The 72,089-nt window shown below is 34.3% G+C and overlaps 1 protein-coding gene across 2 annotated transcripts; it reads right to left on the minus strand.

Annotated features, from left to right (window-relative positions):
* Positions 1 to 33,455: 33,455 nt before the first annotated feature.
* LOC108471130 (uncharacterized) lies at positions 33,456 to 39,284 on the minus strand. 2 transcript variants are annotated; one of them, XM_053020949.1, is made up of 5 exons: positions 39,098 to 39,284; positions 35,720 to 38,234; positions 35,196 to 35,371; positions 34,783 to 35,113; positions 33,456 to 34,003 (listed from the first exon to the last, which is right to left on the minus strand). In XM_053020949.1, exons 2-5 carry the CDS (start codon positions 38,172 to 38,174, stop codon positions 33,696 to 33,698), a joined length of 3,270 nt encoding a protein of 1,089 aa, XP_052876909.1. In that variant the 5' UTR covers positions 38,175 to 38,234; positions 39,098 to 39,284; the 3' UTR covers positions 33,456 to 33,695. The 2 variants fall into 2 exon arrangements, with proteins under 2 accessions (XP_052876909.1, XP_017628209.1); XM_017772720.2 differs by lacking the exon at positions 39,098 to 39,284 and adding an exon at positions 38,310 to 38,494.
* Positions 39,285 to 72,089: the final 32,805 nt, after the last annotated feature.

Here is a 72,089-nt window from a genome sequence, read left to right on the forward strand (position 1 = left end):
CAAAATCAGTGCACCTCTAGAGAAAGCCCTCTTCGCAACATATGGCCCTTCCCAATTCGGCATCCTTTTGCATGGGAAGGATCTTTTTCAGCACAAGGTTTCTTTTATGAAATTCTTTTGGACGAACCTTCTTTGTCATAAGTCTGTGTCATCCATTCTTGGTACATTTGCTTAGGATGAATACTTTCAAGTTAAGTTTACTAGAAGTATTCAATTCTTGACTCCATCAAAGCTTGGAGGAAAAATCTTGATTCATAAACCCATGAGAAAGGGATTGCCCCAGCAGCAGTCCTGGCTATTGTTTGTCAAACCCTACAAAAAGATGGTTCAATGATTCTCAGTAGACAAGAATGAAGTTGTTGACTTTATCCTTCAACCTGGAAAGCTGAGGTACAAAGATTACTCCTAAAGCATACATCTCACCATGACTCGATGATGTTTCTGAAGCATCCCTAATCTTCATAAATTGCCCCCAACTGTGAAGCTGCCAAATGAGCGTAGAAAATAGGAGCCACAACAAATATGGCTGTGGTGCTCCTTTGATACATATAGGATAGAGAATGAACAAACTCTTGCAGATCATCAGCCGAAAACCCAGCCTGGTCTAAGAGAACATGATAGTGGGTCTGCCTCGTGATTCCAATCATTCCAGCATGGGTACCAAGGAAAAAATCATTGTTCTTTGGATGGCATACTTTGTTGTCAATGACAGTACCATGTAGCACATTGTCAGGAGATCCCTGCTGAAAAAACTTGGTGTGATGGTTTTTCGTACAACAATAACCACAATCTTTAGGGTTCCACTTCTCGTCAAGGAACTTGCAAGCCTCAATAATTTGATCAAAACTTGATTGAATTGAGACTCGCTAACCCCATCCCTGAAAATAATGATTTGATCAGGTCTCCTCTTCCCTGAACTTGTCTAGAAGTCTAAGAGAGTTTCCTTCATGATACCGTCATCCACTTTGTCAGAAACTGGTTTTGAAGAAAGAATCTATCATTTTAAGCTTTAGAGACTGTGTACGGCCTGATGCCCCATAGTTGGAAATCAATGGCCACCGCTTGAAGCTAACCATCGCAGCTATTGACGGCACATCAGACTGCTCAGGAAAGCCAAACAATGCACCTATTCCAAGGATGATGGTTGGAACCTTTGAAACAACTGGAATTGAAGGTGTTTGCCCCAGTGTAAGCATAGAGAGTAGGCGGTAGTTTCTTATGCCAATTTTTACTAGTCTCGGTCATCTTCTGTAATTTGTTTTTTCTTCTTTTTCTTTTCTTTTGGCAACCTTTGTTGTACTGTGGTATGACGCATTATCTTTGAAAAGACTGCAAACTTTTCGCATTGTGCAGTTATATATAATATTTTTTTTTTTTGAAATGGATGACTTTTGACTTTGTAATATTGGTATATGAAGCTATCTCCGCCTCTTAATGGAGTAATTGACGTCCACAAAGATGAGTCATTGTTAGCTTGAAACTTTTGACGAGCTCGGGCCCATAACATACATGCCCCATAAGTCTTGACTCCTTTAAATTTGACATTCATTGTACAACTGATGCGATCCCTTTCCATGGTAGACCAACAGTGCCCCAAAACCTCATGTTTATCCTGGCAATTGCAAATCCTCCTGCATGCATCTTTGGACCATATTTTTGAATTCCCATAATAGTCTTAACAAGGTCTTGTTTTGTCTCTTCAGCTAATTCCAATTTCGCAATCTTTCCTTCCTCTAAGGCTATATTTCCTACCACCACTTCATGGGGTAAAAACCATTTTCAACAAATTCAGAAACAAGTCACAATTGCTGTCACCTTCAAAGTACTAGGATTCCTCTAAACACATATCGCACTCAAAAGGAACTCTGAATCTGTAGTATCGTTGCCCGTTTCATTGATATTTAGGGATCTATGATAGGCACACAAAGAAATATACAAGGAATAAATGAATTCAAGAATGACTATTTACATGAAATGAAAATTTATAAAGAATGTCAAACGTCAAAAGAATCAGAATGAAAGAATATTTACTCGGATAAATAAGAAAAGTATGTTTTATTGAAAATAAAAATGTCTGAACATGAGCCCACTTCTCAAAAGAAATCTCATTACTCCTAAGCTTTAGAGCAATAAGAGTGTTCTGAATATTACTCCGTAAAATTTCTAAAGATTATAGGAAGTTCTTCTGCAGTCCAATTGTTTAAGGAACTTCTCGGTTCGTAAGGGCGAACACCCTCAAGGTTTCTTTGTTCAGTCCCTTCCTCATGTATGACATTGATGGGATGATTTTCATTTCCAAACACCCCCTTCTCCGGGTAAGTTATCCCTCCTGATACAAAAGTCTAGGATATGTAATGGAGCATCTTCTTTTCGCTCAGTCGTAACCCTCTTCTCTCTTTCTCTCTTTCTTTCTCTTTTTAACCTTAATTAGGGTCTTTTTATGGATTTAAATGCATGTGATGTGATGCAATGCAAATTCATGAATGCAAAAGAAAAGGAGATGTTGATCTTCAATTCAATTCCATTAGAATAACTTTTCTAGAAAACAGATTTCTTTACATGAAAATAGATTACATATGTAGTCTTGCCCTTCATTGTCCAAGTAAACGCTGACCTCTTCTTCATGGTCGAATCTTGTAAATTCTCTAAAAGATGCCTTTGCTAGCTCCTTGCTGCTTAATCTGAGCCTCGATCTCTTGCTCGCTTATTTCCATGATACTCATCAAAAAGTGCCGGCTCTTGGATAATCTTTGTTGGCAATTAAATCAAGTCATGTATTCCTTCGTGGACTTCTGGCTTTCTCTCGTCATGCTCTTGGATAACCTTTGTTGGCTTGAATCTCTAGCAATTACATCATGTATTCCTCCATGGACTATCAGCTTTCTCTCGTCGTGTTTATTTGGACTATATTCAGAAGACCACACTATAATCCACTTTATCAAGAAATTCATTTCCTTATGACAAACTATTCTATTTAGGAATCGAATTTTGAATCAACACCTTCTTTTCTTTGATGTAATGTAATGCAAATACATGAATACAAAAAGGTATCAATCTCGATTCAGTTTCATTTTAGAAAATGTTATTTAAAGAACAAAAGTCTTTTCATAAAACGGATTACAAATACGCTTTCGCTCGTAGGCCCAGAGTTTTAACCCTATCTAATAACAAAGCTAACTCTTGACCTCTATTGAACTGCCCCGCTTTATATCACTTTAGGACGAGTAATGGTGCATAGCCAACGACTCTCCAAATCCCAGGAAGAGGTACCCAATCAAAACTGACGCAGCGATAAAGGACTTTATTAGAAGTCATCCAAGGTGCTTTCCAAAAAACTTCCTCCTCTCAAAGATTCTGAAGAATATCCATCCACCTAACTTATGTAATATCATCTCTCCTTGGTGTAGTTGTTGCTTCCTTTAAGGGGGAATAACCCTCAAAGAACATTCGGCAAGGAACCTTCTCAAGCTTCCAAAAGTGACTATGGAACCATACTAACAACAACTGTGCGCATCCAATGAATCTACTTCACCAGCTCTCCGACATGTACTTAAAGGATCTAAACGTCTCATCTAGGATTGCTAGCACCAGTGAGTTTTGTTTACCAATACGATCAAACAAATCTGCGACTGCCTCATCTATGTACCCTATCACCTTCGGGAAAATTACCAAGCCGTAAATACTTAAGTCCAAAACGTCGACCTTCTTCTTCACATCTGGGTGTATCAATATCAGATCCCTCAAAATGGCCCACGGAATGCACTTACTATCGCCCTTTTGCTGCACTCGAGCTACAGCCCACTGCTCACTCATCCCTGTGATCATCACTAATTTCCTCACGAAAATTGGGAGACTAGCAGGCCTAACATAAGCTTTGTTACCTTGAATTCTCGGACAACGAAGCAAGGTTGTATACTCCTCCAAAGTAGGCACTACATCTACCTCTCCAAATGTAAAGCAACTATAAGCAGGGTTCTAGAACTGTGCCATAGCTCGAAACAGATGCTTATCTACCTTAATGTCTAGCAAATAAGAAAGATCTTCAAAAGTCTGAAAGAAAAGCTGTCTAGCCTCGTCATCTCATTGGGCCCAAATGTCCTTCATCTCCTGAAAATATTCTATGTTGAACTGATACGAGTGAAGTCCCAAAACTCTGACGTATACCCCTCGGTGACACTATCTCTTTTCTCTAACTGGGGTTTCTCTGACCAGGTACAAACAGAAGCATTGTCTTCCACTTTATTAAGGTATTCATTCCTCATTACAAAATTTTCCAATCTAGAAATCAAGCCGTGAATCGACACCTTTAAATGCCAAATGACATGCAATGACAGCAAAATAAAAAAAAAGTCAGTATCATAAATAAAGAAAATGATAATCAAGAACTTACAAGGGTAGCTTACTAAAGGCTATCACTATCTTCGCTAGGGTAAGCTCTTTAAAGTTCACTATATGAGTTTGATTCTAAAGCAAGGGTACCTAAACCAGCAGATTTCTCTATCCTCACCCATTATAGGCTCATATGGACCAAGTTCGGTTTAGGAGGATACATTTCCCTATGACCATGTGGAGATGAAAATCTCACGATGACATAGGTACAGATATATCCCGGAAGTAATCCACTAACTCATGTGGAGGTGAAAACCTCACGAAAGCTTAGCTTCTCACTCCCACTTAAGGGTGCGACCACAACAGTCATGCAAATGCAATGTGTGCGAGAAAAATAACAAACATATGCAGCAAACACAAAAAAAAAATCATAGTTTTCAAGTCGAGTTTTCAAATTTCGATAAAGGACAGAAATCAATCAATTTTATGGCTTGACTCTCTTATTGTTCCCCAGCGGAGTCGCTAAGCTGTCGAAACCATTTTTAAATCGAATTTTGGAAAATGAGAATCGACTTTAAGAAAAACAAAAACGGGAGTCACCACCAACCTTTTTAGGTGTGATTGGATCACCTTATAAAACGTTTTGGTCTACGAAATTTAAGAAAACAGGTTCAGGAGTCGGTTACGTACGAGGAAGGATTAGCACCCTCGCAACGCCCAAAATTGGTACCAAATTGAATAGATTTCTGTCTTAATGTCAAAATTTTGAAAGGATTTAAAAATAAGATCCCTTCTTTAAAACCGAAATTATTTAAGTTGAAAAATCGAAATTCCTTAGCTCCGAAAGAATACAAACATCACATCCAACATGATAGGACACGATATTCTTAAACTCTCGTAACCGAAATCATCTCGTGATTTACAAAATCTATTTAGAAGGATACTTTAGGCATTTAGATGAACGGGAAATCGCAACCCAGCATGTTAGAGCACTATTTCCCGAATTCCTAAATACAAAAAACATTGCCTCATTTTAGAAAAACTTTTGGATAAAATAAAACAATTAAATGAAATATATTTTTAAAATAATGATTTGAGTAAAATTTAAAAATAATTTACTAAGAGTAATACTAAAAAAACTATTAAAAATGAAATAGTTTGATATGATACTAAAATTATTAAAAAATTAAAATATATAAAAAAAGAAATCAGGGAAACATGGATTAAATCAAAATAAAAAGGGGTGAAAAACGAAGATGAATAAAGAATAAGATAAAAACAAACCGTAGGAAATAAGAACATAAGAGGGAGAGAAATTTGAGTGAATGCTCAAATTTGAGGATATCATAATAGAAAATATATATTTGAAAATAAACTATATAAAAAGGTTAAATATTATAATATATAAAATACATAATCAAATGTATAAAGGATAGGAATAAATATACATATTTGAAAAATGAAGAAATTAAAATAAAATAAAAAGGTTGAAAAACTAAAATAGGCGAAGAATAAAATAAGAACAAACCACAGAGAGTAAGAACGTAAGGGGGAGAGAAATTTGAGTGAATGCTCTCAAGAATTCTTATTGTTTCCCAAAACTCCAGTGATTTACAATGAAGGGAGAGGCCTCTATTTATAGTTGAGCCTCCCCAAATCCAAAGGTACAGATCAATTACATCAACGGTTAAGATTAAAGGATATCTACAAATTAAATCTCCAAGATTACAAGATCATATCTTCAAGATTGCATATCATATCTAAGATTGCATATCATATCTAAGATTGTATCATATCTAAGATTGCATATCATATCTAAGATTGCATATCCTTAAAGATTATATTTCCATATGAGTCAAGCTTATAGATGGACCTTAAATCTTTTCAAGTAATGGGCCATTCCGATTGGGCCAAATTATATGTTTGTAATTTTGTACTGGACTTGGACTTTGTTCTATTTTTATTTTTTGGGGGTTTATTATTTTAAATATTGAAATGGGTCGGGCAAAATGGGCGATTACAGTTATTTTTTCTTGCTTCTTTTTAATTTTATCTTAAGATATATATATATTGATTTTATAGAGTGGTGAGGTTGAATCCAACAAAATAAATATCCTAACTTGTAAAAATAAATTTGTAGATGGCGTAAGTAAAATAATATTCACAACAAATAATAAAAGTTTTTTGTAATAATAACTGAAATAAAATTTAGGATTTAGAAATTAAAAGTTAAAACTATTAAAAGAAAGACCACAAATGTAAATTTTAAAAATTAATATGATGAAAATCTCAGTTTTATTTATGGGTTTGATTATATTGCAAAGATAAATTTCAAAATTCTTCACTAAATTAATTATAGTTGTGTACTGTCATGCCTAGAAACTAATCCTTTCCCACCTTTTTGGTAACAAAACAAAGTTCATTGAAATTATTTCTCTTATTAACAAATAACTCTATAACAACGAAGGGCATAGGATTTAAATTATAAATAGCATGAAAAAGAGAGAGACCTGATTCTAGTCATCAAACACATGGAAGAAGGGTTCATTTAGATTTAGATTATATATTCTCACATCAATGAATCACATATTTGAGATATACATTCATACTATTTGTTATAGGTATTAGAAAAATTAAACAATTACGAATTCAAAAATCTAATTGATAAGGAAATATTCTAAGCTATCAAATACAATACCTTTATTTAACAAACCTAAATATTTGTAATTAAAAATAAAAGATATAAAAATACTAAAAATAAAGAAACAATTGAAACAAATTAGATCTCATCAACTTGAAGAATCAAAACTTCAAAATCCCTTATATTAGAAAAGAGATTAGCAACTAAAACACAAAAATAAAATAATATTGAATGTTTTTTATCCTAATGATTTGCATTTATAAGGCAAAATTTGCATAATGGAGAAATAACTTTTTTAGGTTTAGATTTTCCTTGCAAACTAATCATTCATCTTTGGCCATCTTCCTGACATGTTTTGGTCTCGAGTCATGAAATAGTTTCGATTAAATCTTTTAATTCCCTTCAAAACACTACATTATGAGATTAAGTTGAAATTTGGTAATTCAAGGTATGATAAAAATATTAATGTAGTCTCAAGTTGAAATTTTATAGAAGGAAGACCCTGTCCAGAAAAGTGGATTTCCCTGTTGTAGTATGAGTTGAGAGGATCAGACTTACGGGGGAACCTTCTCTAGTCTAGGAGCATTTCCACTATGTCTGTGTTCTTTCAATGCCCCTTCCCAAAGCAAAGCAGGAAGAAACCTATGGCGCATTCTTCTCTTTCGAGAAAGCTTTGGTATTGCGCCTTTCTGTGCTCCCTTTCGCCCTCCGTTATATCCTTAGCTTTCCTGTATCTCTTTCTCTCTTAAAATGAGTCCAAAACATAAAGTTTGCCAAAAATAATCTTTAAATTTCTTTTCTCTGTTCTTTCACATAATCATGAAAAATCAAAATATACGTCAAAATAAAATAATTAACCACTTAATTATTATAAATTTAAAGGGAAAATAACAAATTGTTTTAGTGATGTCTGATTAAGGGTGTGTTCCATTGCGAAGGAAAAATACTTTTGGGTTAAATGTATTTTTTTTACCGCAGAAGCAATAAAGAATATTTGGCTTTTGTAGTTAAAAGTGTGGTCAAAAAGTATTTTTTTAACCAAATGCAAAAGGTTAAAATTTAACTGCATTTAACTTTTTCATTTGGAAGTGAAAATGATCAAAATACTCTTATTTATATTAACTATTTAATAGGTATATAAAAAAATAGATTAATTTATAATTTATATCTCATTATATTAAATTATTTAAATATAATTTATTATTATATTAAATTATTTAAATCTTATTTATTATTGTATTTAATTTTTAAAGTATTTTATATATCATCAATTTTACAAATAATGTATATTAATTACTTAATTTAAAATTAACATTTCATATATCATTATATTAAGTTATTTAAAAATCATATAACTTAATTAATTTTTACTTTCTAATATCATGTTTAAAAAGACATTTTAACTTTCAACAATAATTTTTAATAACAGAGAACACTAAAAACTACAAATATATTTTTTCACAGTATTTTCTATCACACTTTTAAAAAATATTATTTTCCCCCTAAAATCACTTTTCAACCGCAACAACAATTGGGAACTAGTTCTAAATAAATTAAAATTTTACCTGACTTTTAGCTTTTATAATTTAGACCGAACTTGTTACTTTGGGTACTATTTAGATATTGTTTTTGACATAGCAAAGCTAAAATTTGACGAATGTCCAAAAAAAGTAATATTTTTACAGTAAATTTGTTGTAGGCCATCACTCATGTTTCTAGAGATGATTAGCCTAAGATTTAATAAGTTATTAAAACCAAATGACGAATCTTTGGCCTTTAGCAATTTATCGGTTTTCGTATGAATCACTTGATTGTTCTCCGTTATGATATCATATTGAAATATCTTTTAAAATCAATGTAACAATGTATGATAAAGGAAAACTTGTCAAAATGCCTCTCTTATTTTTCTTATATGTAGTGATGTACTATTGCTTGGATCTTCCTTTCTTTACCTTGCTTAAAATTTGATGGCTTTATTGTAACACCCCAAACCCTGCCTGAACATTATGGTCGAACCTAGCGATGTCACAAGGAATAAAATTTGAAAATGAAGTTATCGAGTTAAAACCGTTCCTATTAATTAGTCTTTGTCTTAATTAGAAGTAAAACACATGTTATGTCAAAATCGTATCTTTTAGCGGAAGCTTTGAAAATGTCTATGTTAGGAAAACCATTTGTATTTAAGAAATCCGTAGTTTTTATTAAAAATTGAGTTTCGTTGAGTCCCGCAGTCTAAAACCTTAAACTGCTTAAAAACCCAAAATAAAATCAACAGTTTATAAAGTCCAATTACATAAAATTTAACCCAGAAATAGTTATGAAATAAATACCAAAACTAAAAATTAAAACTGTCTAAGTATGCGTGGCCACCGTCGAGTCCTCCGCTGCACCAATTCGTCAAGTCTGGGGATTACCTGAACAGATTAAACAGAAAAGTGTGAGTTTTCATAAACTCAGTGTGTAATCCCCACAAAAATCATGCATACAGATATACAACAAAATACAATCCTTTACAGTCCGGGCCTGAGCCCATTATAGAATCAGTTTGGGCCTTAGCCAATTCAGATACAATCTCAGAAATTACACTGGGCCTTGGCCCATATCATATACAGAGTGCAGATACAATAATCAGAATCCTACCCACCAACCTCTACACACCATCTCTGTCCAGCCCTACACACCATGTGGGGATTAAATTAGCCCACCCATCCCTACATACCATGCGGTACCGAAATGCGGCACATAAACAGAAATTTGCAACAGAGCTGTCAGATATCAAGCTTAGAAGACTTTCAGACACTTCCTCCATATATCCTCAACCCACCCCGATGTAATGCAACATATAATAAATGACATGCTATTTATGCAATTAACCGTACATTTATTCAGATCAGTATACATTCTTAATATAGAAATCAGTCAGACAGATCACTCCTATAGAGGTTTAAGTAAGCTTACCGACGCTTCAGTAGGTCCACAGTCAAATTGGGTGACCCGTGCAACCTTACAAAATGTTTTAGAAAAATGGGTACACATGCCCATGTGGCCTGCTCGTGTAGGCCCACACGCTTGTGTGGCCCACTCGGCCCAAATTGGCATTGGCCGTGTAGATCACACGGCCTGGCCCAGCCATCACACGACCGTGTCACCTGCGCATGGCCTGGCTCTTCGATCACACGCCCGTGTTCCGTCACATGTCCTACCACACAGGCAACCACACGCCCGTGTGGAGTCGACAGATTCATTTTTTAGCTTTCGTCGATTCTCGTTTTCTGTGTTTTTAGGTACACACCTGGTTTCGTTTGAAGTTAAAATCACACCAAGATGAACAACACTTAATAGTTGACCAATCCAACTCTAAAATCACACCGAGACGAACAACACCTAACAGTTTACCAATCCAACTTCAATATTAGTCTTACTTGCAACTAATCAAAATCCCGAAACTAACATATTAATCTATAAAGTGATTAACACGTACAGCAACACTTTGACTCAACTCGCTACGAAACAGTACGAAGAGAGCCTTAAACCTCACAATTTGCTGCTGTCAAAACCTGAGAATTAATCCAACGAAAAAGATGACAACAACTAAGAATGGTTCAAACATTGTTTCACTTACCTCACGTGCGACTTACGCTACAAAAGTAAAGACGAGGCAACACAAAACGAAAGAGGGAGAAGGTATGATTTCAGTAAAAAGGGAAGTAAAATAGGAAAAGAACAGAGATGGGGAAAATTCAGCTACAGAGAACCAATGGGAAAAAGAAACGGCAACAAAATTTTGAAAGAATCCAAAACTAATATTTCCCCAATCCCTTAATTATCTCTCCACTAACCTACTAACAACAACTCCTCAGAATTTCTATTTGACCAAAACTCTCCCTCGGTCAAACGAGCAAAAAGAACTCCCATGCTCACGTTGGGATTTGAACCCCAGACCTCCAACACATCAACACTCAACCTAACCACCAGACCAGCAAGCCTATTCTAATATGGTTTTACAACAATTTGACATAAGCCTATTGAACCAGATTAAGGCTTTATTCAGAAAAATATCAAAATTTTCCAAATGCAAGGCTTAAACTTGGGACCTCACACACACACACCCAGAACACTTAACCACTAAAGTAGATACATAGTTGTGTGTCATATTCTAACAGAATCAAAAATATAAATTTTGGGGCGTTACATTTATGGATTGTGAGAAAGGAATCAGTGTTTGAAAGTAAAAAATATAGATTGTTAAAGCTGATTCCATCAAAGGTTTTTTAAAGTAAAAGCTCGTAAGGGTAAACATCAATAATCAAGCCACGACTTCATCCAACATAAGTAAGTGAATGACATATAGATAGTCCAAACTGAAAACACAAGAAACATCCTCAGGAAGAGACCAACATGCAAGTCAATGAGCTACCCCATTGGCCTACCTAGGTACATACTAAAAACCAACCAAATCAAAATAAGGGCAATGTCCAAAGGTGTAACACACCATATCCGATTTAGACATTATGGCCGAATCTTGAGAATTACATAAACTTATTTAGCAACTTAAAAGTAACCCTTGAAGATAGGGTGATCTTAAAAGTTAGTTTTTGCAAACCTCTTTTTAATTTTTAGAAAATTCGTATTTGAAGTTGTTCATTTTATAGAAAATCATTTAATTGATTACCATGTTTTGCAACAGAAATTTCAAAGTATGAAAATTTGAAAACCGTGACTTAGTTTGTAAAAACATACAACTTTGCCATTTTTAAACAATAATTACTAAATCCATCAAAAGCGACCTAAAATGAAACGCAAAGCTCGAAAACATATTTACAGTCCCAAGAAGTACAGAATAGTTTAAAAACATGAACCAGCATACGTAAATAACTGAGAAACCAATCCAAGCTCTCGCATGTCATCCAGTCCTAAGTTTACTGATTATCTAATAAGTCAAAAAAATTGGGTAAGCTTACAAGCTCAGTGTGTAACTCAGCCCATGCAAATAGAACATATGGAAAATTCATATAGAAATCAGAAATCGAGCTTAATACATAGCATGACAAACTATTGAATGTAATATAATAGTCAGATCAGATACAGATGACATGGCATATCATGTAATGCAACATTTGATACAAAACAAATACAGATACAGATCCTATCCCAATCTACTACACACTATCTCCGTCCATTCTTGCACACCAATTAGGGTAATAAACACCCCCACATAGCTCAATAGTGAACGTATGTCACTTGTCAGAATAATACAGACAAACTACCAAAAATAATATGATAATCCACTAGAATCAGATAAATATGGTCAAGCCACCAGAATTGCAGTCAAGCTGCCAGAACATATATATGTGGTAAAAAAACTAGATAAGGTAGATCATTAAACTACCAACACTTTATTCGTTACATAGATATCCCACCCCAATGCACATGCTAAAACATAATACATACTATTATACAAACAGATGAATCATGCTTTGCAGATTAGAAACATGCTAATAGAATTCTCAAATTTACATATCAGATGTAGAATTTATACTACAAACATGCTTTTAAAAGTTACATATACAATATTAGTATCATAGATTTCATATATCGAAATCATACATATCACATAACCGACCTTATAAAACAGCTAAGCTAACTATAAAACGCACTTCAAACATGACCTTAACTATTTTTTTCTAAAAATGGGCCTACACGACCTACCTGGCCCAGCTTGTGTGGCCTATACGGCCATATAGCTCACACGGTCTGGCATATAGCCTAACACATAGTTGTGTCACTTACTTGGTTTGACACATGGCCTGGCACACAGTCGTGTGGCTCACACGGTCTGTCACATAACCTGACACACGATCATGTAATGTCGATAGTAAAGTTTTTGACTTTGTGTCATTCACTGCTTTTACAAGAATGAGTCACGTACCTGGTCATTTTTCGATGCAATCACAATAGCAGCAATCCCAACACCTAAAAATGACATTTAGAACGAACTAAATATTAAAGATATACTAATTTTATGTCACTAATTCGGTCGTAAGCACTAAACGTAATAGAACATCAACAATGATTTGATCTGATTTTTTATCTTTGATCACGCAAGAGACATTGTTGAACATAATAGAATATCCAGTAGGCATGAGTTGCCCTACACTCAACAGATTTTGTGACAAACTAGGAATGTAATAAACATCATATAGAAGTTTTACATTACCAAAACTGCTTTTGACTTCCACATTGCCCTTCCCTTCCACTTGAATCTTCTTGCTGTCTCCAAGTGTTACATTTTGTTTAAAGGTCTCATCAATCTCCTTGGACAGTGACTTTACGCCAATCATGTGATTCGAACACCCACTGCCCAGAAACTAAATGTTGTTATGACTCGTTGTATCTTTTTGATAAGCCATGAACAATTTGATTACCTCATCTTCTTGCTCTGTATAACTTGCTTGTTTTTGCCTTTGCCTTTTCCAGCAATCTTCCTTCACATGCCCAAACCTTTTATAATAATAACATTGGATGGACCTTTTGTTATCTCATTGTTGAGTTTGATTTTGGTGTTCATCACCTCAACCTCATCCTCTGCTAGGACCTCCTCTTCCTTGATATCCAACATTACCATGCCATTTTTGTTCATTTCTCTTAGTGATGCCTTCCCCTTCACATGAAAAGCCTTTTCTTCAGTCTTCTCTTCTGACCTGTTCAGCCTTGCCCCACTGCAGTGATCCTATTAACTCATCAAATGTGAATGTTTTTAGGTTTTTAGACTCTTGGATGGTATCCACTACATGATCAAACATAGCAGTAAGACTCCTTTAAATTTTTGTTACAATCATTTGATCAGTAATTTTTTCTCCATAGGACCGCACTTGGTTGAAAATTGCAGCAACTCTAGATAAAAAATCTTGCATTGACTCTTCACCTTTCATCTGCAGGGTTTCAAAAACTCGACGAAGAGATTGAAGTTTTATCATGATTACCTTAGAGAAGCCTTGAAATGTTGTCTGTAAGATGCTCCAAGCTTCTTTCGCTATAGTTGCTGCAGCAATTTTCAAAAAAAAAAAAAACAATGTTATGAACAGCTTGTTGGATAAAGAATAATGCCTTTGAGTCATTCTTCATATTTTCTTTCAATCTTGGCTCTTCATCCGATTCATCATAACCATTTTCAACTAAGTCCCAAAGATCCAAGACTTGAACAAAGTCTTCATCTTGATACTCCAAAACTCATAACTTTCTCCATTTAAGACTAGAATTGACAGTTTAGGTACATTCACTACATTGCAATTACTTACCATTAGTTGCACGCCCAGTTACAAATGAACCTAGCTTTGACACCATAAATGTTGGAAAAATTTTCAATAACCAAGAAATAGTCACATAGGACTTTTAACAAATAGCTGCTGAATAAAGATAAGACTGCAATAGACTTGAATTTAACCTAAGTAACAAATTGAAAAAAGAAACTCAGAGTTACACAAGAGAAAGTAAGGATTTGATTGACTGAAATTGTTGTATTATTCATCACACTAATGAAACAAATGATAGGCCTATAAATAAGCTTTACACCATAACAAACTAACGTAAAAAGTGCAACACTAATCTTAGCATGACCACAATAGAAAGTAGATAATTAAGTGAAAAAAAAAGAGCACAACTCAGTCAAAACTAAGATTTAGGTAATTGATAACTGAATTTGTATCATTCTCCAATACTATTCCCAACTAACGGCTGTTTCATTGGAAAGTTTTCTTAAGATATTGAATGTTTTTCCATTGAATCTGTTGACAAGACTTCAACAGCTTGAGAATTTGAGCCTATAGAATTGTGAATTATTAGAAGAAATAATATGTGAATCCCAATCTCAAGAAATTAAAACTAGTGCTATGCAATCATTTTCTCCACAACTCATTCAATAGAATGTTATAATTACAATGGAATTTCCACGTCTAACATCCTTAACTCTCTTTGAATTGCCAAATCTAAAGAATACTTGTCATAAGATGCAAAGCATAAATTAAACATCTTTGAAGAAGATGGAAGTGCATGCATGTAAAAAAGTGGATATATTATTTATTTCTTAATAATCAAGTGGAAACACTAATCAACAACCCCTCTTTTGGGTGAATCAGGTATCATCATCCTAGATAATTTCCAAACTATTTCTTTATTTATTTGTTTTTATTTTTTTATATGATTGTAAATGATTATGGAAAGATAGAAGAAATAATAGAAAGTGGGGATGATGATTGTGGTCATAATGAAACTTGAATTTCTACCAAAGCTAGAAAATATTTGTGAATCAAGGAATTATGCCTTTAAATTCCCATCCTTACAAGATGTAAATCTTAAAGATTTCCAAAATATTAAGATATTCTCTCAAGGAGACTCGATCACTCCAAGATTGCACAAAGTACTACTATTTTTTAGGGATGAATACTGGCAACCAAGTGAAGAGTGTTGAGAAGGAAACCTTAATAGCACCATACAAAAAATTTTCAAAGAACAAGTGCACATGCTTTTTCAAATGTCCTTATTATTTAGTATTTTGAAATTTTTCAATAAATGATAAACATTTCTATTGAGAATGTGCCTTAGACTTGTTGAATAATAGGTCTATAGACCAAGTCTTTTGGAATTTTTAATTTTGTGGCATGATTTTAGGAGTAAGTTATAGGGTTGGATATAAGCAGGATATGTTTTTCTATTACTTTTTTTAGCTATATAATATGAACAATACAACAAATTATAGTGTGCTTCTAATATATTTTTATTTCACATTTTCTGTGTTTCATATTTTTTTACTAAAATACCAGCATTGGTATCTGAGCTCTTATATTAAATGATCTGTGAGTTGAGGCAAACATATAAGCTTTAGACATGCAAGCTGACACAATACCGTTTTCTCATATTATTCCACCAATTTTTTATGATGATAGCTATCAAGCTTGGGCTACTAGAATGACAGTCTATCTTGATGTGATGGATCTTTGGGAAGCAATAGAAGAAGACTCCGATGTTTCATCATTGCCAAAAAATCTAACAATAAATCAATTAAAGACTCGTAAAGAGAAGAAGACAAGGACGTCCAAAGCTAAAACATGTCTTTTCTTTGTTGTTTCAAGCAAAATATTTACAAGAATCATGAATTTGAGGTCAGCAAAAGAAATTTGGGACTACCTAAAGAAAGAATATCAGGACAGTGAAAGAACAAAAAATATGTAGGTGCTCAATTTGATCAGAGAGTTTGAAATACTAAAAATGAAGGACACAGAAACCATTAAAGACTGTTCTGACAAGTTGGAAGGCATAGTATGTAACACCTCTAACCCGAATCCATCGCCGGAACATGGTTATGGAGCATTACCAGAATTTATAGATCAAATAACAAATATTCCACATCATACAATATTCATATTAGAAATCAGTCTTAAAATCCCTTATATGAACCTTCGAGGTCCAAAACATGTATTTGAAATGAGTCGGGACTAAACGGGTACTCAGAGAATTTTTTGAGAAATCCCAAAATTTTTCCTAGATGCAGATATGTGGTTCACGCGGCCAAGAGACATGCCCATGCTTCAGGCTGTGTCCAAATTAGGTTGGTTATTGACTTGGGTAACATGGCCAAGTCACACGCCTATGTGCTAAGTCGTGTGTAGTTACAGGGGTCACAGGGCCAAGCCATATGCTCGTGTGCTAGGCCGTGTGAAAAATCTTGAGAATTCTATTTTGAAATTTTTAAGAACTAGGAGGCAAATGGCCAAGACACACGTCCGTGTCTCTACCTGTATGGACGAAAATAGGCTATTTTCCAAGCCACAATACTCACCCAATTTGTCTTCCACCTACATTAATACTTTAACACATTCACAAGTCAATATAGGTCATTTAAACCAACTTAAAACCAAGTCTTATACTTGATATCATACCTCCTATAACCAAGTATACATATTTACATAAGTTACCAAGTTCACCTATATACATATTTTATCGAATATGCTAACTTAATTAAATCATCAATATGCTAATATAATTTCTATCAATCAACCATTTCAAACATATACCAAACATGTCCATCACAAGACATTCCAAATTCTAGTTACAACCAAAACATTTATATGCCATTATTAGCCAATTAACCTATACATGCCATTATAATCATAATTGATTTACCATGTATACCGGAATGGGCCGATGGATAGTGTGAGTGATCTTCGGCAAGCTTCCAATCCAATGAACTTCTGAATTACTATAGAACAGGTGAAAATAAAACAGAGTAAGCATGTAATGCGTAGTAAGTTCATATGACATGGTAATTAACTTACCATTCATTCATGTTCAAGATAAACATGCAAGACACAATCAACCAATTTGGTCACAAGCCCTAACACATATCCTCATCACCCTTGTTAGCCATATTTTTCATTTAAATATCAAGAAACATGTATGGGCTCAACAATAACCAAATTTCCATATACATGTACTTTCCACGTCATGAATTCCTATAGCATATACAAATCATATCCATGTATTTCAAGTACATTTTCATAATAATTCGTCTCAAGTTCAGATTATTTCATATCTGGATTTTGCCCATTAAATCAATTTAAATATCGATAGAAACACGGGAAGTACACTCGAGGTGTACAAATATATAATCATGGATGAACATATTCATCAAAGAAATTCCATGTTTATATATTATCATCTCATACTTCCATATATCATGTATCATTATTTTCATGTATTTCAGGCAGATGCGTGTAATAATTCATTTTGTGCTCATATTTTCTCATGTCAGGATTTTGCCTATTGAATTTATTTGAAATATCAATGGATACACAGGTAGTGCACTCAAAGTGTACAAATCAGAAATCCGTCAATTCATATTCGAGGTGCTCATTAAAGCACATAATTGGAAAATCCTCTCTCGAGCCATATAACGAAAAACTCACAAAGAGTCTATTGGGAAGCTTATCTAGGCTATATAATGGGAAGCTCATAAGAGCCATAATTAGGAAGTTCACAAAGAACTTTTAATCAGGAAGCTCATGAAGAGCTTTTAAATGAAAACTCTGGATAGCCATATATCGGGAAGTTCAAGCGAGATATATCAAGAAGCTTTGGAGAGCCATATAACAGGACGCTCATAAAGAGCTGCGGTATGTCCACAACACACCCAGGATCACTACCAATTATATAATAGGACGCTCACAAAGAGCTACGGTACGTCCACAATATATGCAAGACCAATACCGATCGGGATGCTAGCAGGAGCTTTATAACGAGAAGCTCGAGAGGGCTTATAACTAGATGCTCGTAAGAGCTATGGTGTGTCCGCAACATCTGCAGGACTACAACCAATTCAGGAAATCCTGTATCCATCGAATTCCATTATTCAAACGAGATTTAAAATTTATCAGGCTTTGTCAGATATGTAACCAATTTCATATATTTGGCCTTTATACAATTCACATACACAACATTCAATTCTAGCGTATAAATATACATAATTTAGTTACACAAACTTACCTTGATAAGTGTTTGTGTATTTAAAATCTACTAACCCGACATTTTTTTCTTTTCTTCATTCTAACTTCGTATTTGGTTTATCCGGATCTAGTTGATCAAAGTAAGCTTGTTTGAGCTACTTTCTCTTAGCTAGGGTTTCCATGGAAATAATTTGGGAAAGATGATGAAAAAGATGACATTTTCATTATTTAATTACTTATCATCTTTTATATTTTTCACTTTCCAATTTCATCATTTTCTTTATTCTATTTTCCATAGATGAATCATAATCCTTAACCACTAAGCATTTTTAAATGGTCTATTTACCATATAAGGACCTCCACTTTAAAGTTCTATAGCTATTTAATACCTTTAGCTATTAAAACTCAACTTTTGCTCTATCTACAATTTGGTCCTTTATCAAATTAAACATGAAATTGATATACGACATTTCTATCATACTATAGACCATAAAAAATATTAAAATAAATTTCCCTTTTGGAATCAGATTTGTGGTCCTGAAACCACTGTTCTGATTTTTCTGAAAATCGGTTGTTACAACTCTCCCCCTTAAGAATTTTTGTCCTCGAAAATCTTACTAGTAAAGAGATTTGGATATTGCTTTCTCATAATTTTCTCTGATTCCCAGGTAGCTTCTTTTATATCGTGTCATTGCTAGAAAACTTTTACTAAAGCTACCTTTTTATTTCTCAATTTTTCACTTCAAGTGCTAGAATTTTGATTAGTTTCTCATTATAAGTCATGTCAGACTAAATTTCAATATCCATCGGAGAAATAACATATGAATGATCTGACCAATACCTTCTCAACATATACACATGAAAATCATTGTGAATTCTATCAAGCTCTGGCAGTAATGCCAATCGGTACGTTACATGTCTGATTCTTTCGGTGATCTCATATGGCCCGATAAACCGCAGACTTAATTTGCCTTAACGGCCAAATCGGAGAACTTTCTTCGATGGTGAAACTTTCAGAAATACTTTATCACTAATTTGAAACTCTATTTCTTTTCGTTTTAGATCCGCATAGGATTTTTTATGATCAGAAGCTACTTTTAAATTATTTCTAATCACTTTCACTTTTTCTTTAATTTCACGAATTGGATCAACTCCATATATCTTTTTCTCACTGTGTTTAATCCAATACAATGAAGTTTTACATTTGTGACCATACAAAGCCTTGTACGGTACCATTTTATACTTGACTTATAACTGTTATTGTATGCAAATTTGACTATATAACTGTAATTGTATGCAAATTTGAATAACGACAAATATTTCTTTTTCAATTGCCTTTGAATTCTAAAACATAGCACTGAAGCATATCTTCAAAAATTTGAATCACAAGTTGAGATTAACTATCCAACTAAGGATGAAATGTGGTACTAAAATGTAACCGCGTACCTAGAACTTCTTGTAACTTGTCCCAAAATCAGAATGTGAACCGTGGATCTCTATCAGAAATAATGGAAACTGGCACAACATGTAATCTGACGATCTCAGAAACATATAATTTAGACAATCTATGAAGTGAAAAATCCATTCATACTGGGATAAAATATGCAGACTTCGTCAAACGATCGATAATTACCCAATAGCATCTTTCTTTTTCAGAGACAGGGGTAATCTTGATATAAAATTCATACTAACTTTATCCCATTTCTATTTCAATATCATCACTGGCTATAACAGTCCCAAAGGTATCAGTACCTGATGTTCAACTTTAACTTACTGACATATCAAACATTTAAATACAAATTCAGAAATACCACATTTCAGTCTGGACTACCAGTACATCTGTTTTAAATCGTTATGCATTTTATTATTCCCCGGATGAACAGACATAGTACCACTGTGAGCATTCGTGTAAAATTTTCTGTATAAGCTCTGAATCTTTCTGTACACAGGCTATACCTCGAAATAATAGACTATCATCGGGTCTTATATGAAATTCTGAATCAGAAGTTAATTTACACTATACTCGTTTAACTTGCAACTCATTATCACTTTTCTGAGCTTCACAGATCTGTTGTAGAAACATCAGTTTAGCTTTATACTCAACTAAAGTTAAGCCATTATCAGTCAATTACAGTTGGGTATCCATGGCTCGCAAGGAAAACAAAGATTTTCTACTCAGAGTGTCTGGAACCATATTCATTTTTTTTCCTGAGTGATATTCAATTGTCAAATCAAAATTTTTCAACAGTTTATGCCATCTACACTGTCTAGAAGTATAGGCTATTACTTTGCCTTACTGCATGAAAACACAATTTAACTCATTCAATGATGCATCACTGTAAATAAAAAATTCCTTACTCGATTCAGGCTGAATCAGAACTGATGCTTCGGTCAACAGAGCTTTCAACTAGTCAAAACTTTACTAACATTTCTCAGACCATTCAAATCTTACATCATTCTATAATAACTGTGTCATTGATGTGGCTATCATTGTAACATCCCAAATTTCTTATGTTTGCTTCTATACAATTTTGACACAATTGTGTATCTGCCTCAGTGGTTAAGTGTTCTAGGTGTGTGGAAAAGGTCCCAAGTTCAAGCCCTACCTTTGGCAAATTTTGATTATTTTGGATTTAAGCCCTATCTCTGTTCAATGGGCTTATATTTAATTGCCTGTAACTTCATATCAGAATGAGCCTGCTGGTTCGAGTGATAAGGGTGTTGGTGTGTTGGAGGTCTAGTGTTCGAATCTTTACGCAAGTGAAAGAGTTTATTTTTGCTCAGTTTGGTGATAGTGTTTCAATAGAGTTGGGATTCTGAGGAGGTGGCTGTTAGTGGGGTTCTGGGGAGAAGTTTGGGGGATTCCTGATAACTTATCAGTTTTTTTTCAAATTTTTCTCTTTCTTCCTGAATTCAACAATACTAAAGTTTTCCTTTTCTTCTTGCTCTCTACCACTTTTTCAATTAGTTTTTCTTCATTTTTATTCTCCTCTTTTGCTGCCAGTTTTCTGAATCTCGACAGTTAGGTTCTCTTTTTGCGTTACTGGTAAGTTGGAAAGTGTGTGTTTGTTTTGGTTAATGAATCATTAGTTAATGCGATCCGGTTGGTGTTTAGGGGAAGATCAAGGGACTGAGGGTTTTCAATCGATGCTGTAATTGTGTGAAACTCGATTGCTCGTTTGAAGGTAAGAATTTTGGTGGTTTAAGTGGGTTGTGGTTTTGATTCATTCAAATTAGTGATGTTTTAAGTGATTAAATTGGTGGTCTCCTGGTCAATTTTAGGTACTGGTGGTCTTGGGAGTGTTTCTGCATCAAAATCATACCAGGTGTGTACCCGAAACACAAAAAAGAAGATTCGGCGAAAGCTGAAATTGCAATCTATCGACACTACACGAGTGTGTGGTCACCCATGTGGTAGGCCATGTGCGACACACGGCCGTGTGATCGACAAAGGCCAGGCCGTGCACAAGATACAGCCGTGTAGTGGCTCGAGTGTGGCCAAGTGGGCCACACGGGCTAGGCCAAGTTGGGCCATGTGGGCCACATGAGTGTGTGGGCCCACACAGGTAAGACACACGGGCGTGTCGAATATTGGGCCAAGCAGTGTGATCCACACGGGCAAGGCCAATTTGGGCATGTGAGCCCACACGGGCATGTCGAATATTGTGCCAGGCCGTGTGATCCACACGAGTAAGGCCAATTTGGGCATGTGGGCCACACGGGCGTGTGAGCCCATTTATCTGTATTTTTTTGTAAGGTTATACGGGTCATTCTAATCGACTGTGGGCCTACCGTAGGGTCGGTAAACATTATCTAACCTTAAAACTAAGTGATTTATTAGACTGAAATATGGTTATGAGTATTGTTATGCTTGTATATCTGTTATCTGGTTATAAAAGCATGTTAAGCATGATTTATCTGTTAATGCTGTATGTATATTCTGTTGCTGCTATTGGGGTGGGATGATGTTTATTAGAAGAAGTGTTCTAAAAGGTAGATTATGCTTATTATCTGGCAGTATAGCTACATTATATCTGTTATGTGCCATATCGGTACGACTTGGTGTGTAGGGTTGGGTAGGTTTTTTAAACCCCACATGGTATGTAGGGATGGTCAGAGATGGTGTATAGAGGATGGAGGTAGGATATCTGATTTCTGATTCTGTTTTGCATATCTGTATCTGTATCTGTATCTGAGATAGGCTTAGGCCCGAATATACATCTGTATCTGTAATGGGCTTAGACCCGAATCTGTATCTTTCTGATTCTGATGTTCTATTTGTGTGCATGCTTAATTCTATGGGGTTACACACTGAGTTTACGTAAACTCACTCTTTTCTTTTTATTTTGTACAGGTAACCCACAGAGTTAGGTGGATCGGTGTAGCGGCGGACTCGACGATGACCACTAGTTATTACCGTTTAAACTATTTTATGGTTTTATTTAAGTTTGGTATTGTGATTTTGAGAGGTTGTATTTTCTGGGACTTTCGAGACTTTTTACGCTGATTGGCCTCTATTTTGGATTTTTGGATTTAACTTGCTTTTTATTATTATATTTTACCTAAACGTGATTTTCTAAAAATGTGAACTGTTTTTCTTAAACAAGACGATTTTCTTAAGCTTCCGCTAAAATGATATGTTTTAGGCAAGTCGACTAATTGCAAACATGTTTTGAATTAAATGGAAGTAATTAAGGGTTTTTGAGCTTAAGATTTTTATCGAGTGAGCACTGTTTTCAAAATCCCTTTTATGTGACATCACCAGATTCAGCCATAATGTCTAGGCCGGGTTTGAGGTGTTACAATCATAGAAAACTCTTTCACGAAAATTAAAAAGGGATCATATAATAAAGCTATTTCAATTATTAACACCGAAGCTTTGAATTATTCCTAAGCCATAATCATCAGATAGATTAAAAACCATAGTGCCATAATAGGATCGATGTTTCAACAGTATAGCTAGAACAATACCTCAACATCAATAGTACTCTCCAAAATAAAAGAGGAAACCAAAAGTAGTCCCGATAGCAACTAGTGTAGTAATACAACTTCTATAATCTGAGATCCATATTACTGAACTCCCATGATCGAGTCAGGATTTATAACAGTAATAAATATAATTACCTCCAACCAATGAATATCTTTCACAGATAAACCATGTTTGATAGATAAGATTAGACCATAAGAATTACAATAAAACCGAGATAATGAAATCCAAAATGTAAAGCTATACTGAATTTTCGAGAACAAAAACCATATTGAATAATAAAGAGATTGATGATATCCCAAAGAAAGTCCAGAAAAATAATATCGCACATAAGCACTAGAAATAGTTGTGATAGAGACAATGTAAATTGCATATTTGCAATTCAGAGCTTTAACCAGTAGAAGTAGAAAATAGTATCATATGAATCTTATCATCAAGTCTTCTCTCAAACATAATTGATTAGAAAACCAAAGAAAAATAGAGCAATACCACTCATGAATCAACCAGAGAGCAATACCACTCATGAATCAACCAGACTTACAATAATTCCATCTATTATTATAATTAGCCGGCCTTTCTATATGATAAGTATCACATTCGAACATGAACAATTACATATGTCTATGAGAATAACAAACATATAGAATACCCAGAAGAGATGTAAGATACCCAATTATAATAGCTGTATTTAGATATCTTTGTAATTTCATCACAATTTCATTGACTACTAAAGTCATTAATAGTATCATACTATTTAGTTCACTAGAGGAACCAATTCAGAAGAAACTTTCAGTTAATCCGTTCTGTAGATATCATACCTCAATAAGTCGATTATCCATGAATAACTTCTTCCTTAATAGTGACATTGTATATCCCGAATAATATTCAGAAAAATCTGATATCTCTTTTAAAACCGTCTTTACTTACTAACTCATTCTCAATTCTGACTGCATTTTTAATCATTCAGCCACTGAACTTTTCAGTTTCACACTTGTGAAATTAATCAATATAAATCTTGTGAATTTCATTATATAAAATTGTGCTGGTGAAGGGGTGGAGGTAGTAAAGCCTCCAAATTTGACTTTTATATATATAAATGTATGTAACATAACATTTATCATCAATATGTTTATTATAGAACATTTATTTCATACCTTTATGAATCTCTACTCATCATAAGCAACATTTTACTCAGATACTTGAGTATCGCTTTCAACATTACCGGAATTAGCTCGGTTAAAAAGCATCCCTATCTATTAGTAAAACAATTCTCATCAAAGTTAGGAGATATCACACTATCATAGGTTATATAATGGCATGTATTTCTAGACTTCACATATGCTAAGTTCAGTCTAAGAACCGACTAAACCGTAGCTTTGATACCAATAAATGTAACACCCTTAACTCGAATTCATCGCCGAAACAGGGTTACGGAGCATTACCAGAATTTACAGATCAAATAACAAATATTCCATATCATACAGTATTCGTATCAAAAATCAATTTTAAAGTTCCTTATATGAACCCTCGAGGTCCAAAACATGTATTTGAAATGAGTCGGGACTAAACGGGTACTCAGAGAATTTTTCGCAAAAACTTAAAAGTTTTCCTAGGTGCAAATGTATGGTTCACATGGCCAAGAGACACGCCAGTGTCTCGAGACATGTCCAAATTAGGGTGGCTACTGACTTGGGTAACACGGCCAAGTCACATGCCAGTGTGCTAGGCTGTGTGTAGTTGCAGGGGTCATATGGCCAAGCCACAAGTCCGTGTGCTAGGCCGTGTGAAAAATCCTGGGCATTCTATTTTGAAATTTTTAAGAAGCAAGAGATACATGGCCAGGACACACACCCATGTGCTAGGCCGTATGTGAGACACACGCCCATGTCTTTATTTGTGTGGATGAAAATAGGCTACTTTCTAAGCCATAATTCTCACCCAACTTGTCTTCCACCTACATTAATACTTTAACACACATACAAGTCAATATAGGTCATTTAAACCAACTTAAAACCAAGTCTTATACTTGATATCATACCTCATTTAACCAAGTATACATATTTACTTAAGTTACCAAGTTCACCTATATACATATTTTATCGAATATGCTAACTTAATTCAATCATCAATATGCCCATATAATTTCTATCAATCAACCATTTCAAACATATACCAAACATGTCCATCACAAACCATTCCAATGGCTAGTTACAACCAAAACATTTATAACCTATACATGCCATTATAATCATAATTGATTTACCATATATACCGGAATGGGCCAATGGATAGTGTAAGTGATCTCCGCCAAGCTTCCAATCCAACGAGCTTCCGAATTACTATAGAACAGGTGAAAATAAAATAGAGTAAGCATGTAATGCTTAGTAAGTTTGTATAACATGGTAATTAACTTACCATTCATTCATGTTCAAGATAAACATGCAAGACACAATCAACCATTTTGGTCACAAGCCCTAACACATATCCTCGTCACCCTTGTTAGCCATATATTTCATTTAAATATCAAGAAACATGTATGGGCTCAATAATAACCAAATTTCCATATACATGTACTTTCCACATCATGAATTCCTATAACATATACAAATCATATCCATGTATTTCATGTACATTTTCATAATAATTCGTCTTAAGTTCAGATTATTTCATATCAGGATTTTGCCCATTAAATCAATTTAAATATCGATGGAAACACGGGAAGTACACTCGAGGTGTACAAATCTATAATCATAGATGAACATATTCATCAAACAAATTCCATGTTTATATATTATCATCTCATACTTCCATATATCATGTATCATCATTTTCATGTATTTCAGGTAGATACGTGTAATAATTCATTTCGTGCTCATATTTTCTCATGTTAGGATTTTGCCCATTGAATTTATTTAAAATATCGATGGATACACAGGTAGTACACTCAAAGTGTACAAATCAGAAATCCATCAATTCATATTTAGGGTGCTCATTAAAGCACATGATCAGGAAATCCTCTCTAAGCCATATAACGGGAAACTTACAAAGAGTCTATCGGAAAGCTTATTCGAGCTATATAACGGGAAGATCATAAGAGCCATAATCAGGAAGTTCACAAAGAACTTTTAATCAGGAAGCTCATGAAAGCCTTTAAACGGAAACTTCGGATAGCCATATATCAAAAAGTTCAAGCGAGCTTTATTAGGAAGCTCCGGAGAGCCATGTAACAGGACGCTCATAAAGAGCTGCGGTATGTCCATAACACATGCATGATAACTACCGATCATATAACAGGATGCTCACAAAGAGCTGCGGTATGTCTACAACATATGCAAGACCAATACCGATCGGGATGCTCGCAGGAATTATATAACGGGAAGCTCGAGAAGGCTTATAACGGGATGCTCGTAAGAGCTATGGTGTGTCTGCAACATATGCAGGACTACGGCCAATTCAGGAAATCCTGTATCCATCGAATTCCATTATTCGAACGAGATTTAACATTTATCGGGCTTTGTCAGATATGTAACCAATTTCATATATTTGGCATTTATACAATTTGCATACACAACATTCAATTCAAGCATATAAATATACATAATTTAGTTACACAAAATTACCTTGATAAGTGTTTGTGTATGTAAAATCTACTAATCCGACACATTCTCTTTTCTTTATTCTAACTCCGTATTTGGTTTATCCAGATCTAGTTTATCAAAGTAAGCTTGCTTTAGCTACTTTCTCTTAGCTAGGGTTTTTAGCTTGCTTGAGCTACTTTTTCTTAGCTAGAGTTTCAATGGAAATAATTTGAGAAAGATGATGAAAAAGATTATATTTTCATTATTTAATTACTTATCATCTTTTATTTTTTTTCACTTTTCAATTTCATCATTTTCTTTATTTTATTTTCCATGGATGAATCATCATCCTTAACCGCTAAGCATTTTTAAATGGTCTATTTACCATATAAGGACTTCCACTTTAAAGTTCTATAGCTATTTAATCCCTTTAGCTATTAGAACTCAACTGTTGCACTTTCTACAATTTGGTCCTTTATCAAATTAAAGATGAAATCGGTAAAATTTCTTTACGAAATTTTTTGTACGAAATTTCCATCATACTATAGACCATAAAATAATATTAAAATAAATTTCCCTTCTGGAATCAAATTTGTGGTCCCGAAACCACTGTTCTGATTTTTCTAAAAATGGGTTGTTACATAGTAAACAAGGTAAGATTGCTAGGTAAGGATTTTACTGATGATTGAATAGTACAAAAATTCTTGTCACGTTGCCTGAAAAGTATGAGTCTAAAATTTCTTCATTAGAAGAATCTAAAGATTTGTCAAGTATATCCTTGGCAGAACTAGTGAATGTATTGTAGGCTCCAGAATAAAGGAGAAAGATGAGACAATAAGCATCAGTAGAGGGTTCTTTTCAAGCAAAGTTTGAAGATCCAGGAGGCAAAAATAAGAAAATTAAATATAAGATCAGTAATAACAATAACAACAAGACATATACACTATGTCCACACTGTAAAAAGACAAATAACTTGCCAAAAAAGTCTTGGTGGAGGCCTGATATCAAATGCAGAAAATGTGGTAGTATTGGGCACATAAAGTGGGTCTGTAAATCTCAATAATAGGAAGAGGTAAAAGCATCTATTGAGCAACAAGATGAGTTCTTTTTTGTGGTGACATGTTTCTCTACAAGTAATAGCTCTAGTGATTCCTGGTTGATCAATAGCAACTACACAAATCACATGACCAATGACCAAACACCTTTTAAAGAACTTGATAAAACTATTATTTCCAAAATAAAAGTTGGAAATGGTAAGTTTATTCCAATTAAGGGAAGAGGAACAGTGGCTATTGGAAGTTTAATAGGTTTGAAACATATAAGTGATGTTCTATACGTGCCAACATTGACCAAAATCTTCTTAGTGTTGGGTAGTTGATTGAAAAAGGTTTCAAGGTCATATTTGAAAACAAAATTGTGTTTGATCAAAGACTCAAAAGGCAGAGATGTATTCAAAGTAAAAATGAAAGAAAAAAGCTTTACTCTAAATCTAATGGAGGAGAGACTAACAACGAAGCAATTGCTAGAGACTCCTCAGTACTTTGATGACAACATAGATGATGTTCCAGTTTGTGACACAAGATCTTTATCTGAAATTTATGAAAGGTGTAATGTTGTTGTATTTGAGTCTGCTGAGTTTAAAGAAGCTGAGAAGGATGACAAGTGGATTGAAGCAATGAAAGAAGAGTAGTCCGATGGATTCCAAGTCAAGAGACAGGAAGAGAAAGTCTACATGTTAAACAACGCCTTATACATTCTTAAATAGGCTCCTAGGGCCTGGTACAACAGGATTGGTGAATATCATTTGAAAGAAGAATAGAAGATTGGTGAAATCAAGTCGGATTTTTGCAAACTGAAGATCAAATTACACATATATTAACCAAGGCTCTTCCAAAAGTTAGATTTAAAGTTTTAAAAAATAAATCAGGGCTTTGTAATTACTAAGGCAACGAGGAGTGTTGAGAATGTGCCTTAGACTTGCTGAATAATAGGTCTGTAGACCAAATCTGTAGGAATTGCTATATTTTTGGTTACTTTTTTTTAGCCATATAATCTAAACAATACAACAAATGATAGTGTACTTTCAATATATTTTTCTTTCACATTTTTTGTGTTTCATATATTTTTTTTACTAAAATACCAACAATTTCACTCTCGATTCTTTTCTCCAATTAAAACCAAATAATTAGAATGAGAAGAAAGGTTTTTTAGGGTTAATGGATACAGAAAAGTAAGAGTGTAATGAAGAGAGATTTGTATTCCTTCTTAAAGGAGGATGCTATTATATATTATTTAGAATTTAGACAAGTGACTCATTATTTATGCAATATTAAATTGAGGTTTTTTACTAAGAGTGTACATGATAACATAATAAATTATATTTATTCTTTTTTTTACCTGCTGTTCATAACAGATTGACATGGCAAGACAATCTGAGACTGCTAAATATCAAACAAGTTTTTCAACTTCTAAAGAAACAATACATCATTATTGGAGACCAAAATAGAATAATGATAGAAGAATCTAAGAATTCTGAAGAAGATGGGAATGCTCCTTTAACTAGTCGAGCAAAAAGAAAGTGAAAATTCGATCCTTGAACTTCTAGCACCCAAGTAAGCATAAATTTATTCTAATATATTATTTCTTTTCCCTTCCATGTCTAATATTATTATTGATGAATGGCGTGATAGAAAAATCTGAGAATTCTAAAGAAGATTAAAGAAGTCATTGCAATAAGTAGATGAAATATGGAATACGTGGGAGAACAAGGTCTCTTGTCAATGGATAATGACAAGTAGATTTCAGGGGAAAAAAATTGAGATCTAGAGTATGCCCAGAAAATGAGGTAATGAGTTGATTGGAGATGACAAGAAGGTATGGGATTATCCATTTCTTTTGGTGATTAATTGACCGTCTCTATATGTTGATTTTGTGTGAAATGTTATTGATGATGTTTGTCTTTTATCTGTGTAGATGATTATTTTATGGGGATGTGTTGTTGCTTTTTTCTTTACATTTAGAATTTTTCTATTTTAATCCTTAATTTATTTTTGTTCATATTTCTCTCTAAATTTAGTAGCTTTAACTATTTTGTTATTGAATTTCAATTCCATTACTTTGATATTGAATTTGGATTCCGTTAAAATTTGATAATATTAGGAATCAACCCGATTAAGCAACGAACAAGTAAAAATAGCAGAAGAAATTGAGAAATTGAACATACAAATTTAACGTGGAAAAATTCTTCCAAAGAGAATAAAAAACCATAGGCAAAGATAATTTTACTATAATGGCAAAAGAACGAAGAGTACAAAAGATGGAGATAAAAAACTAAACCTTAAAAACCCGAAAACAAATAACCCTCAAAACGTAAACACAAAATTCTCTAAATATGTTATGAGTTTTAATCTCTAATGGGTGTATTTTTTTAAGGTTGTAAAAGAGCCTATTTGTAGGCTAAATTAGTAGGTCAAATAAACTATACTAATAAATGTTAAATATATTATACTAATAAATACTAAATCTTCTAGAAAGAAAATATATTTTGTTTAACTTAACTTACAAGTAATCTCTTAGAATATGGGTCACACAACTTTAACAGATAATAAGGTACTATTTGAGATAGTCACTTCATCTTCAATTTTTTTCTAAATAATTTGTTTACAAATTTCAAATAATTATTAATATTTTAAGATTTTATATAAAAAATTAAAAATTTTAAGTATTGATATAATAACTTTTAAAATATCACATCGTATTTTATATAATCTAAAATTAATGTTGATTGAAAAAAATTAGAAAGGAAGTTTGAAGTTTTGACAAAGTTGACTTCTCTCTTTTATGTTTTCAAGGTAGTGCTTTTTGTGATTTCCCTTTTTTTGGAAGTGGTTTCCTATGGTTGAGATTGGATTATGTCCCTTTATTGTATTTCATTTGAAGCTGAGAGAACCTTATGAAGAAAATTGGTTTCCAGGTTTCATCTCAACCTTGGAGTTTAATCTGTTGGTTTTTGGAATTGTGAGATGTTGTTCTTAGTTCAGTGTATGAATTGAAGTTTGGTAGAGTTTAATTTTGTGAATATAAATATGGAGGTTGATTTAGGGTTGCTTTTTTATTTTTTGAGTATAATATTTTAATGTTAATTATTCTATTTTTGGTGTTATTATTGATTGTGTCAGTGTGAGAGTATAGTCTTATGGGAAGGGAGATATGCTTGGTGGTTTGCATTATGTATGTGCCTTTCCTTTTGGTGTGTGAAACAGGTTACAGGTGTTTGAAGGAAAGATTATGGTGCTGAACAAAAAAAATTTCTACTCTTTTAATATATAAAAATTTTCTTTTGGCTGAGGAAAAAAAAGTAAGCCTAAATTCATTTTAGTATATTATTCTTCCCTTCTCTATCATTATATTAGTATCTTGTGTGAATTGGTTTATGTAGAATGCTAATGGTTAATAATTGTTTACATTTAAAACATTAAAGTTAAATTGATATTTATTACCTTTGACTTGTGAATTCTTTATTTATTTTTCTTTATATGAGTCAAGTTAAAATGTTTATAGTAGAGTTTTTTATAATAATATTTTCGTAGTTTAGGGTGGATCGAATCTTTGATCTTTTGGTGGTGATAAAGCTAACGGAAGATGAAGACAATTGGAATGTTAATAAAAATAATTAAATTTGTTTCATTTGAGTTTTGAACTTTGGATTATGTGTTTGACATTTGGAATTTGGATTGAGTTTGTATTATGCATTTTTATGTGTTCGGTCTTTCGATTAGAAATTTGAATGCTTTTAAACCTTTAATGTTTTAGAATTACTATAACTTAGGTTGCACTAATATTGGATTTTAGAGTTTGAGTAATGTAATTAACTTTGTTGATATTTCAAAATTTAAATTAATTTTATAATATATATTTACTTTTTATGATTATTTAAATGTGTTTCTAAAATTTTTACAATTTTTTCTATTAATTTTTTGATATGTGTAGTTTCTTTGTTATTATTATTATTATTTTTGTTTGAAGTCCAAACTTTAACAGAGAGTAATTTACTTATTGAAAGAAAAATGAGCGAAAAAAATGAAAATGAAAAAATTACACTTTATTTTTAATATAATGATCATTGCTTGGACTTTAGGCCTAATTTTTGTTCTTTATTCAGCCTTGATTTTGGCTCATGACCGTCTTTAAATACAAATTAAAGTTAAATTTTATTCATATAATAAATGATTTCTTAAATTAGAGTTTATATTAATTATCTATAATATTAATTCTTAAATTACCATTCAAAAACTTTTCTTTAACTTAAGAAAATATCTTTTATTTTTCATCATATTATTAAATTTACATTTCAAAATAATTATAATATTTAGTGTAAAATTGTTAATCAATTTAAAAGTTGAAATAAAATAAAAGTTACAATAATTAGAAATAATTATAATTTTAAAAGCTATGAAATTTACATATTAAAAAATTAGAATTTAAATTATACTTGTGCTAATTTTAAAATAAAATTATTACTTGAATATAATTCTAAGCATAAAATAAGGAGAAAAAAATTGTATAAGTATAATTATAATTTACAATTATTAGTTTAAAATATTTTGACGTAAGCAAAAGTGTAAAATAGAGTTGTTAGATGTTACCTGAATAGAATTATAAGCATCTTAATTTATCACTTGATCAATATTAAAATTAATTATGTTAATTAGTTATTATTTTGAATACTATTTAATTTGCATTAATTACCTAGAGTAAAACTATATTATGTTGAATATGTTAGAAATAATTTAGAGTGCGTCTGGATGAAGAATTTTAAATTTTTTTTTTTTGTGATTCTCAAAATGCTAACACTTTAAAATTCATCAATTCAAAATGCTAGCTTTTGTAATTACTTGTTTGGATAAATAATTGATTTAATAAAAATTAGGTTATTGAAATTTTACAAATTAAAAATAATTATATTAAAATAAACAGTATAAAAATTATTCAATATAGATATCATTATATTTATAAAAGATATAAATAATTTTTATAATAAGTTTTAAAAAGCATATATTTTTATCTAATAATGAAACCATGTGTATTAATGAGGAATTTAAACTCACTTTTTAGGGTTGAATTTGAAAAATGAAATTTAGTTTATGAAATCACCTCTTGAATGTTTAAAATACATTAAAACATGGTAAATGTTTAAATTAAGGAAATGTTCCAATCATTTAAAAAAAATTAGTGAATTATAAGAAAAGAACAAAACTCTAAACAACACCACGACTAGTGCAATTTGAACCCTAATCACACCTAAGGCAAAGAACACTTTAACCATTAAATCAACACAGCCTTCATTATATTTAAAATTTTATTATTAGATGAGAGTGCACATGGATGAATGTAATTCTAGAATAAATGTATAAGGTGAAGAATTAGAGTAAAAACTGTGAGGGTCATATTAAATATAACAAACTACAGAACTTGCAACTTTTACAAGGGAAATAACTACAATTTTAGTATCTACAATATATTACCATATATTAAATTGAAAAGCAACACCATTCAAGTATCTTTTGTTTCGGTTAGTTCACTATATAGACAAATTGAGCCAAGGGTCGATAATTAGAGCCACTAAAAGGCATTGGTCAGCTTGGTCTACCGCATTCACTAAGCTAACTACCAACTTCATCACCATGTCTTGCAAGAGCTTCCCAAGAATAATAATCTGTAACAGGATAAGGGTTAGGGTTTGAATGCGTTTGAGATAAAGCTGTTCCAGGACACTTAAGTTCATTCTCCTGTTGTTTGGGTGCAGAAATAGTAGCAGGAGCTGTTGAGGAAGCGGCTGGGAGAACTAGGGAAGGAACAGCAGGGGCACCGGTGGTGGCGTTGTGTTTTTTCTCGCTATCTTGCCGTTGCAATGGTTTACAATTTGGTTCCTCCATTTGCTCTCCAAGGGGACAAGGTGGCACCTTTTCGTCTGTAATGTATAATAGAAACTTCCATCAACTGACAAGAATCAAACTTTTTCTACTAAACTTAGGAATGAACACCTTACTGAAGGTTGCCTCGATTCTACTAAATTGCGCCATTTAACAGCACTAAGTAACTTTGGCATAGTTATGACTTAATTTACAGAGCATTCAATTCAATGGAGTTACTACACATGCATTAGACGTCTAAAGGAAGTAATGGCTATGAAAACTGAAAATAAGATACCTTAATCGGTAAGGGAGATTCATCTATAAGCATACAGAAATGGCATACGAAAACTGATGGTAACTTAATTTGTCATAACACTGTTCAAGGTAACTATCGATGAAGCCCATTCAAGAGAAAGCACATCTTCCTCCACTCAAAAGCAACTGACAAGATTTAGAACAGGAAAGATGCGACTACAATGAACTGTTAGTATTAGAAACAATCATCAATGACACAAGACTAACGTAGTAGACTGGAATAAATGTCTGGAAGTCAAAATATGCTCTTTATAGCTGAAACCACTATTTTAACGATTATCAGTAAACTTGGGACTAATATCTATTCCTCAGTCAAGATGAGAAATGGATGAAATCAAGGGCTTAATGAACAATAGCCTACGAATGTCATAATATAGTGAACAAATTGTAATTGTTCAGTATTAACTACAACCACTATGTGCAGTAAACAAAAATACTTGCATTATAAAGAATGACAATGACTAGGTAGGAACCTTACAAAGAAATGGAGTGTGCAGCAACCATTATAAAGAATGCTTACCTTGTTTTAAACCTTTTAGATGCTTAGAATCCATTTTAGTGGTTGTGGCACCGAGAGGGGCATCTCCAACAATTTGTGTTTCCATGAACTCTCGTGGCCGCTTAATACCACCATGTTGCTGTGATGGGGTGTCACTCTCACGAGCAGTGCAAAGGACAGGGTTAGCTTTTGGGGAGGTAAGACTGCTGCTTTTATTTTCTTTTTCAAGACAGATGATTAAATCCTTAAGGTTCTTAAGGTTATAAGGTCGGTACTCATCTTCAAGCTTATGATCTTCAATGCATTTGGCAACAGCCCTCAGATCAGCCAATCTTTTGATGTCTGCCTCATTCTGTTAATTTACATATCTTACATGGCTTAATGTTAAGTGATATAGTAGGCATTTAAATAGAAAGAGAGGAAGGTAAACAAACCCGTGCTTCAGGTGTTTTATTCCCATTCCTAAAAATTCTTTTAGCTTCAATCTTAGAATGATTGATGAAATCTTTCAACACAGGTACCGGTGGGAACTCATTAACCTGTTCAAAAGCATAAATAAATCTAATTGCCTCCATATGCTGCTTCTTTTCGACAAGCTTCCGTATGAAACCTGTAAAATAAGCCATCCAAGTTATAACTCCTATCAGACCTCCCCGTATAAGAAAAACCACATAACTCCAAACTACATTTCATTTTAGGAGCAAGGCCATAGATTTATCGAGAATGAAACAAAATAGTGATCAGTATTTTTCATTTTATCTTGCAAAATCAGCTCATTTATGCATATCTCTGGTTCTCTTGTTTTGATTACAAGAACAAAATCAATAATGGACGATCATGATAAAAGTTGTTAATACTAGAAAGGAGATAGAGCAATTGCATGTTATCTATAAAAGAAAAGTTATATTATTAGATATGCATGTAAATCAGAGAAGGTAAAACAGTTTTATAAACTTACCCTTGATCTTATCTCCCAAACCAAGAACCTTGAATAATTCAGGAGCATGAATATGTTGAGCAGCAAACACCAGATAGTTGACAAGCTCATCAGCATCAAAAGCATCTGCCAATTGGAAAGAAGCTAAAAGCCGCAGAAAACCCAAAACCTCCAATTCATGGCCAGGTTCAACTCTCATTTTTGTTATCCAATCAAAGGCAAGCTTCATAGCTTCTTTTCTAACATTAGGCTTAATTTCAGGTGAAAGTTTCATCAATTGCTCTAACAAGAGAATGCAACTTCTTCTGGCAACATCCCCTGCAAACTCTCTATCTCCCTTACTCAAATGTGGAGGGTAAAACCCTTCCATTGCATCCAAGACAAGCTTTGCAGGGTCTCCTGAAAGTTGAAGCGCCATAGCAACTTCAGTACCTATTGAACCGTGCTCTTTCCAGCGCCCATTTAGGAACATTTGCAAATCCTTTCCATCCATATGTATGCAAAACCGAAGATGTGCTGGTGAAGAATGATCCATGGAACATTTAATCGACAAACTACCTGCTGCTTCGTTTTTCACTTGAGGATGCATGGCAAAAGCAAGACTCTTCCTTTCAAGTTCTTTAGACCATTCTGCAAGTTTCTTCTCCTTTGAATGAAGATCTTTGAACTGCTGCTCACACTTTTTAACAATGAACTCAAGATCGCTGGACTGTTGCTCATACTTTCTCCTATGTTCTGCAGATAATTCTTCAATCTCCTTCTTTCTCAGTTCGACTTTTCTCAAACATTCATCATAATGCTTCTCTTTTGCTTTGAGCTCCCGATAAAGTACCTCAAGGCATTTTTCTTTCAACTCAAACTCTTTATAGTGACATTTTTCTTTTAACTCAAAATCTTTAGAACACTGCTCAAAATGCCTCTCTTTCAACCCAAGTTGTTCCTCTTTGGCCTCAATCTGTTCAAACTGATCATTAACCAATTTCTCCTTAAGCTCCAGCTCCATAAACCTCTGATCATATTGCTTAACTTTACATTCAAGATCTTCGAATTGTAATTTATATTTTTTCGCCAGTTCCTCAGATGATTCTTCTATTCTCTTCTCTCTCAATTTGATTTCTCTCAAACACTCTTCATTATGTTTCTGTTTTGCATCGAGATCTTGGCGACCCTTTTCAAGAGATGTCTCCTTCATTGTATAATCTGTAGAACGCTGCTCAAAATGATCCAATTTCCATCTAAATTTCTCTTCTTTCTCCTCAAGATCCTCAAACCGGGTTGTTACTGATTCTTCCATTAACTTCAGCTCTCTGAATCTCTCCTCACATTGCTCAGACTTTAATTTTAGATCTTTAATACCATTCTGAAGACAATTCTCAGACAACTCAACAACCCTACATCGCTGCCCGAGATCCCTCTCTCTCAGCTCAAATTCCTCCTCTTTCCTTTTAATTTCTTCCAACTGTTTTTGCACCCATTTCTCTGTCACTTCAAGCCTCTTATATTTCTGCTCATACAGTTTTACATTAACTTCAAGATCTCTACAACGTTCTTTGAAAGCCTTCTCTTCCCTTTCAAACTCCATATAACGCTTCACAAAACTCTTCTCTTTCAACTCAATTTGTTCTTCTTTCAACTCATACTCGCTCAAGCACTTCTCCAAATATTTCTCTTTCACCCCAACTTCCTCCAACTTATCTTTTACTGATTTCTCCATCAACTTAAACTCTTCACATTGCCGCTCACATTGTTTTACACTAACTTCAAGATCTCTGCGACGTTCTTCCAAAGCCTTTTCTTCCAACTCAAACTCCATACACCGCTTCTCAAAACTCTTCTCTTTCAACCCAAATTGTTGTTCTCTCAACACATAATCACTCAAGCAATTCTCCAAATCATTCTCTTTTAACCTAATTTCCCCCAACTTATCATTTACCACTTCCTCCATCAACTTAAACTCCTTACATTGCTGCTCACATTGTTCTACACTAAATTGGAGATCTTTACGACATCGTTCAAGATCCTTCTTCTCTAACTCAAAATCCCTACAACACTTGTCAAAAGCCTTCTCCTTTAACACAAACTCCCCCTGTTTCTCTTCAAGTTCCTTCTGCTCTAACTCGACTTCTCTTAACCTTTCTTCGCAATACTTCTTTCCCAACTCCAAATCCCTAAATTGCCTCCCTAATTCCTCCTCTTTAACCTTAAGCGCTTCAAACTGGTCTTTAACCGAATTCTCCCTTCTTTCAATCTCCTTTTCGAGTTTCTTAGCACGTTCCTCCATTTCTTCTTCTTTCGAAATCACTTCCTTGAGTCGTTCTTCGATAGAACTCTGAGCGGAATCCACAACTTTCTCCATATCTTTCCATTGAATATTAAGTAAAAGAATGGAAGAAGCGCGTTCTTGAATCTCGTCCATAGTTCGTCGTAGATTGGCTTTGTTCAGCTCAATGAGTTCTAAATCAGTTAACTTCTCCATCAAGCAACTCAAATCAAATATTCAAAACTTGAAAACTCAATGCATGTAGCAACCTTAGACCTAAACTTGCAAAATGAAAGAAAATTAAAAATTAAAAATTAAAAATTAAAAATTAATTTTTTTTAAAAAAAAAACCTGCTTTTGTCTTTAAGGGATACGGAGACGGAGACGGAGACGGAGACGGAGATGAGAGAGAAATTAGGGGGTAACAGTGAAATAATTAGGGAAAACTTCATAGCAGTAGTTATCCACTTTGAAAACATATATTTACGGCAGTAATATCCAAAAGCCTACAGTGGCTTGAGATGTCAGCCAGTTATGCCCATTTAAAGGCTATTTTACTAAAATAATCCAAAAGAACAAAATATTTACAGCAATAACCCAAGTACAAAAACATTAACCTAAATGTTAAGGGATTTTAGACACCCCATGGTGGATACCGATGTTTCCAATCCCCAAAAAATTACATGATGGGGAAGCTTTTGTTCTTGAATTTTCCTTTTCCCAATTCGTAATATTAATTGAATTGTAACTCTTACTATCATTATTATTACAAAGCATATTAGAAATTGGATCATTGAACTTTGCCTTGATAATCATTATTATCTTGTGGTTTCTTTTTTATCTGATCTTTTAAAGGTATACCCCCGTTGAGTTTCATTAGAGTGTCCAATGTAATTTCAAATGATAATTGCTTTTCATTCTTCCCAAGCGACTTTGCCGCTTACTGATAGATCTGAACCGATCATCACATAATGCAAGTTACGAGTTACAACTACTCTAAATCAAACCAATATTTTTATTAAAAATGAAAATTAAAGGGGGGAAAGAGCAATGAAATGAAACCAAATAAAAAAAAATTCAAAATGGACACTAAAAATGAAATTACAAAAAAGAACTATGAAAAGGAAGAAAAAACTTGCCTGTTGAAAGAGAGTTTCATCAACTTTGAGCTTGGAGGAGATCCAATTTATCATATAAAACTTGTTGCTTTTTCTTAAGATTAGGTTAGCATAACGCCGTTTTAGAGTAGGGAAGGAGGTGAAGGGGAGTAAATGCTGAAGTAACAAAAATACTTTTTTTAAATTAAAAAGTGGTATCGGTCAGCATAAAGCCAAAATAAAAAACCTTTTCTTTAAAAATAAAAACTTGTGCCGACCACCACAAAACCAAACCTATTTTTTAATCAAAAAGTGGTGTCAGTCACCACAAAGTCAAAACTCAAAATTTTTTTAGATATTGTTATAATATGTATACTAGTGTAATGTGGGTGGGAAAAAATACACATGGCCTACACCAAAAAAAATTATTTTTTTTAAACACTTTTTCAATCATCAGGTGATTTTTTGGAGATTAGGGACATGGGGTGTCTAAAACCCCTCAGCACTTTTCATTTCAAGTCATTTAGGTGAATGTTTTTGCACTTAGGTTATTATTGTAAATATTTTATTCTTTTAAATTATTTTGGTAAAATAGACCCTATTTAAATAGATAAATATTCCTTCGTTCTTTTTTTTTTTGTGTTATGAATGCTATTAAGTGGATATTCAACCTTTATCTTCCTTAACCTTTCACCTCTCATCTTTCTCAACCTTTCATCTTTCATGTTCCATAATTCTTCACATTTCATCTTCTTGTAACCTCTTTCCTATTTATGTATTAGAAAATGAGAGTCTGATCTCCCTATATATATATATATATATATATATATATATATATATATATATACACATATATATATATATATAAGAGTATACTACTTGTAATGAAGATATAAAAGAAGAGAAATGCAATAAAAATCTCTCTTATTCTCATCTATTATTCTTGTGTTCTTTGCATTATTATTATTTTATAATACATTATCAGCATGATTTTATTCAAGAGAGATAGGCCCTTAGTTTACGTTAAGAATTTTATTGGGCTCCAAGTATTGAAATTTAATTATTTGGTTAAAAAAATTGTGAGTGGTTGCTTGATATATGCTTGGGGCTGATTAGTTTCTCTTCACTGTAAAGAATGCTCGTAGTCTCTACTTCTCATCCACAATTACTTAAGTATTGTAATTATTTTAAAAAGAAAATTTATTTGATTTCTATTTAGAAGTTCAATTTACATCTCTATGAATTTATAAATCCCTTCTCAAGTTTATTTGTTGTGCTTTCTATGTGGATATAAATATATATTTGTTATTTGTTTTATAGAATTTATTGGTTTAGTTTTAATTTTGATTAAATTTTATGATTGTTCTTAAATGTTTTTGTCTATTGTAAATGTGTATTGTATGCAATGATTAGTTTGGGTTTCAAATCTATACACGCTTGAGAACTGTATAATTATATTAATTATGAATTTTTGTAAGAAAACACATAAAAGATTATTTAAAATTATGGATTAGTTTTTGAAAGAAAATTATGATAATGAAAAAAATTCTCATTAGATCTGCTTCATTCCCTAAGGTGAATGTAGCATTGCATCATCAATCTTAAAAATGACATAGTTATAATTGTAGTTGTGAGCATGGTCTTTGATAGGTTAGTATGGTATAATAATAACTATAACTATAGTGATTATGATTATAACAATCCATTTTCAGTGAAATTGGAATAGTGGTTTCGGAACCACAAATTTGAGTTAAAAATAAAATTTATTTTAATGTCATTACATGGTCTGCATTATGATAGGAAATATGTATGAAAATTTTGATAAAAAAATTTTACCGATATTATGTCTAATTAAGGAAAGGACTAAATTGCATAAAATGAAAAAAATTAAGTTCTAGTAGCTAAAAGGATCAAATAGCTATGGAATTGAAAATTAGAAGTCCTTAAATGGTAATTAGACCATTAAAGAAAAGTTAGTAGATATTTTTGATGACTCATCCATGGAAAAATTAGAAAAAGGATAAGGACTAAATTAGAAATGAAAATAATTAAAAGATGATAAATAAATTAAAAAGAAATAACATCATTATTTATCATCTTCTTCCCCAAAAATACATGGAAACCCTGGGAAAGAGAAAGCAAGCTTTCTTGGCTTAATTGGGTAAGCATTCTTGTCTCGTTTTTAGTAATTTTATATTTTTGAGATCGAAATAACTTAATCTAATCTATTTTAGGGATTAATTTGTAAAGATATCAAAGTATAGAAATTTTTCCATGGATAGATATGCTGAAAATTTGAAATTTATGGTAGAAAATGAAAGGTTGTTGATAGATAAACAATTTTTGTAAAGTGAATTTTCATGAAATTGTGATTTAAGGACTAAATTGTGAAAATGTAAAATTCATGGAAAATTTCTATTTTTATGAAATATATGTGCTGTAAATATTATATGTAAAAATTGGTTAGGCTTGAAATAAGTATTAAATTACATAAATTCCATTTTCTGAACTTAGAGACGAAATTGTCATTTATGAAAATTATAAGGGGCAAAATGTTATGTTTTGGTACATTTCACAAAAAGGTGAGTTTGGAAATACATGAATTTAAGTGTTAATATATCATACATAACTCTTGTGTTTGGCTTGGATAAGTTGTCTTGAATTGGTCGTTGAAAATTCTTAAGTGTTGGTGTAGGTGCAAGGTAAAAAGGGTGAGAAATAAGACTGAGAAAATAGCCTTATTTTGTCCACACGGGCATGTGTCTTAGCTGTGTGTGACACAAGGCCATGAGCATGGGCGCGTGATTTGGCCATGTGTCCCCTACATCCATAAAATTTAGAAACAGAATGTAACATCCCAAATTAGGGTCTAGTCAGAATAGTGGTTTCGGGACCACAAGTTCGAAGTTAAAATATTTATTTTATGATTGTTATGAGGTTTAGAAGATGAAAATATGCATGAGTTAAAATATCATGAAGAAATTTTAAGTATAAGATGTCCAATTGGGAATTAGAGACCAAATTGAATAAATTTCAAAACATGGGTTTTAGAAGCAATTTATATGAAATTGCTTTGGAATATTAATTAGAGGTCCTTAAATAGTAATTTGACCAAATTCTAAAAATTTGGACAAAAAGGGGCTTGCATGGATGAAATTTTAAAGAAATGGCTTAAGGGCATTTTGGTCATTTGGCATTTTAATGAATTAAAAAGGGGAAAAAGAAGCCAAAATCAGCCATCTTCTTCTCATAGCTGCTGAAAATCTCAAGCCCTCCATAGCTAGGGTTTCTTCAATTTTCAAGCTCAATAGTAAGTGCTCCCAAGCCTCGTTTTTAATGTTCTTTGTATTTTTGAAGTCTCGGTAGCTTGTTCTTTCCATTTCTACCCATATTTCATGCTAGGGTTCATGTTTAAAAATTTACCCATGCATGACATGTTTGTATTTTGATAGTTTATGGAGGAATATGAAGGGATGATGTATGTTAAATATCTTTTTTTAGATGGTTTTCATGAAAAACCCTTATAGGGACCATTTTGTAAAAGTTATAAAATGTGTATGGTAGAAATGTGAAAACAATGGAAAATGTGAGTTTCGATAGAGAGAAAAGTGTTCGGTTAGGTTTGAGTAAGATAGAAATTGCATGAGTTTTATTATACGAGTCTAGGGACTAAGTTGTAAAAATATGAAAGATTAGGGGCAAAATAGTCATTTTGACCGGGGATGGAATTTAGATTTGAAAGGCATAATGTGAATGAATAGTGACCTATTTTATTTGTTATAGACCCCGAGGAACAAATACTGGTGGTCGATAGAGGGAAACGAAAAGTTTCGGAGTGATGAAACATAAGAAGAAACGGATACCAGGTAAGTTCGGATAACTTAAAGTAAACACATAATATGCTCAATTTTATAATTTAATAAATGTATGATGAATTTCATTGTTGATAGCATGAATATACATGAAATGCAACTTTGATAATGAGTTGTTGATAAATGTCTCGATTGAGGTTGAAAGGGGACCTGATAGATGAACCGTGATTTACATGAATAATGAGATCCTACATGTGTTGCAGTAAGGATTTAGCCCGGATAGGTAATCCGTTGATCTCATTTATGAAAAGGATCTAGCCCGGACGGGTGTTCCTTCTGAATGATTGAGCCTCCCGAAGAATAAGTGTGCATTGTGGATTTAGTCCAGACGAGTAATCCGATTAGGGTCTGAATTTAGCTTGGACTGGTAATTCAGATCCGAGCTCATTAAGGATGTTTGCCATAAATGGGATTTAGCCTGGACTGGTAATCCCGGCATCACCTTATGAGATTTTGAATGGGGGATTTAGCTTGGACTGGTAATCCCACCATAAAATTGTGAGGTTCGCGGGAGTGCATACTTGATATGATTATTCATACGAATTGACGGTTAATGGGTACTCCATTAAATTTCCTATAAACTCAACGAGACTAATATGATATACATGTATAAGATGAAATGTGAAATGATGAGCTTATCTAGATTAAGTTCTGTTATGGTGATTTTATGACTAACTCATTGATTGAGTGTATGTATAGGAAAAACATTTCATGCTAATTGAGTTTACTAACCAAATATGGTTGTCTGTTAAATTACCTGGTAAGTTTACTTTCCGGTTATTTGAGCTTACTAAGCATGTAAATGCTTACCCCCTCTCCTTTCTCTACTTTTCAAAGCTTGAGGACTCATAAGGCTTGGAAGAACGGTTGGAGATTCAACACACTATCAAATAGGCCCGCTTTGGTATAAAAATACTTTTATTTTGTTCAATGGCATGTATAGGTGTTTATGAGTTGTTTTGTTATATGCCATTTGGCTAACCAATGTAACGGCTTGAATGCCTTGTTTATACATTTTGTAAATGGCCTTGATATATGGTCCTTATAGGTGTGGCTTGTTTTCCCACCAACCATGCAAGATTAGTTGATGAAATGATTATACGTTATATTATAGATGTATTTGTGAAATGTGTGACCAATTCATCAGAATTGGAAGGATTGTAATTGGCAATGAGTAAATAATAAGCCAAATCCTATGTTGAGGCAAATGTTTCTATTAGTCCTCAATCTAATAATGAATATTATGGCATGGGCAAACCAATGATATGATGTTTTCATGCAATAAGTGTTTATGAAGATAATTCATAAGTATAAAATGAATATTGCTTGTTAAGTGATATCTATTGAGAATAGGTGTGGTAGAGGGTGACCAAGGGCTTGGAAATTAGCCTAATAGGGTCCACATTGTGAAACACACGGGTGTGCATCTTGGCCGTGTGTGACACACGGGCCATTCCCACGGGTGTGTTGTATGGCCGTGCGTCCCCTACACCTAAATTTTTAAGTCAGTGTCAACCACGGGATGGACACATGGGCGTGTGTCTTGGCCGTGTTGATTTAACAGAATACTCTAGTTTTGGACACGAGGTGGGCACATGGGCGTGTGCTATGGCCGTGGCTATAAGTCAGTGTTGCCCACAGCTCAGGGGCATGGGTGTGTCCCACTACACACGAGCGTGTGTAACCTCAACACGGGCGTGTGAGGTATCACTTGGGAAGTTCATGGCGATTTTCTGGTATAGTCCTGAATCATTCTTGGTGAAAGATTAAGGCCTCGTTGACCCAAGTTAAGGACACTAAGGTATTAATAGATCAGTTTTAAGTGAAAAAGAAATTTTATAATCTGTATTCTCCTGTCCTGCCCACATATCTGTCTAGTAACACTTCGTACTTGTCCCCAGTTATGGGTACGGGTAAAGGGTGTTATATTTAGTGGTGTCAGAGCTATAGTTTATTCGATTTTAGGACTACCGTAGAGGATGTTAAAGTTTGCTATACATGCCATTATTCGAACAGTGATAGTGTGATATCTCATAACTGTTTAAAATGTTTTGAATATAGTAAATGTCTTCCAATCAAGCACAAGATGAGTCCGAGGAAGCCGAGAGTGATGCTCCAGCTTCCATACATCAGACTACTTCTAGTAGTAGTAGAAGGTCTATGCCCGAAGGTTGAGAAGAGGCCATAGCTGCCTTCTTTGAGATGATGGACAAGTGGTTTGGGGATTATTTGAGAAATCACCCCAACATACCACGACCTTCCCCGCCCCCTAACCAACCTGATGTTGATGTGCCACGAGACATGGCACCAGTAAGAACTGTTAAGGCCCCGATAGATAAGCTTAGAAAGTATGGGGCTGAGAAATTCAGAGCTAAGGTTGACGATGATGCCGAGAGAGCCGAGTTTTGGCTCGAGAATACTATACTGGTGTTAGATGAACTGTCGTGCACACCTGAGGAATGTTTAAAGTGTGTTGTATCCCTCTTGAAGGATACTGCATAACATTAGTGGAAGATAGTATCCTCAGTAGTGTTAAAAGAATATATTACTCAGGATTTCTTTCAGACAGAGTTTAGGAAAAAATACATTAGCCAAAGGTTTTTAGACTCGAAACGAAAGGAGTTCCTGGAACTAAAACAAGGGAACAAGCCTGTAGCAGAATACGAGAGAGAATTCGTACGACTAAGTCAGTACACAACTGAATGGGTTCAAGCTGAACCAGAAATGTGTAAACGCTTCGAGAAAGGTCTGAATGAGGAAATCAAGTTGTTGATTAGAATTCTCGAGATACGAGAATTTTCCGCATTGACTGATCGGGCCAAGAAGGTTGAGGAACTCAATAATGAAAGAAAGCAAGTAAAAAGAGAGGCTTGAGTTGCGAGCAAGAGGTCCGGTGGTAAAACGCCTTCGTTTTCCACGAAGAAAGCGATGAGTCAATAAGAACATTCCACTTCATCGGTGGGATATTCAGGTAGAGCGAGAGGTTCTAAATGATAGAGTCAGAAGTCTTCCTCCTCAATGGCGACTAGTGTAGGGAGTGTAGATGATCAAAGGTCGAAATGTAAGAGCTGTAATAAATTCCATTTCGGAGAGTGCCAGATGAATAGCGGTGCTTGTTTCAGATGTGGTTCTTTTGACCACTTTCTCAAAGACTGCCCGGAAAGAAATGAATGGGAAGCAGAAACGACCCCGAAATCAAGTACTCCTGCTTCACGGGGTAGACCCCCGAAACATTTGGGGAATGTTAGTGGCAGTCGAGCTACGGCTAAAGATGCTGCAAAATTAGAGGCTCGAGCTCCAGCGAGAACGTATGCAATACGTGCACGAGAAGAAGCCTCTACACTTGATGTTATTACGGGTACTTTTTCCATTTTCAATACTTGTGTTATAGCTTCAATTGACCCAGGGTCGACACATTCCTATATATGCATGAGATTAGCATCTAGAATGAATTTGCCTATTGAGTCTACAAAATTTAGCATTGAAGTGTCGAACCCACTAGGTAGATCAATGATGGTCGATAAAATCTGTAAGAATTGTCCTTTGACGATTTAGGGTCATTGTTTTCCGACTAACCTTATGTTGTTACCATTTGATGAATTTGATGTAATACTTGGTATGGATTGGTTATCCTTGCATGATGTAATTGTAAACTGTGGAAATAAGTATATAGAGTTGAAATGCCCAGATGGTGAGATGTTATGGGTTGATTCAAGAGAATTGAGTACATCGCCGGTTGTAATCACTGCAATGGTTACGCAGAGATATATGCGAAAAGGGTATGAAGCTTACCTTACATTTGTACTGAATAATAAGGAAACCGAGTTGAAGATTGAGTCCGTACCGATAGTATGCGAGTACCCAGATGTAGTTCTAGAAGAATTGCCCGGATTACCTCCTGAAAGGAAGATAGAGTTTGGTATTGAACTGGTGCCAGGGACAACTCCTATTTCTATTGCTCCGTACAGAATGACGCCAACTGAGCTGAAAGAGTTAAAGGCTTAGTTGCAACAGTTGACGGATAAAGGTTTTGCAAGGCCAAGTTTTTCACCTTGGGGTGCTCCTGTGTTATTTGTAAAGAAGAAAGATGGTTCAATGAGGTTGTGTATAGATTACCGCCAATTGAATAAGGTAACTATCTAGAATAAGTACCCCTTGCCAAGAATTGATGATTTGTTTGATCAGCTGAGAAGAGCCACTGTGTTTTCTAAGATAGATTTGAGGTCTGGCTATTATCAGCTGTGAGTTAAAGAGTCAGACGTACCTAAGGCTACTTTCAGAACGAGGTACGGTCATTATGAATTTCTAGTTATGTTGTTTGGGCTGATGAATGCACCGGCCGTATTCATGAATCTGATGAACAGGATCTTTCGGCCATATTTGGATAAGTTTGTCATTGTGTTTATCGACGACATCTTGCTTTATTCCAAAAATGAGTTTAAACATGAAAAACACCTGAGAATTGTATTACAGATTTTGCGAGAAAAGCAATTATATGCTAAGTTTAGTAAAAGTGAATTTTGGCTCCGGGAAGTTGGATTCTTGGGTCACATTGTATCGGGTAAAGGCATCTGAGTTGATCCAAGTAAGATTTCTGCTATCATTGAATGGAAAACGCCTAAAAATGTAATCGAAGTTAGAAGCTTTTTGGGCTTAGCTGGTTACTATCGAAGATTTGGGAAAGGATTTTCCATGATAGCGACTCCGATGACGAGATTGCTAAGAAAATATGTTAAGTTTGAATGGACAGAAAAATGTCAGCTGAGTTTTGAAAAGTTAAAGACATTACTGACTGAAGCTCCTGTTTTAGTATTGCCTGAGCCGGGAAAAGAATTTGTGGTTTACAGTGTTGCATCCTTGAACGGATTAGGTTGTGTACTTATGAAGATGGTAAGGTAATAGCTTACGCCTCACGACAATTGAAACCTCACGAAAAGAATTATCCGACACACGACCTAGAGCTTGCTGCCATTATTTTTGCTTTGAAGATTTGGAGGCATTATTTGTATAGTGAGACTAGTCATATTTTCACAGACCACAAGAGTTTGAAATACTTGATGACTCAAAAAGAATTAAATCTGAGACAGTGGAGATGGTTAGAACTAATTAAGGACTACGATTTGGTCATCGATTATCACCTGGGAAAGGCGAATGTAGTTGCCGACGCGTTGAGTAGAAAGTCCTTGTTTGCACTAAAGGCCATGGATGCTCGTTTGGCATTGCTTAATTATGGTTCGGTCTTGGCAGAGATAGAAGCTAGATGACATTTCTTCAGGAAATTTATAATGCTCAGTATAATGACAGTGATCTGCAAGCGAAAAGGACTCAATGTGAGTGGGGTATTGAGTCTATTTTTTGAATTGGTTTTGATGGATGTTTGATGTTTAGAGATAAGGTTTGTGTACCCAAGGACAAAGAGCTTACTCAGAAAATTTTGCAAAAAGAGCATAGTAGTCGCTTGTCAATTCACCCGGGAAGTACCAAGATGTACAACGATTTGATGAAAATGTACTGGTGGAATGGCATGAAAAATGATATTTCTGAATTTGTATCGAAATGCCTAGTATGTCAGCAAGTTAAAGCTGAACACCAAGTGCCTTCAAGTTTGTTACAGCGTGTAATGGTCCTTGAATGGAAATGGGACAGAGTTACCATGGATTTTGTAACAGGATTGCCTTTGACTCCAAAAAATAAAGATGCAATATGGGTTGTGGTGGATAAGTTAACAAAGTCGGCTCATTTTATTCTGGTAAGAACAGATTACTCCCTTAATAGGTTAGCTGACTTGTACATTTCTGAGATAGTGAGACTACACAGAGTACCATTGTCAATCATTTCAGACAGAGACCCGAGGTTTACTTCAAGATTCTGGAAAAAGTTACAAGAAGCCTTGGGTACAAGACTGAGTTTCAGTACAGCTTTTCACCAGCAAACTGATGGTCAATCTGAACGGATGATACAAGTTCTTGAGGATATGTTACGATGTTGCATCCTTGAATTTTAAGGTAGCTGGGAAAAGTATTTGCCATTGGTAGAATTCGCTTACAATAACAGTTTCCAGAAAAGTTTGAAAATGGCACCTTATGAGGCCTTATATCGTAGGAAGTGCCGAACTCCCTTGTACTGGACAAAATTAAAGGAAAATCGGATTCATGGGGTTGATCTGGTTAAAGAAATTGAGGAGAAAGTTAAAGTGATACGAGATTGTTTAAAAGTGACATCGGATAGAAAAAAGTCATATGCTGGTATGAAAAGAAACGAAATTGAATTCGAAGTTGGAGATAAAGTGTTCTTGAAAGTATCTCCCTGGAAAAAAGTGTTGAGGTTTGGCCGGAAAGGCAAATTAAGTCTGCAATTTATCGGACCATATGAAATTACTAAAAGAGTTGGACCTTTAGCCTATCGATTAGCTTTGCCACCCGAACTAGAAAAGATTCATGATGTGTTTTATGTATCCATGCTAAGGCGATATCGATCAGATCCCTCCCATGTAATTTCACCGACTGAGATTGAAATTTAATCGGACATGACCTATAGTGAGGAACCAATTAAGTTATTGGCTCGTGAGGTTAAACGGTTAAGAAATAAAGATGGCATCGACATGGTGTAGAAGAGGCTACATGGGAGTCAGAAGAAACCATGAGAAGCCAATAACCGAATCTGTTTTTTGTAAGACTTTCGAGGACGAAAGTCCCTAAGGGGGGGAGAAATGTAACATCCCAAATTAGGGCCTAGTTAGAATAGTGATTTTGGGACCACAAGTATGACGTTAAAATACTTATTTTATGATTGTTATGAGGTTTAGAAGATAAAAATATGCATGAGTTAAAGTTTCATGAAGAAATTTTAAGTATAAGATGTCCAATTGGGAATTAGGGACCAAATTGAATAAATTTCAAAACATGGGTTTTAGAAGAAATTTATATGAAATTGCTTTGGAATATTAATTAGAGGTCCTTAAATAGTAATTTGACCAAATTTTAAACATTTGGACAAAAATGGGCTTGCATGGATGAAATTTTAAAAAAAAGGCTTCAGGGCATTTTGGTCATTTGGCATTTTAATGAATTAATAAGGGGAAAAAGAAGCCAAAATCAGCCATCTTCTTCCCATAGCTGTCGAAAATCTCAAGCCCTCCATAGCTAGGGGTTCTTCAATTTTCAAGCTCAATAGTAAGTGCTTCCAAGCCCCGTTTTTAATGTTTTTCGTATTTTTGAAGTCTCGGTAGCTTGTTCTTTCCATTTCTACCCATATTTCATGCTGGGGTTCATGTTTAAAAATTTACCCATGCATGAAATGCTTGTATTTTGATGGTTTATGGAGGAATATGAAGGGATGATGTATGTTAAACATATTTTTCTAGATGGTTTTCATGAAAAACCCTTATAGGGACCATTTTGCAAAAGTTATAAAAATGTGTATGGTAGAAATGTGAAAACAATGAAAAATGTGAGTTGCCATAAGAGAGAAAAGTGTTCAGTTAGGTTTGAGTAAGATAGAAATTTCATGAGTTTTATTATACGAGTCTAGGGACTAAGTTGTAAAAATATGGAAGATTAGGGGCAAAATGGTCGTTTTGACCGGGGGTGGAATTTAGATTTGAAATGCATAATGTGAATGAATAGTGACCTATTTTATTTGTTATAGACCCCGAAGAACAAATACCGGAGGTCGATAGAGGGAAACGAAAAGTTTCGGAGTGACCAGAACATAAGAAGAAACGGATACCAGGTAAGTTTGGATAACTTAAAGTAAACACATAATATGCTCAATTTTATAATTTAATAAATGTATGATGAATTACATTATTGATAGCATGAATATACATGAAATGCAACTTTGATAATGAATTGTTGATAAATGTCTCGGTTGAGGTTGAAAGGGGATCCGATGGATGAACTGTGATTTACATGAATAATGAGGTCCTACATGTGTTGCAGTAAGGATTTAGCCTGGACGGGTAATCCGTTGATCTCATTTATGAAAAGGATCTAGCCCGGACGGGTGTTCTTTCTGAATGACTGAGCCTCTCGAAGAATAAATGTGCATTGTGGATTTAGCCCGAACAGGTAATCCGATTAGGGTCTGAATTTAACCTGGATTGGTAATTCAGATTCGAGCTCATTAAGGGTGTTTGCCATAAATGGGATTTAGCCTGGACTGGTAATCCCGCCATAAAAATGTGAGGTTCACGAGAGTGCATACTTGATATGATTATTCATACGAATTGACGGTTAATGGGTACTACATCGAGATTTCCTATAAACTCAACGAGACTAATATGATATACATGTATAAGATGAAATGTGAAATGATGAGCTCATCTAGATTAAGTTCTATTATGGTGATTTTACGACTAACTCATTGATTGAGCGTATGTATAGGAAAAACATTTCATGCTAATTGAGTTTATTAACCAAATATGGTTGTATGTTAAATTACCTGGTAAGTTTACTTTCCGGTTATTCGAGCTTACTAAGCATGTAAATACTTACCCCCTCTCCTTTCTTTACTTTTAAAAGCTCGAGGACTCATAAGGCTTGGAAGAATGGTTGGAGATTCAACACACTATCGAATAGGCCCGTTTTGGTATAAAAATACTTTCATTTTATTCAATGGCATGTATAGGTGTTTATGAGTTGTTTTGTTATATGCCATTTGGCTAACCAATGTAAAGGCTTGAATGCCTTTTTTATACATTTTGTAAATGGCCTTGATATATGGTCTTTATGGGTGTGGCTTTTTTTATACATCTTGTTTCTTACTTAGCCTTTTTTATACATCTTGTTTCTTACTCAGCCCATGCCAAAAAAAAAAATTGAATCTTGATGGATGAATGGCATATTCGGTTATGGTTAATGAGGAAATAATTTGATTTTAGCCTTTAAACTTTGAGGAAGAAATTGTTGTTGCAAGAAGTTGAGCTTATTGATAGTATAAATTTTTATTGCACTTATGGTAATAGCCGAACATGTAGTTGTTTAAGGTTTTGAACAAGTGCCGTTTAGGTGCTCTAGATTGTGTAAATTAGATGTTCAATCATCTAAGGGTTCAGCATTGTGCATTCTTGTTAAGAGTTTGATTTGAAATCATGAGATTTTGTTGACTTGTGTTTAGATGACATTCGGTCATGGTCTACGGGTGTTTGTTAATCCGGTTTAAGTGCATAGGTGCTAAATACTTTGTATTGGAAATTTTGATGTATAAGTAGAAATTAATTAAGATGATATTGGGTAAATTCTTAGCTTAGTTGTGTTAAATATTTGGCAATAATTATAATAATGAATATGAGTGTGTATATAAATACGTGATTGTGCATAACTTAAGTAATCGACTAAAATATGAAAATTTCATAAGTATATATATACTTATATGTATGTTAGTGCCTTATGTATACATCTTGTGTCATGGGGACATTCGAAAATAAATATGTATTAAAGTTATATTTGTAGTTGTTTAATGTGACTTACCAAGTACACAAATTTGAAAGCGAAATGGTGATAGACTTAAGTGGTAAATTGATTCAAATGAATTGGTTCTAAACTGTATATGGATGCCGTATGATTGTGTTTGATTGGGAAGTAAATTGTTTGATTTAGCTCAAGAGCTTAGAGGATCAAAGTTGGATAAGGGAAAGGAAAAAGAAATCGAATAGCCATTGAAATCGTTCGACAACATCCGAGGTAAGTCTTTAAGTAATGGAACTTAGCTTATGATTTGATAAAACAATTATATATATATGCATATATGTGTGAATGTTAATCGGGGTTTAAATTCGAGCTTGGTCTCGAAGGGCTTTTGAGCTAGTGTCATAATCCGAGCTTGGTCTCGAAGGGCTTTTAAGCCAGTGTCATAACCGAACCTAGTTTCGAAGGGCCTTCGGGCCAATGTCATAATCCGAGCTTGGTCTCGAAGGGTTTTTTGAGTCAGCGCTAAGAATCGGGCTTGGTTCCGAAGGGAGTCTGTGACGGCATAATATTGAGTTGAAAACTCGTAAATATTCGTACGAGAAATCATATAATACATGTTGAAACAATTTTAAACCAATGTGCTACTTACAGTAAGATAACTAGGTAAGTAATTTACTCTCGTTGAAAATATGATTATGATAAATTATGACTTTGAAATTGGTAGGGATGCTTAGACCATTGTTTAAAATCATTCGAACGTTTATGATCTGATTATGATGTATGAGTTCCGAATTAGAGAGTTCAACTTCACAAATGTGAGATGTAGGTGTATATGCATGAGATTGACACGGAAATGTGAGAGGAACGTATTCGGCTATAGAATGAATTTAGTTGGATATATATATTGCTTCCACCTTTGTGATATGAATGATAAAAGTAGTACCTTAGTTATTTTCTATTCGGCCAAAGGATGAAACAAACAAACTTAGATATTATTATGCCATCCTTTTAAATGATTTCATTATTTAAAACTTACTAAGCATCGAAATGCTTATTCTTTTGCTTTAATTCTCTGTTTTATAGATTTTGTTCGTCAGCTATCGGACTCGGAAGCGTCAAAATCGAAGTCATCCACACTATCTAAGCCCCTTTTTGGTACTCTTCAGTTGAACTTGATAATGGCATGTATATGGCTGACACTTGTTGTTGATTAAGTATCTTTTGGTAATGTATATTCATATAGCCATGCGAAAATGGCTTGTATATTTTGAGTATAACATTTTGATCATTTTGTATATATGGTCTTATGATGTGGTTATTAAGTGGTGTGGAAGTGTCTGGTAATGATTAACCATTGGAATAGCCAATCATGGTCCTATTGGTGCTACGTATGTCATGGCTAATCGTGATTATACTTTGAAATAATTTATGTCAAATTACTAGTTGATTCACGGAAAACTATGAAATAGGTAAAAAAATTTACCTTAGAATAGATGCTGACAGCAGCAGTGATGTGAATTTGAAAAATCACTAGAAATAGTAGAAATGGAATTAAATAATGAATAAATTATGTAATCGAATCTTGATGAGTATAATTTCATATGAAAGAAACAAAACAACCATATGAGCCGTATTTTATGAGACGTTTAAGTTTTCGTGAAACAGGGCCAGAGCGATTTCTGGATCCCCTGTTCTGATTTTGGAAATTCACCATGAATTAAGCAGAGATAATTAGAAGTCATGCTTTATATGTACAGATTCCTTTTTGAGTCTAGTTTCATTAGAAACAAACGGAATAAGTATTGAAGCCCTGTACAGGGAGATATCTAAGTCGTAATGCATGAAGGTCAGAGTAGTCAAACCCTGAAATAGGGGAGACTTTAACTAATAAACTGTACTAATTGGCCCTATCAAAAATTCTAGAAAAAAGATTAGTAAATATATGCATGAGTCTAGTTTCAGGAAAAATTTACGGAATTGGATTTCGAGTTTTGGAACTCGAGATATGATTTTTAGAGTGACTGTGATGCAGTTAGCCAGCCGTCTGGAAATTTAAAAAAAAATGAATTGTATGAGCTGTTTAAGTAAGGAATTAAGTCCGTTAGCACCTCGTGTTAGACTCCGGCAACGGTCTCGGGTACGGGGTGTTACATTTAATTGGTATCATAGCTACGGTTTAGTCGATTCTAGGACTACCGTAATACGTAGGGGAATAGCTATACATGCCATTATGTGTTTATCTGATAATGTGGTGATTTCTGATAGTTAAAAATGTGTTTATTTATAGTAATGGATCCTGATCCCAACCGAGCGGTAGCTGATGATGTTGAGAGTGTAGCGCCTGCTCTCGCACATGGGACGGCCACCGTAGACTCTCAACTTATTGCTAGTAATCGAATGATGAAGCTAGGCGTGCTTTTATAGCGTGATGAATGATTGGTTCAATCAAGATATTCGAACTAATCTGGTGTCCCACAACCCCCACCCGACTAATACAAACCACGCACTGTAATATCTCCTGGAGTTGACCCGTCGAGGTTGAACAAGCCCCCGGTTGATAGGATTCGGAAGCATGGGGCTACTGAGTTCAAGGCTACTGACAGTGATGATGGTGAGCAGGCTGAGTTTTGGCTTGATAATACCGTTCGTGTATTCGATGAATTATCGTGCACACTTGATGAATGTTTAAAATGTGCTATATCTCTGTTACGTGATTCTGCCTACTATTGGTGGAATACTTTGGTTTCCGTCGTGCCGAGAGAACGGGTTACTTGGGAATTCTTTCAAACCGAGTTCCGCAAGAAATATATCAGTCAAAGATTCATCGATCAGAAACGGAAAGAATTTCTTGAGCTTAAGCAGGGTTCTATGTCAGTTACTGATTATGAGCGAAAGTTTGTCAGACTTAGTAGATACGCTCGGGAATGTGTTTCGTCTGAGGCTATCATGTGTAAACGCTTCGAGGACGGGTTGAACGAAGATATAAAACTGTATGTTGGCATTCTTGAAATTAGAGAATTTGTAGTACTTGTCGAATGAGCTTGCAAAGCCGAAGAGCTCAATAAGGAGAAAAGAAAAGCCGAAGTGGAAGTAAGAGAATTTCGTAAGAGGTCTTCGGGAAAGCCCTTTCAACAATCATCAAAGAAATTTAAAAGTGATCCAGGCCAATCTAAAGACACTTTGGGCTTTTCCAGACGAGATCGTGATCGACCCCCTGTGAGTACGCGAGTCACTTCGGTTGCCAGTGTTGGAAATGATTGTCGGGACAGGACGGAGTGCCAGTATTGTGGTAAATGGCATTCGGGGAGTTATAGATTCCATGATCGCTCCTGTTATAAGTGCGGATCAGCTGACCACTTTATCAAGGATTGCCCGAGACTGTCTGAACAGAATGTAAATTAGAGTGGGAAACCGGGTGCTACTACTGCTCGAGGTAGACCATCTAAAAATGCGGGGAATGCTAGTGGCGGTCAGAGAGGATCTAGAGATGCTACCACCAGATCTGAGGCTCGTGCTCCTGCTAGAGCTTATGCTATACGTGCACGCAAGGATGCTTCTTCGCCTGATGTTATTACCGGTACATTCACTCTCTTTGATACTGATGTGATTACTTTGATTGACCTTAGTTCTACTCATTCTTATATATGTGAGACTTTAGCATCCAGTAAGACTTTACCTGTTGAGTCTACTGAGTTCGTTATTAGAGTGTCAAATCCCTTGGGTCATTATGTGCTTGTTGATAAGGTGTGTAAGAAATGTCCCCTAGTAATTCGAGGTTCCTATTTTCCGGCCGATTTGATGCTTTTACTGTTTGAGGAATTTGATGTTATCCTCGGGATGGATTGGTTGACCGTACATGATGCAATTGTAAATTGCAAAAGTAAGACCATCGATTTGAGATGTGCAAATAATGAGATAATCCGAGTTGAGTCTACTAATTGGAACGGATTACCAACAATAATATCCTCAATGTTAGCTCAAAATATGTGAGAAAGGGGTGTGAGCGTATCTTGCATACGTATTTGATAATAAAGAATCGAAAAAGAAACTTGAATCGGTACCAGTGGTTTGTGAATATCCAGATGTTTTTCCCGAAGAATTACCGGGGTTACCACCTGTTCGGGAGGTAGAGTTTGGCATCGAACTTGTACCTAGGAGTACACCGATTTCGATAGCTCCGTATCTTGTGGCACCGACGGAATTAAAGGAATTGAAAGCTCAGTTGCAAGAGTTGATGGATAGAGGTTTCGCTCGACCGAGTTTCTCACCTTGGGGTACACCAGTATTGTTTGTGAAAAAGAAGGACGGAACCATGAGGTTGTGCATCGACTATCGTCAGCTGAATAAAGTGACAATAAAGAATAAATATCCGTTACCGCGTATTGATGATTTGTTTGATCAACTAAAGGGAGCCTCAGTGTTTTCAAAGATAGATTTGAGATCGGGTTATTATCAGTTGCGGGTTCGAAATTCAGATATACCCAAAACCACTTTTAGAACGAGATACGGTCACTATGAGTTCTTAGTGATGCCGTTTTGACTCACTAATGCCCCTACGATATTTATGGATTTGATGAATCGGATCTTCAGATAGTATCTGGATCGGTTTGTAGTTGTGTTTATTGATGACATTTTGGTCTATTCGAGAGATGAAATCGAACATGCTGAGCACCTGAGATTAGTGTTGCAGATTTTACAGGATAAGCGGTTATATGCTAAGTTCAGTAAATGTGAGTTCTGGTTGAGAGAAGTTAGCTTTTTGGGTCATGTGGTATCTGCATCGGGTATTCGAGTTGATCCGAGCAAAATTTCAGCCATACTTAACTAGAAGCCTTCGAGAAATATTACTGAGGTTCGGAACTTTTTGGGACTTGCCGATTACTACAGACGGTTTGTAAAGGGTTTCTTGATGATAGCCACACCAATGACGAAACTACTTCAGAAAGATGTTAACTTTGAATGGACAGAAAAATGTCAGAAAAGTTTCGATCAACTAAAAACTTATTTGACTGAAGCTTCAGTACTAGTGCAACCCGAATCAGGCAAAGAGTTTGTCATTTACAGTGATGCATCCTTACTTGGGTTGGGTTGTGTATTGATGCAAGAAGGTCGAGTTGTAGCTTATGCGTCGAGGCAATTGAAGCCACATGAGAAAAATTATCCAACCCATGATCTCGAATTAGCTGCCATCGTATTCGCTTTGAAAATATGGCGACATTACTTATTTGGTGAGAAGTGCCATGTATTTTCGGATCACAAAAGTCTCAAATATTTGATGACTCAAAGAGATTTGAATCTGCGACAAAGACGTTGGCTTGAGTTGTTAAAAGATTATGAGCTTGTCATTGACTATCACCTGGGAAAGGCTAATGTGGTTGCGGATGCTTTAAGTCGTAAATCACTGTTTGCTTTACGAGAGATGAATGTACACTTGTTCGTTCTATCCGATAATGTGTTAGTAGCAGAATTAAAGGCCAAACCATTGTTGATTCATCAAATTCGTGAAGCTCAAAAAGTCGATGATGAATTGGTTGTAAAACGGGCTGAATGTGTTCCGAATATGGAATCAGAGTTTCAAATTGATGATGACGATTGTTTGAGGTTCAGAAGTCATTTGTGTGTTCCAAGAAATTCAGAACTTATCTCGACGATTCTGAACGAAGCTCATTGTAGCCGAATGTCAATTCACCCGGGGAGTACGAAAATGTACAACGATCTGAGACGTCAGTTTTCGTGGCATGGTATGAAACGAGACATATCCGATTTTGTTTCGAAGTGTTTAATATGTCAACAAGTGAAAGCGGAACATCAAGTGCCTACAGGTTTACTTCAGCCAATCATGATACCTGAATGGAAATGGGATCGAGTTACGATGGATTTGGTATCTGGGTTGCCATTGTTGGCAAGTAAGAAATATGCGATTTGGGTTGTTGTTGATAAACTGACTAAGTCGACTCATTTTATTCCCGTATGTACGGATTATTCATTGGATAAACTGGCTGAATTGTACGTTTCTCAGATTGTAAGATTACACGGGGTACCTATTTCTATTGTGTCGGATAGATATCCGAGATTCACCTCGCGATTTTGGAAGAAATTGCAAGAAGCTTTGGGTACCAAGTTGCATTTTAGCACCGCTTTTCACCCCAGACTGATGGTCAATCCGAGCGGATAATTCAGATACTCGAGGATATGTTGAGATGTTGCATCCTTGAGTTTAGTGGTTCATGGGAACGATATTTACCTTTGATTGAATTCGCTTACAACAATAGTTTTCAATCAAGTATTAAGATGGCACCTTACGAGGCTTTGTATGGTCGTAAATGCCGTACACCGTTGTTTTGGACCGAGCTTAGGGAAAGAAAAATCTTCGGGGTTGATTTGATTAAAGATGCTGAGCAAAAAGTAAAAGTAATCAGGGAAAGTCTGAAAGCAGCTGCAGATCGTCAGAAGTCGTACGCGGATTTGAAACGAAAAGACATTGAGTATCAGGTGGGAGATAAAGTGTTTCTTAAAGTTTCACCTTGGAAAAAGATACTCAGATTTGGCCGTAAGGGCAAATTGAGTCCGAGGTTCATTGGGCCGTATGAAATATCCGAACGAGTTGGTCCAGTTGCATATAGATTGATTTTACCCCCTGAACTTGAAAAGATTCACAACATTTTTCATGTTTCAATGCTTCGACGTTATAGATCTGATCCTTCGCACATAATTAATCTATCAGAGGTTGAAATTCAATCCGATATGAGTTATGAAGAAGAACCGATTCGTATCCTAGCTCGTGAAGTGAAAGAATTACGAAACAAAAAGGTTCCTTTAGTAAAAGTGTTATGGCACAAGCACGGGATGGAAGAAGCTACTTGGGAACCCGAGAACTCTATGAAAGAACGATATCCTAACTTGTTCATTTGGTAAGATTTTCGGGACGAAAATTTCTTATGTGGGGAGAGTTGTGATAGCCCTAATTTGACCCTAGTCGGAAAGTGGTTTGGGACCACGAAACCGAGTCATAAAAATAATTAATAGTCATATTTGATGCTTATTATATATGAATATGCATGTGTGAAAAATTCATGCTTAAATTTTGTATATAGTATGTGAAATTTATTAAATAGGACTTGTATGAGAAAATTTAGAAATGTGCTAGGCAAATGCTAAAGTGGCCTATTAATATATGTTGGAAAGTGCTTGTACTTGCATGTCAAATTAGCCAAACTATAGGTAGTGGCCGGCCATGCTACAAATTATATAATCAAATATGAATTTTCTATTAACTTTAATTAGCTAGATGCCATATTATCATGGATGAATGTAATAAAATAGCAGGTGGGTGAAAAAAAAAAGTACTCACCTTGTTTCTTTCCAAAAACCGAAAGAGAAGAAGAGTTGGGGAGAAAGGAGACTTTCGGTCATTGAAGGAGAAGAAAGGTTAGTGAAAGGTATTGGATTTTTGAAATTTAAGCTTATTGTAGGTTAATCATCTTGTTTCTTACTTAGCCCATGCCAAAAAAAAAAAATTGAATCTTGATGGATGAATGGCATATTCGGTTATGGTTAATGAGGAAATAATTTGATTTTAGCCTTTAAACTTTGAGGAAGAAATTGTTGTTGCAAGAAGTTGAGCTTATTGATAGTATAAATTTTTATTGCACTTATGGTAATAGCCGAACATGTAGTTGTTTAAGGTTTTGAACAAGTGCCGTTTAGGTGCTCTAGATTGTGTAAATTAGATGTTCAATCATCTAAGGGTTCAGCATTGTGCATTCTTGTTAAGAGTTTGATTTGAAATCATGAGATTTTGTTGACTTGTGTTTAGATGACATTCGGTCATGGTCTACGGGTGTTTGTTAATCCGGTTTAAGTGCATAGGTGCTAAATACTTTGTATTGGAAATTTTGATGTATAAGTAGAAATTAATTAAGATGATATTGGGTAAATTCTTAGCTTAGTTGTGTTAAGTATTCGGCAATAATTATAATAATGAATATGAGAGTGTATATAAATACGTGATTGTGCATAACTTAAGTAATCGACTAAAATATGAAAATTTCATAAGTATATATATACTTATATGTATGTTAGTGCCTTATGTATACATCTTGTGTCATGGGGACAATCGAAAATAAATATGTTTTAAAGTTATATTTGTAGTTGTTTAATGTGACTTACCAAGTACACAAATTTGAAAGCAAAATGGTGATAGACTTAAGTGGTAAATTGATTCAAATGAATTGGTTCCAAACTGTATATGGATGCCGTATGATTGTGTTTGATTGGAAAGTAAATTGTTTGATTTAGCTCAAGAGCTTAGAGGATCAAAGTTGGATAAGGGAAAGGAAAAAGAAATCGAATAGCCATTGAAATCGTTCGACAACATCCGAGGTAAGTCTTTAAGTAATGGAACTTAGCTTATGATTTGATAAAACAATTATATATATATGCATATATGTGTGAATGTTAATCGGGGTTTAAATCCGAGCTTGGTCTCGAAGGGCTTTTGAGCCAGTGTCATAATCCGAGCTTGGTCTCGAAGGGCTTTTAAGCCAGTGTCATAACCGAACCTAGTTTCGAAGGGCCTTCGGGCCAATGTCATAATCCGAGCTTGGTCTCGAAGGGCTTTTTGAGTCAGCGCTAAGAATCGGGCTTGGTTCCGAAGGGCGTCTGTGATGGCATAATATTGAGTTGAAAACTCGTAAATATTCGTACGAGAAATCATATAATACATGTTGAAACAATTTTAAACAAATGTGCTACTTACAGTAAGATAACTAGGTAAGTAATTTACTCTCGTTGAGAATATGATTATGATAAATTATGACTTTGAAATTGGTAGGGATGCTTAGACAATTGTTTAAAATCATTCAAACGTTTATGATCTGATTATGATGTATGAGTTCCGAATTAGAGAGTTCAACTTCACAAATGTGAGATGTAGGTGTATATGCATGAGATTGACATGGAAATGTGAGAGGAACGTATTCGGCTATAGAATGAATTTAGTTGGATATATATATTGCTTCCACCTTTGTGATATGAATGATAAAAGTAGTACCTTAGTTATTTTCTATTCGGCCAAAGGATGAAACAAACAAACTTAGATATTATTATGCCATCCTTTTAAATGATTTCATTATTTAAAACTTACTAAGCATCGAAATGCTTATTCTTTTGCTTTAATTCTCTTTTTTATAGATTTTGTTCGTCAGCTATCGGACTCGGAAGCGTCAAAGTCGAAGTCATCCACACTATCTAAGCCCCTTTTTGGTACTCTTCAGTTGAACTTGATAATGGCATGTATAGGGCTGACCCTTGTTGTTGATTAAGTATCTTTTGGTAATGTATATTCATATAGCCATGCGAAAATGACTTGTATATTTTGAGTATAACATTATGATCATTTTGTATATATGGTCTTATGATGTGGTTATTAAGTGGTGTGGAAGTGTCTGGTAATGATTAGCCATTGGAATGGCCAATCATGGTCCTATTGGTGCTACGTATGTCATGGCTAATCGTGATTATACTTAGAAATAATTTATGTCAAATTACTAGTTGATTCATGGAAAACTATGAAATAGGTAAAAAAATTTACCTTAAAATAGATGCTGACAGCAGTAGTGATGTGAATTTGAAAAATCACTAAAAATAGTAGAAATGGAATTAAATAATGAATAAATTATGTAATCGAATCTTGATGAGTATAATTTCATATGAAAGAAACGAAACGACCATATGAGCCGTATTTTATGAGACGTTTAAGTTTTCGTGAAACAGGGCCAGAGCGATTTCTGGATCCCCTGTTCTGACTTTGGAAATTCACCATAAATTAACCAGAGATAATTAGAAGTCATGCTTTATATGTACAGATTCCTTTTTGAGTCTAGTTTCATTAGAAACAAACGGAATAAGTATTGAAGCCCTGTACAGGGATATATCTAAGTCGTAATACATGAAGGTTAGAGTAGTCAAACCCTGAAATAGGGGAGACTTTAACTAATAAACTGTACTAATTGGCCCAATCAAAAATTCTAGAAAAAATTATAATAAATATATGCATCAGTCTAGTTTCAGGAAAAGTTTACGGAATTGGATTTTGAATTTTGGAACTCGAGATATGATTTTTAGAGTGACTGTGATGCAGTTAGCCAGCTCGTCTGGAAATTTAAAAAAAAATGAATTGTATGAGCTGTTTAAGTAAGGAATTAAGTCCATTAACACCTTGTGTTCGAATCTGGCAACGGTCTCGGGTACGGGGTGTTACATTGGGCTGGACACATGGGCGTGTGTCTTGGCCGTGTTAATTTAACAGAATACTCCAATTTTGGACACGAGGTGGGCACATGGGCGTGTTCCATGGCCGTGTCTATAAGTCAGTGTTGCCCACGACTCAGGGGCATGGGCGTGTCCCACTACACACGGGCGTGTGTAACCTCAACACGGGCGTGTGAGGTATCACTTGGGAAGTTCATGGAGATTTTCTGGTATAGTCCCGAATCATTCTTGATGAAAGATTAAGGCCTCGTAGGCCCAAGTTAAGGACACCTAAGGTATTAATAGATCAGTTTTAAGTTAAAACAAAATTTTATAATCTGTATTCTCCTGTCCTGCCCTCATATCTATCTGGTAACACTTCGTACTTGTCCCCGGTTATGGGTACGGGTAAGGGGTGTTACACAGAATGCTCAAAATTGATCACAAGGGCAAAGACACGGGCGTGTGTCACAGCCGTGTGAGACACATGGCCTAGCACATGAGTGTGTGTCTTGGCCGTGTGAAACCTGCACCAAATTTTCGAAAAGTTAGTTATCTACACGGCCCAGCACACAGGCGTGTGGCTGGTCGTGTGACCTAAGTTAGAGAGTTACACGGGTATGGACATGGATATAGACACGGGCTGGGACACGGCCGTGTGCCTCACTTAGAATGCCCACACGACCTAAGACACGAGTGTGTCATTTGGCCGTGTGTGTCACATGGCCTACTCACACGGGTGTGTGACCCCTGCACCTAGGAAAAATTTAGAGTTTTCATGAAAATTTTTATGTGATTCTAGTTTAGTCCCGACTCAATTCTAATGAGTATTTTAGGCCTCGAGGACCTATATGAGTGATATCGTGATTGATTGTGATTTATTTTAGGTAATGAATAGTAAATGACATGAATTGATTGTAATTGATTTGTAAACTTTGGTAATGCTCTGTAACCTTATTCTGGTGATAGATATGAGTTAGGGGTGTTACAATGATAATTTTAATGAAAATATTTATATGATACCCATAGATCATTTGACACATGCATATTGGTTTAATATTTTGCCAAGGTTTGATTAAAAAGAAAGGGAACAATGTATAGACATATTTGATTTATCACAATGATATTCCTAGAAGTGAATGGAACTTATTTTTTATATTGGCAAGTAGATAAGTGGAAGATGTATAGTCCAAAATGTTGTTAAATGTTTATTCCTAAAGAAAATTATTAATGGTTTATACTAATTAATCATTCTTTAGAGTGGATAATATCTTATGATCTTATTGGCAAAGAATATGATGTAAGTTTACATTATTTTATGAATTATTTCTTATACATTCCTTAAAGTGAATGTTTGCAATAAATATACTAAATTCTATGATCACTTTTGATCATTGAACTCAATTCGAATATTTGAAAATTTTGACACATTCCCTGTAACAGCTCGTTTTCGGTGAAATTAGAACAGTGGTTTTGGTACCACAAATCCGAGTCAGAAAGAAAATTTATTTTAATAATATTGCATGGTCTGCATTATGATAGGAAAGACGTATGAAATTTTCAAGAAGAAAATTTTACCGATTACATGCTTAATTATAGAAAGAACCAAATTGCATAAAATGCAAAAGTTGAGTTCTAGTAGCTATAAGTATCAAATAGCTATGGAATTCAAAACTTGAGGTCCTTATATGGTAATTAGACCATTAAGAAAAATTAGTAGATATTTTTGATGATTCATCTATGAAAAATTAGAAAAAGAAAAGGATTAAATTGGAAATTGAAATAAATAAAAGATGATAAATAAATATCTAATATTATCATTTTATATCATCTTCTTCCCCAAATTCTATGGAAACCCTAGGAAAGAGAAAGAAAATCAAGCAAGCCTAATTGGGTAAGTAATCTTGTCCCGTTTTTAGTAATTTTTATATTTTTGAGATCGGAATAACCTAATCTAGCTATTTTGGGGATCAATTTGTAAACTTATCAAAGTATTAAAATTTTGCCTTGGATGAATATGTTGAAATTTTGAAATTTATGGTAGAAAATGAAAGGTTGTTGATAGTTAAACAAATTTTGTAAAGTAAATTTTAATGAAATTGTGATTTAGGGACTAAATTGTAAATATGTAAAATTCATGGAAAATTTCTGATTTTTATGAAATATATGTGCTGTAAATCTTATATATAAAAATCGGTTAGGCTTGGAATAAGGATTAAATTGCACGAATTTTATTTTCCGAGCCTAGGAATGAAATCGTCATTTATGGAAAGTATAGGAGAAAAATCATAATTTTGCCTAGGGTGTGAATTGATTTAAATTGAGTATGAAATGGATTAAATTGATGTTAAATTCATTTATATAAATTTGGATAGACTTAGTACAAAGTTGGATCGAGGAAAACAAAAAGTATCGGATTAGTAGATCATTGTATACTAACGCTTATTGAGGTAAGTTCGTGTAATTAGATTATGAATATTAATATGTTTGGAATTGAACATTGAATATGTGTGAATTGTATAAACGTTTAATGTATAAAATTAATTACGTGTCTAATATTGCTCGATAAGTGTAAGTCCCGTTTGAATAGATGGAATTCAATGGATATAGGATTTCCCGATTGGTTGTGGTATTGCATGTGTTGCGGACACACCATAGCTCAAAAGAGCGTCTCATTATAAGCCCTTTCGAGCTTCCCGTTATATAGTTCCTACGAGCATCCTGATTTGTAGTGATCCTGCATGTGTTGCAGACTACTATTGCTCTTTTTGTGATCGTCTTGTTATACGATCAGTTGTGATCTTGCATATATTGCGGACACAAATGTAGCTCTTTATGAGCGTCTTGATATAGGCTCTTTGTGAGCTTCCTGATATGGCTCGCTTGAACTTCTTGTTACATGGTTATCCGGAGCTCCCTGATAATAGCTCTTCGGAGTTACCTGTTAAGCTCAATGAGCTTCCTGTTCTAAACTCTTATGAGTTTCCTATTATAGCTCGTATGAGCTTATGGCTCACATGAGCATCATATTATATGGCTTAAGAGAGTGCTTCTTGATTATGTACCCTAATTGGGTACTCCTGAATATGAGTTGACGGTTTACAGTGTTGTACACTTCAAGTGTACTACATGTGTATCCATCTATATTTCAAATAAATTTAACGGGCAAAGTTCTATCATGGCTAATCTGAACTTAAGATGATTTATCATAGAAATGTATATGTTATATAGAAATATGATAAGAAAAGTATATGTGTATGAAAGTTATTACATGATGAGCTCATCTTTATTACTTGAAAAGTATTCAGAAATTCATGACTAACTTTCTTGATTGAGTGTATGTGATTAGGCAATTCATCAATTTTTTTTTTTAGGATGAATGTTATTTACATGATTACTTAAATTGAATATAAACGGTAAGTTAAATTCCTGTTATGCGAACTTACTAAGCATTAAATGCTTACTTTGTTTTATTTTCCTCTGTTTTATAGTACTCGAAAGCAAGTAAAGGTTGGACTTGGTAGAAGCACCATCACACTATCCTTCAGCTCATTTAGGTATAAATAATAAACTTATTTTGGTATAATGGCATGTATAGGTTAATTTGGTCAGTGTTGGCATTTAAATGGTTGATTGTAATATAGCCATTGGAATGGCTAGTGATGATATGTTTAGTGAACATATATATATGAGGTTATAATATGGTTAATATATGTGTGCTTGATATGGTTACATTGAATTATGGTAAACATATATGTCTTATAAAAAGTGAGTTTTAATACATGTGATGATATATCATGTATAATGATAATGTTGGCTTGGATTTAATGTCTTGAATTGGTTGGTATATGTATGTAAGTGTTGTTGTTGGTTGAAGACAATTTGGGTGAGAAAAGTGGTCATGAAAATGACCTATTTTTGTCCACACAGGTAGATGCACAGGCGTGTGTCTCAACTGTGTGTGACACACGGTCATACGCACAGGCGTGTGGTTTGGCCGTGTGTCCCTTGCATCTAAAAAATTGAGAAAACAGAATGCTCAGAATTGGTCACACAGGCAGAGACACAGGCATGTGTCTTTAGCCGTGTGAAACACACGGCCCAACACATGGGCGTGTGCCTTGGCCGTGTGAATCCTGCCCCTAGTTTTTATTAAATTAAATTGTCCACATGGCCTGGCACACGGGCATGTGGCTAGCCGTGTGACCCAAGTCAGTAGCTACCCTAATTTGAACACGGGCTGGGACACGGTCATGTGCCTCACATCAAATGCCCACATGACTTAAGACACGAACGTGTCACCTAGCCATGTAAGCCACACGGCCTGCCCACACGGGCGTGTGACCCTTGTACTTAAAAAAATTGAAATTTTGCAAAAAGTTCTCTGAGTTTCTAATTTAGTCCCGACTTGTTTCTAATGTCTAAATTGGGCCTCGAGGGTCCAATTAAGGGACAATATGATTAAATATGATTGGTTTCAGATATGAACATAGAAATTAACTGTATTTATTTTGTAAACATCAGTAATGCTCTATAACCATGTTCCGACGACAGAAATGGGTTAGGGTGTTACATTCCCTGAAATGAATATTACATATAATTTTATAAAAAATTATATTTCTTTTGTAGAAATAATGACATTTTGGACCTCTCATTGGTTTAGATATTTCTAGAAGTAAATGTCATAACATTACTTATATGTGGATACTAGATAAAATTGATGACAAAGAAGTTATCAATTATTATAGTTTATATTGACATTATAATTCTACTACTTGTGAAAAAATATAAGGCTAAAAAAAGGACGATGCTAATAAATATTATGATAAATATGAATGCATTGTTTACATGTTTGCATGTCTAAAACATTAAATTTTGCGTCTTATAATGAAAAAGAGATGCCCTATAATGCATGATAAAATTTGAATTTGAAATTATGCATGCTATAAGAGGTGAAGGATTTTAGAAAATTTTAATTTTAAACCTCTATAGTTATAGCTTTAATATATTATTGTGATCTTATAATATTTTATATTTTATTGTGTTATGGTATATAAAACAATTTATCTAACTGCATACTTCTTAAAGTGATTGATTAGTGACATGAACCTCTTTTTTACAATGTTTAACATATGTTTTATTTATACTTACTCTTTATATAAAAATACATTTTCTTTTATATGAAGAGTTAATAATTTGCACCTCCTTATGATGCAAAATTTTGTAAAACATAATATTATTTTTAGATCAAGAAGATATATGTTAAAGGTAATCTTCATGTGTTTTACATTAAAAACATGGATAGAAATAACATGAGATACTCGTGTTTTTGTATGATAAATATTCTCCGAAGGAATACATTACACCTATATGATTAACATATGAGAGAGTGATAAAAAGTTCATAGTATTGGTATGACCGGTTAGACTATCCTGAGTCAATGATGATGCAAAACAATTTGATGAAATTTTATATGATTTTATTAAAGAATTAGAAGATGTATTTAATAATTGTTATCAATACTAATTATTTTGACAACATATTGAACTAACACCAGCTAAAGTTAGATGTTAGTTGCATTTTTGGATGAAAACCAAATAATATATGAGCTCATGTGTAACGCTCCAAGAATCTAGGTTTTGGATTGTTGGTTGTTGTCATTTGATTTGGTCTGGATAAGTGTTTGATATATCTACTTAAGGTCTCGTGTTTGAGTTTCCGTGTGCATAAGGAATCTTTTATTTTTCTTCAAGCAAACTTGTGGATGAATTCAAATTAAATTTAAACTCTAGGAAAAAAATCTGATTAGTTAGTAGGATAGGATTTGATTTCTTTTGAAGATAAATTGGTTGTTAATTGATTAATTAAATTTCTTTTTCCAAAATATCCCATGTTTCCCCCTGTTTCAAGTCCATTTTGTTGTATTTTTATTTTATTTTATTCATTTTCTTTCCCTATTTCTCATGTTTCATTAGTTATTTTTCTTTTTCTTTTATTTTTTCTACCTTCCCTTATTTTGCTTCTGTTCTTTTTTTTTTTTGTTCTTTTGTTTGTGTTCTTTCTCGTGTTGCCATCACTTTCAATTGGTTTTGGTTCTTTCGTCTTCATTTAGTTGGGTTCAATTCATAGAGGTAAGGTTTTATTATTTTTACTCAATTCATTCGTTACAATTGTTCGTTGGACATTTGGCTTTGCTGAAATTTCAAGATTGTGGTGTAAAGATTTGTATTTTTAGTCACCTAATTAATTTGATTCATTTTAGGGGAAGTTTGTGAAACATTTTGTGATCCTCTAGTGTCCTAAACTTCGTGTGATTGTTGTCTATTTAGTGGTAAGAGTTTCAAATGAGTTTTTAGAGGGTTTTAATTAGTTCATTTGTGAGAAACTTTTAGTCAAAATCACGAACCGTTACTAATATGAGTTGTGTTAACTACTGCTTTAAGTGTGGGATTATTTGTTTTTAGGAACTACATTGAGAAATACCCATGTGTGTAATGAGAAACCCGAAAAACAGTGAATGTCAGAAGCTAAAAATCTGCTTAGTCGGTGCCACACGATCGTGTGTGACACACGGCCATGTGATAGGCCGTGTGTTGGACCATGCGAGACATACGATTTAGGCTATTTGGGCTGTGTGGGCCACACTAGCTGGCCATTTAGGTCGTGTGGGTCACACAGGCCAATGGGCCTAAAATTCTGGATTATTCCCTAGAGACGTAAACAACGTTTAGATCAAATGTAGGCCTTTCGTAGGGCCTGTATGATGTTAAACAATTGATAAAACATGATTTCTCTGATTGTTTGTTAGTACAAAACTGATATAAGCATGATTTATATGTGTATGTTTGGCATGTATGTGTAATTAGGTATATATATAAATATACACATCTAATCTGTATAAGCTATGTGAGTACGTATGTTATGTATAATTTGAACATCTGTAAATCTGTATATGCATTGGGGAGGGATATATGTTTTAGAGGAAGTGTGGTAACTAGTGGCATCACCACATCTGTTTTCTGTACATGGCGATAATTGCTAATGGATTCGGTAGCTAAGTTGCAAATATATTTTGAAAAGCGTCATACCGAAACTAAGTGGTGTGTAGGGCTCAGATGAGTATTTAATACCCTATATGGTGTGTAGGGATGGTCGAAGATAGTGTGTAACAAATAGGAGTAAGATTGTAAATATGCATCTGATACTGGTTCTGTATATGATATGTGTCATGTATCTACCCTGACATAAGATATGTCTGAAATTAAAACTAACATTTTGTTTTGTTTTAAGTTACACACTGGGTTTCGAAAACTCAATCTCTGTTTTTTTGCTACTTTCAGTTAATCCTTGGACTTAGGTGTATTGGTGCGACAGAGCTCGGTTAAATTTATTTGGTTTCATTTTGTTTTATTTAAATTTGAGGTTATTGCATTTCGTTAATTTTGGACTGTTTTGGACACTTTGGGACATTTTTGGTTTGGACTGAATTTTTATTTTTCCCATCTTTTCAACTATTTTATGGTTTTTAACTTGCTTTAAAACTATCTGCAAAACTTTGGTTTTTTCTCATCAAAACACTTTTTTATAAATCGAATTGAATTAAGGTTTATGCTACAAATTCAAACGGTTATAATATTCGTAAACGTAAAACAAATGTTTTCTTAAAAACAAAGAAATATATATTTTTCTCTAGAAAACTGGATTTTGTTTATATAAAAAGAATTAATAACGTTATTTTTTTATATACCAACGAGCACTGAATTTTCATTCAATTTACGTAACTTCTCTAGATTTGACCATAACATCTAGGCTAGGTTTATGGTGTTACATTTATTTGTATCACATTCAGGTTGCAAAACTTAGGCTGTGAAATTTTGGGTTCAAAATTTTTGTGAAAACTATTTTCCGATAATTTGAAAATAATTCTGTGGAATACCAAGTCTTCGACACCAATCCTGTAAGTACTTTTGACTTAGTTAAATTCTTAGTTTGAAAAAAAAACACTCTAAAATGATTAGAACTACTTTGAAATAGTTCGACTATAGTGAAACTTTGTAAATTCTTCTGATAAACTCCTTAGCCTAAAATATCTATTAATAAATATCAGAACTGATACATAAAAATCTGTAATGTAGATAAACAAAATATGAGTGCACATGAAACTCATGGAAGAGGTACCCGTTGGTGCGGCGAGCGCCAAAAGGGGGCTCGAGCTGAGTTGTCCTTGATGGGCAGTATGCCCAATTTGGATACAAGTGAAACACTGGGTACACCTACTATAGAAACTGGGTCTTAAAGTCATTTGGCTGGGGACGGCGCATTGTTCCAAGCCATGTTGAGGGTTTTAAAGAGGATCGTTGGGCCTCATTCTGGATCTAGGAGTTGTGGGTCCATAACTGAACGACTCCGATCCAACAGTGCTGGATTGTTTACGGTTGTCATTGGAGTCACCCCAATGGTGGCTGAATACTAGTTGGTGGCCACTGAGAGGTTAATAAACAATATTGACTGCAACCTCGAGCAGAAATTGAAGGGTGTAGTATCTTTGCTTCGCGACGAGGCATATTAGTGGTGGTTGACGGTTGAGGAGCGTACTCAGCTGGATCAGATATCTTTTTAGACTTTTAAGAGTGCCTTCTAGAGCAATTATATGAGTGTAACACTCCAAACCCAGCATAGATGTTATGGTCGGATCTGGCGATGTCACATGAAATGGAATTCGAAAACAAGTTTATCGAGTTAAAACTGTTCCAGTTAATTAGCCTTTAACTTAATTCGAAGTAAAACGCGTTTTCTTCGTTATGTATAAAATCGTATCTTTTTAGAGGAAGCTTTGGAAAACACATATTTTAGGAAAACCATTCGTGTTATGAAAAACCTTTGTCTTTAGCAAAATCAAGTTTAATAGTATTTAGCAGTAATAAAGTCGTAGCACAGTTAAAAACCTAAAACCTAAAACCAAACAGTTAAAAGTCTCAAAATAATAAAGAATCACATAAATTCAAAAACTAAATAAGGCAGTTCAAAACAGTGGTGGTCACTGTCGAGTCCTCCGCTGCACCAATCCGTCTAAGACTAGGGATTACCTGTACAAATTAACAGAAAAAGGATGAGTTTTCGTAAACTCAGTGTGTAATCCCTACAGAAAACATGCATACAGATACACATCAGAATTCAGTCAGATACATATTGGACCTGAGTCCATTATAGAATCAATTTGGGTCTTAGCCCTTACAAATTTCAGTCTCAAATATAAATTAGGGCCTTGGCCCATATCAGATACAAAATGCAAATACAGTAAATCAGAATCCTACCCGCCAGCCTCTACACACCATCTCCGTCCAGCCCTACACACTATGTTGTACCAAATGCGACACATAATCAGAAGTTTGCAGCCGAGCTACCAAATAATAGGCTTAAGAGCCTTTCAGATTCTTCCACCAAATATCATCAGCCCACCCCGATGCAATGCAACATACCATAAATGACATGCAAATATGC

The sequence above is a fragment of the Gossypium arboreum genome, chromosome 11 (genome assembly GCF_025698485.1).
Source record: "Gossypium arboreum isolate Shixiya-1 chromosome 11, ASM2569848v2, whole genome shotgun sequence".
Taxonomy (NCBI): Eukaryota; Viridiplantae; Streptophyta; class Magnoliopsida; order Malvales; family Malvaceae; genus Gossypium; species Gossypium arboreum.

Coding starts and splice junctions, on each gene's coding strand:
- LOC108471130 (XM_053020949.1), bottom strand. CDS start 38,174: ATGGAGAAGTTAACTGATTTAGAACTCATTGAGCTGAACAAAGCCAAT. Junction 35,114..35,195: donor ATAAAACACCTGAAGCACGG/GTTTGTTTACCT, acceptor GTAAATTAACAG/AATGAGGCAGACATCAAAAG. Junction 34,004..34,782: donor TCTAAAAGGTTTAAAACAAG/GTAAGCATTCTT, acceptor TATACATTACAG/ACGAAAAGGTGCCACCTTGT.